Source organism: Lethenteron reissneri, chromosome 2, assembly GCF_015708825.2.
Source record: "Lethenteron reissneri isolate LAM-NWPU_2019-01 chromosome 2, ASM1570882v1, whole genome shotgun sequence".
Taxonomy (NCBI): Eukaryota; Metazoa; Chordata; class Hyperoartia; order Petromyzontiformes; family Petromyzontidae; genus Lethenteron; species Lethenteron reissneri.
Window position 1 is genome coordinate 14,774,815 of NC_083780.1, and position 70,488 is coordinate 14,845,302.

The following is a 70,488-nucleotide window of genomic DNA, read 5'->3' on the forward strand; positions in this document are numbered from 1 at the left end:
TCAGCACTCGCGCGCCGCTCAGCACTCGCGCGCCGCTCAGCACACACGCGCCGCTCAGCACTCACGCGCCGCTCAGCACACACGCGCCGCTCAGCACACACGCGCCGCTCAGCACACACGCGCCGCTCAGCACACACGCGCCGCTCAGCACTCACGCGCCGCTCAGCACACACGCGCCGCTCAGCACTCACGCGCCGCTCAGCACTCACGCGCCGCTCAGCACACACGCGCCGCTCAGCACACACGCGCCGCTCAGCACACACGCGCCGCTCAGCACACACGCGCCGCTCAGCACACACGCGCCGCTCAGCACACACGCGCCGCTCAGCACTCACGCGCCGCTCAGCACACACGCGCCGCTCAGCACTCACGCGCCGCTCAGCACACACGCGCCGCTCAGCACTCACGCGCCGCTCAGCACACACGCGCCGCTCAGCACACACGCGCCGCGCGGGGCCGTCAAACAGCGAGCGGCGCTCCGTCACTGCCCCCCCCCCTCCTGACGCCCTCGCTGCTGACACTGCCGCTGTTGTCGGTCAGCAGCAGCAGCAGTGAGAGCCAGCGGCGGCGGCGACGGCTGCAGGAGACTTCGCAGCAGCAGCAGCAGCGAGGCGCTCCCGTCCAAGGTACCAGCGCCAAATCACGGATCGCGCTCCGAGCGCGGCGCGTTGAACGCGCGCAGTCCGTTCTGTGCGTTGGCTCTGTGTGTTGGCTCTGCGTCGGCGCGTTCGTGCTGCTGCTGTTGTTGTTGTGCACGCGCATGCTGCTGTTGTTGTGCACGCGCGTGTGTTCAGTAATGGATGCTTTCACTACCACCACCACCTTGGTCCTATGGTCTATGCGCCTGTATGGGAGACCGTGTTTATGTGTTGATCTGTTTTCGCATGTACACGTGTCATCACTGCACGTGTGCGCGCGTGTGTGTGTGCGCGTGTGTGTGTACATGTGTGTGTGTACGCGTGTGTGTGTGCGCGTGTACGCGTGTTTGTACGTGTGTGTACGTGTGTGTGTACGTGTGTGTGTGCGTGTACGCGTGTTTGTACGTGTGTGTGTACGTATGTGTGTACGTGTGTGTGTGTGTACGCGTGTGTGTGTGTACGCGTGTGTGTGTGTGTACGCGTGTGCGTGTACGAGTCTTTGTACGTGTGTGTGTACGTGTGTGTGTACGCGTGTGTGTACGTGTGTGTGTACGCGTGTGTGTGCGTGTACGCGTGTGCGTGTACGCGTGTGCGTGTACGTGTGTGTGTACGCGTGTGTGTGTGTGCGTGTACGCGTGTGTGTGTACGAGTGTGTGTAGGCGTGTGTGTGTGTACGTGTGGGTGTACTCGTGTGTGTGTACGAGTGTGTGTGTACGAGTGTGTGTACGCGTGTGTGTGTACGTGTGTGTGTGTACGTGTGTGTGTGTGTGCGTGTACGCTTGTGTGTGTGTACGTGTGCGTGTACGCGTGTGTGTACGTGTACGCGTGTGTGCGTGTACGCGTGTGTGTGTGTACGTGTGTGTGTGTACGAGTGTGTGTACGCGTGTGTGTGTGTACGTGTGTGTGTGTACGTGTGTGTACGTGTGTGTACGCGTGTGTGTGTGTGTGTACGTGTGTGTGTGCGTGTGTGTGTGTACGTGTGTGTATCGGTTAGCGCGCTGCTCTACGACCACTGCCACCCGAGTTCGATTCCCGCTCACGACCAACCAACACCAGTGACGATTATCTGAACCGGTCCTGGGCCTCCTCTAGGTCGACTCGGCCTCAAATGAGTACCCGGTGCGGTGTGTAAACGTCGCCACCGGTGAGACAAAGGCGGCCGGGCGTGGTGTTGGCCACCCCCCCCCCTCGTGTGCGGTGCCGACCTTCATCGGAGCTGCTCGTAAACAGCACTTGCCCCAGCAGTCTGTTACAGGCTACACGGGGGATCTTTGTCTCTGTATACGGCCCAGTAATGGTGACCGCGTGCCGCATGCATCGTGTGCGTGCCACGTGAGACCCGAGTGATACCCCAGCCAGTCCTAGACCTGTCCCTCCCTCTACCCAACGTCTCCTAGGTAGACTCGACCTTAAATGAGTGCCTGGCGCCGCGCGTGTAAACAACGACACTGGGGAGACAAAGGCGGCCGGGCGCGACTGCATCGCCCTGTCGCGACTGCATCTCCCTGTCGTGCCCTCTTTACCGACCTTTATTCAAAATAAATAAATATATGTGGTGCTGCTCACGCCACTTGCCCGAACAATCTGCGCAGGCTACACGGGGGATCTTTGTTGCCGCGGTGCTGTCGGGCAGGCGTGGCGCGCGGAGCGAACATGGCTGGGTGGGTGTGGGGAGCGGTGGCGTCGCGGTTAGCGCTTCGCTGCGTTCACCAACCCCGCCAGCCCCGGGTTCGATTCCCGCTCACGGCCACCAACACCGGTGACGATTATCTGAACCGGTTCCGGGCCTCGCCTAGGTCGACTCAGCCTCGAATGAGTACCTGGTGCGGCGTGTAAACATTGGGGAGACGAATGCGGCGGGGCGTGGTGCTGGCCCCCCTCGTGTGCCGTGTCGGCCTTCCGAGGTGCTGCTCTCGCCAACAGCACTTGCCCCAACAGTCTGTCGAGGCTACACGGGGGACCTGTGTCTTTGTGCGTACTGTAAACGTGCACGCGCGCCTTGCTGGCTCATGGGCGCTGTCCCAACAATGGCTGGTGCTGAACGGCGGCATTGTTGTGATTGTTGTTGTGATTGTTGTTGTGATTGTTGTGATTGTTGTTGTTGACGACCCGGAGTCTCGCGGCTCTTGTTCAGGAGGGTCCTGCCAAGTTTTGACAGTAGGAGCGGGGGCGGGGAAGGCCGATGATTGTTGCCATTGTATATATACCCCATGTATGCTTATACATTGTGTATGCTTATGCATGGTCTATAATACAATTTATAAGTATATACGATGTATGTCATGGGATCATGTATAATATACATTGTATATACAATATCTAATTATGTATAATTATATATTGTATATTATACATGCGTATACAATGTATAATATGTATACATTATGTATACATTGGATGCAATGTATACACAATATATACATATACATTGTGTATACTTATGCACTGTATATTATACATTGTGTATACAATCGCAACTCTTTTATATACGATGTATGTGTATATTGTATACACAGTGTACACACAATGTTTCTAATTACCATTCCTATACTTTGCACTCCGATCGTGTGTTTGTGTTGTTGTGACGTTCTCACCGCCTACTGGACATCTGTAAAAAAATATCTTAAAAGCTCATCGGATTTCTCCTGCAGTATAAAAACAGATTCCGATTCGAGTGATGTTAGCGAGTAGCAGCACCGATGAAGGCCAGCACGGCTCGCTAGCGGGTGGGTGGCCAGCACCACGCCCGGCCGCCTTTGTCTCCCCCGGTGCTGATGTTTTAACACACCGCACCAGCGACTCATGTAAGGCTGAGTCGACCTAGAGGAGGCCCAGGATCGGTTCATAACTACACCTACACTAATGCACAACAAAACAACGATCCCCGTATAGCCTTAACAGACAGTAGAGGCAAGTGCTGTTAGCGAGCACATAATGAAGGCTGGAATGGTACACGAGGGGGTGGGTGGCCAACACCACGCACGGCCGCCTTTGTGGGGGGTGCTTTGGCCCCAACTCGCAGCTTCAGCCACCAGGGAAGAGTGGCCAAGGCACCTCCGGTGACCAAAGCTACGAGACGGGCTCCCCCTCCCCCTTGACAACCGCCATGAGATTTGTTTTGAACAACAGTGCGTCAAGGAACAAGGCCACTTATTTAAAAAGCAGTTAATTTTGTTTATGTAAATGCTCTCATTTACGTTCCACGTTTTATCTAAGTTAATTAGAGCGGTAACGTTTGGCTTCCGCCAAGCTAATATCGTGGCCCCACTTGAGCGATTAGGGCACCCCGTGAGCTGAGAATGTCTTTACTGCGCCGCTCAATCCACTGTGCATGGAACAGCGGGCACACAATGCATCACACACAGCATCACACAGCAGCAACAGCAGCAGCAGCTACAACAGGGCGCGCGTTCAACACAGAGTGTATTTACAACACGTGCGAGTTCAATCTTGACTGAAAGGTTTCGTGACTGCAGGAATTCAGATTATTTGGGTCTTTCGCTAAAGTCACGTAGCTATGTGCGATCGAAACGTCGTATTTTTTGTTTTTTGTTATTGTATTTGAACCTCTCTACGTGACTTTACGGAAAGACCCAAAGAAGACTCGTGAGTTACATGACCATTCATTTTGCTTCGTCTCAAGAGCTGGTGACTTGTGGATGACAAACGACACCGCCGCCACGCACGTGCTGTGTGCGTTTCGCTCTTCAACAGACGCGCACACGCAGCGCTCGCACCGTTCGTGCCGACACTCATCGACAGCGACGGACACATCGCAGTCCACGCACAGATTCCAACTCTCCTGCCTCCACCGTTTAACCCGGGGATGCAAATGCTGCTCGCCCTGAGCGTGCTCCGAGAGGCCAGGGCTGACAACAATCACGCGAACACACGAGACAAAGACACCGATCACCCCGCATCACCAGGCGCCTTCACCAGACTGCCGGGGCCAAGGTCGCTTCTGAAAAGAAGCTGACAGCCCAGACGGCCTTACCTGATGAGAAATAAAAAACATGGTTGAGTTCTAATTGTATTTGGAGCTTTCGTGACTACAGGAATCGCTCTTTCGGTGAAGTCACGTGGAAAGGAAATTAATTAAATAATAGAATACGACGTTTCGATTGCAACACAAACAGCCGTCATCAGGCACACACAGACAGACACACAAGCAGAGAGAGAGACAACACAGAGACACACAGACAGACACACACGCAGAGAGAGAGACAACACAGAGACACACAGACAGACACACAAGCAGAGAGAGAGAGAACACAGAGACACACAGACAGACACACACGCAGAGAGAGAGAGAGACACCACAGAGACACACAGACAGACACACACGCAGAGAGAGAGAGAGAGACAACACAGAGACACACAGACAGACACACACGCAGAGAGAGAGAGACAACACAGAGACACACAGACAGACACAAGCAGAGAGAGAGACAACACAGAGACACACAGACAGACACACACGCAGAGAGAGAGAGACAACACAGAGACACACAGACAGACACACACGCAGAGAGAGACAACACAGAGACACACAGACAGACACAAGCAGAGAGAGAGAGACAACACAGAGACACACAGACAGACACACAAGCAGAGAGAGAGAGACAACACAGAAACACACAGACAGACACACACGCAGAGAGAGACAACACAGAGACACACAGACAGACACAAGCAGAGAGAGAGACAACACAGAGACACACAGACAGACACGCACGCAGAGAGAGAGAGAACACAGAGACACACATACAGACACACACGCAGAGAGAGAGAGACAACACAGAGACACACAGACAGACACACACGCAGAGAGAGAGACAACACAGAGACACACATACAGACATACACGCAGAGAGAGAGAGAGACAACACAGAGACACACAGACAGACATACACGCAGAGAGAGAGAGAGAGAGAGACAACACAGAGACACACAGACAGACACACACGCAGAGAGAGAGACAACACAGAGACACACAGACAGACACACACGCAGAGAGAGAGAGACAACACAGAGACACACAGACAGACACACAAGCAGAGAGAGAGAGAGAGACAACACAGAGACACACAGACAGACACACACGCAGAGAGAGAGACAACACAGAGACACACAGACAGACATACACGCAGAGAGAGAGAGACAACACAGATACACACAGACAGACACACACGCAGAGAGAGAGACAACACAGAGACACACAGACAGACACACACGCAGAGAGAGAGACAACACAGAGACACACAGACAGACACACACGCAGAGAGAGAGAGAGATAACACAGAGACACACAGACAGACACACACGCAGAGAGAGAGAGATAACACAGAGACACACAGACAGACACACACGCAGAGAGAGAGAGAGAGAACACAGAGACACACAGACAGACACACACGCAGAGAGAGATAACACAGAGACACGGTTGATTGTGTTGCAATCGAAACGTCGTATTCGTTCTTACTATTTATTTATTTATTTTCTTTCTACGTGACTTTACCGAAACAACCAAAGAGTTATATTTGTATATTTTACGCGATTTGTTTACCATTCCTATACTTTGCACTCCGATCGTGTGTTTGTGTTGTTGTTGTGACGTTCTCACCCCCTACTCGACATCTGTGAAAAAAATATCTTAAAATCTCATCGGATTTCTCCTGCAGTATAAAGCCAGATTCTGATTCGAGTGATGTTAGCGAGTAGCAGCACCGATGAAGGCCAGCACGGCTCACTAGCGGGTGGGTGGCCAGCACCACGCCCGGCCGCCTTTCTCTCCCCCGGTGCTGATGTTTTAACACACCGCACCAGGTACTCATTTGAGGCTGAGTCGACCTAGGGGAGGCCCAGGACCGGTTCAGATAGTTGTCACTGGTGTTGGCCAGTGACGATCAATGCGCGTGGACACACACCCGCACGACGACACAGATCCTCCTGCGTAGACTTGCCACTCTGAAGAAAAATAATGAATTAATCAACCCATGAGACTCGGTGAGCGTTTGGGTCTCTGCTGGGTTTAAAAAAACAACACGCGCAACATCACCCCCACCCCTCTCTACCCCCTCCACCCCCCACCCCACTCTACCCCCTCCACACCCCACCCCACCCCTCTCTACCCCCTCCACACCCCCACCCACCCTTCTCTACCCCCTCCAAACCCCGCCCCACCTCTCTCTACCCCCTCCACACCCCCACCCACCCCTCTCTACCCCCTCCACACCCCACCCCACCCCTCTCTACCCCCTCCACACCCCACCCCTCTCTACCCCCTCCACACCCCCACCCACCCCTCTCTACCTCTTCCACACCCCCACCCCACCCCTCTCTACCCCCTCCACCCCCCACCCCCCACCCCACCCCTCTCTACCCCTTCCACCCCCCACCCCACCCCTCTCTACCCCTTCCACACCGCCACCCACCCCTCTCTACCCCCTCCACACCCCCCACCCACCCCTCTCTACCCCTTCCACACCCCCACCCCACCCCTCTCTACCCCCTCCACCCCCCACCCCACCCCTCTCTACCCCTTCCACACCCCCACCCCACCCCTCTCTACCCCTTCCACACCGCCACCTACCCCTCTCTACCCCTTCCACACCCCCACCCCACCCCTCTCTACCCCCTCCACACCCCCACCCACCCCTCTCTACCCCTTCCACACCCCCACCCCACCCCTCTCTACCCCCTCCACCCCCCACCCCACCCCTCTCTACCCCTTCCACACCGCCACCCACCCCTCTCTACCCCTTCCACACCCCCACCCCACCCCTCTCTACCCCTTCCACACCCCCACCCCACCCCTCTCTACCCCTTCCACACCCCCACCCACCCCTCTCTACCCCTTCCACACCCCCCACCCACCCCTATCTACCCCTTCCACACCCCCACCCCACCCCTCTCTACCCCTTCCACACCGCCACCCACCCCTCTCTACCCCTTCCACACCCCCCACCCACCCCTCTCTACCCCTTCCACACCCCCACCCACCCCTCTCTACCCCTTCCACACCCCCCACCCACCCCTATCTACCCCTTCCACACCCCCACCCCACCCCTCTCTACCCCTTCCACACCGCCACCCACCCCTCTCTACCCCTTCCACACCCCCACCCCACCCCTCTCTACCCCTTCCACACCCCCACCCACCCCTCTCTACCCCTTCCACACCCCCCACCCACCCCTCTCTACCCCTTCCACACCCCCCACCCACCCCTCTCTACCCCTTCCACACCCCCCACCCACCCCTCTCTACCCCTTCCACACCCCCCACCCACCCCTCTCTACCCCTTCCACACCCCCCACCCACCCCTCTCTACCCCTTCCACACCCCCCACCCACCCCTATCTACCCCTTCCACACCGCCACCCCCGTGGAATTGCAGAGAGCCGCGGATCGCCGCCGCTGCTGCTGCTGGTCGCTCTAAATGAATCGCAAATGCCGCTGGCACACACAATAGACGCGCGCGCGCACACGAACGGGCTCACGCGGCCACGTGGGGGGGAGGGGTGGGGGGAGGTGTGGGGGGGAGGTGTGGGGGGGGAGGTGTGGGGGGGGGAGGTGTGGGGGGAGGTGTGGGGGGGTGTGGAGGGGAGGTGTGGGGGGAGGAGTGGGGGGGGGGGACGTGTGGGGGGGGAGAGAGATTTATCTGTGAGGATGGAGGAGGGTGGGAGGGGGTCTTGCTACGGCCTTGGAACGAGAGTCTCCATGGAGAGAGGCTTTTCCCGTCCGCGCCTGGGGATGGGAGTTTGACAGCGGCGGGTGACTGAGCCTGAATGTGTGTTGTGTGTGCGTTTGTGAACGCGTGTCTGTGTGTGAACATGTGTGTGTGTGTGAACGTGTGTGTGTGGGGAGCGGTGGTGTAGCGGTTAGCGCGCTGCGCTACGAACCCGGCGACCCGAGTTCAATTGCCGCTCATGGCCACAAACACCAGTGAAGATTATCTGAACCGGTCCGGGGCGTCCCCTAGGTCGACTCAGCCTCAAATGATCACTTGGGGCGGTGTGTAAACGCTGGGGAGACAAAGGCGGCCGGGCGTGGTGCTGGCAACCCATGGCGTCGTGTGTCGTGCCGGCCTTCACAGGTGCTCGCTAACGGCACTTGCCCCTACAATCTGTTGAGGCTATATGGGGGATCTTTGTCTTTGCGTAGGGCTAATGATGAATGTTGCTTGAATATGACATGTGGTGATGCGGGCGATGGGAACTGTACACGCGTGAAGCATGTGGATGTGCATCGTCCTAATGATTGCGGCGTGTGTGTGTGTGTGTAATTGGCGTGGGGGCGGATGCGGTGATGGCAAAAGGAGAGCGTGTGTCTTGGCGTGATGATTGTGGCACGGGAATTTGACAGCGGCGCGTGTGTGTATCATGGGTAATGGGGGGAGATGGCTGCGGTGTGATACCTATTTAATAATACATGGCGCATCATAGAGGGTGCCTCACGATGTGGTTTGTATTCAGTGTGTGCGAGGGGCTGGTAGCTGCCCCACCTGGTACGACATTGACCAAATACCACGGTGGAAACACCCCACTGAGACGTGGAGCTGAGTGGACTTGCCGATGACCGGTACCAGCGGTGTCAAAATCGGCCTCTGTGGAGGAGGAGGCTCGTGAAGGACGCTACTGGGTAGTCGGAGGCAGTCGCCCTCCAACAACAACGGAGGGCGGTGGAACGACGCTCACAACAACGAGCGGAGCGCCGGGCGGATACAACGCAGGGAGTTGGCAGTGTAGGGAGCACAGGTGGTGCGTCTGCCAGTCGTCTCAGTCAGTCATCCCATGTCACCTGGGTCTGTCCCGTGACCTCCTGCCAGCGAGCCTTCGACGCTTCACTTCGCTTCAAAGTGCACCTAGCCTGGCGAACGGCGGCTGTTGTTTCCGCTATGCGTAAGCATCGGCGCTGGGGGTGACGAACGAACTTGCTGTTGATAATCGGAGTGATGGAGATGACGATGGTATCGATGTTGGTGATGATGGTTCTGATGATGTGTGACACTGTGCTCGTGCAGAATGCAGGCCCACGTGTGCATCGCTGTGCTGCTGCTGGAGCTGTCCGCTGTGGTGCATTGTGGGAAACTCGGTGAGAGGGCAGCACTCGCCTCGTGGTGACGTCACTCTGCACGTGCAGTGGCGCCGTGTGTCTCCACGCGCCCCGCGTCCTTTCTCAAACACGGAGACGACCGCGGCCTTCCCTCCATGCAGTTAGCTCTGTCCGTGATGTTACTCACGAATTTGATCATCCATCAATGTTAGTCTATGGGCAATGTTAGTCTATGGGCAATGTTAGTCCATGGGCAATGTTAGTCTATGGGCTAGGCTAGTCTATGGGCAATGTTAGTCTATGGGCAATGCTAGTCCATGGGCAATGTTTGTCCATGGGCAATGTTAGTCTATGGGCTAGGCTAGTCTATGGGCAATGTTAGTCTATGGTCAAGGTTAGTCTATGGGCAATGTTAGTCTATGGTCAAGGTTAGTCTATGGGAAATGTTAGTCCATGGGCAATGTTAGTCTATGGGCTAGGCTAGTCTATGGGCAATGTTAGTCTATGGGCAATGCTAGTCCATGGGCAATGTTTGTCCATGGGCAATGTTAGTCTATGGGCTAGGCTAGTCTATGGGCAATGTTAGTCTATGGGCTAGGCTAGTCTATGGGCAATGTTAGTCTATGGTCAAGGTTAGTCTATGGGCAATGTTAGTCCATGGGCAATGTTTGTCCATGGGCAATTTTAGTCTATGGGCAATGTTAGTCTATGGGCAATGTTAGTCTATGGGCAAGGTTAGTCTATGGGCAATGTTAGTCCACGGGCAATGTTTGTCCATGGACAAGGTTAGTCAATGGGCATCTGATCTCGCAAGCTAAGCAGGCTGAAGCTTGCTTCAAGCTTGGTTACCTTGGCTTGACCATGAAATGGCATTCGCTGAGTTGCAACTCCATCGCAGGTGGTGGACGTTTCCGGGTTCTCTACATCCCAAACAAAGCTGAGCTGGGTTACCACCCTGCTTAGCTTTGGAAATCAGAGATGGTATATCAGTGCATTCAGGGTGATTTGGTCGCAGGCTATAAAATTATCTGAGCCATGAATTATTCAATATGAACGAATCAATCCATCAATGCCCCCCCATTCCCCCTCCGCCCGCCCCTCCCTGCCCAGCAGCAGACGGAGAGGTCCCCGCGGAGGCCCCGGGCGGGGTGAGCGGGGGGGTCGTGGCGGCCGGGTGTGGGCCCTGGCAGTGGGGGCCGTGCGTGCCCACGGCGGGTGACTGCGGCCCGGGGAGCCGCGAGAGCACCCGGGGGGGCCCGGGGGGGCCCTGCCCCCTCGAGACGCAGCGCTTCCGCTGCAAGTTCCCCTGCAACTGGAAGAAGGAGTTTGGAGGTGAGCGAGCCGGCGAGCGTGCAGGCGCTGCCACTGCACCGGGTGGGAGCGGGTGGGGACGGCAATTGGACAAGGGGTGGTACCATTCCATATGTTGCACCAGGGCCCATGCCAGACGCGGTGTGTACGTGCATGTGTTGAACTCCTTTCGCGCCGTACTTAGCCAGCCGTCCTAATGGAAGGTGCGGGGGAAGGACAACAAACGAAACATAAGGCAGGGATGGGGAAGCATTTCTGAATCGTGATTTAAATTCGTAAAGTGGCGCATTTCATCCGTAGATCCCACCAATGCACCACCGTGAATGGAAAGCCAGGAAATTAACAGACTCTGCAGGGTGAACGGCCAGAACGAGGGGCTAGAGGCCACTTTAAAGAGGTGAGAGATTCAGGCCAGACTTAAATATCAGACTCGGGTTACGAGACTCTCCACACCTCCGATTAGCACGGTTGGCTACGAACGGTGCGAAAGAAGCTTAGCATACAGGGACTCCTCTACTTACGAACGAGGTAGGTTCCAGAGGTCTGTTAATAAGTCGATTTGTTCGCAAGTCCAACTTTACTGTTGTCGATTCCAAACGTTGTCTGACGTGTACACTAAACACGGGGAATGGCTTTAAAAGTTGTATAATCCCCTGTAGATGTAGATGTCACTGGTTCTTCACGTTATGCAGATGTAGATGCCACTGGTTTTTCACGTTCTGTAGATGTCGATGCCACTGGTTTTTCACGTTCTGCAGATGTAGTTGCCACTAGTTCTTCACGTTCTCAGATGTAGATGTCACCGGTTCTTCACGTTCTCAGATGTAGATTCCACTGGTTCTTCACGTTCTGCAGATGTAGATGCCACTGGTTCTTCACGTTCTGCAGATGTAGTTTCCACTGGTTATTCACGTTCTGTAGATGTACATGCGACTGGTTCTTCACGTTCTGCAGATGTAGATGCCACCACCGCCATCTATTATTGCGCGAGGCGGTTAAACTTACGACTATCGGTCCAAACAGGCAACTGGACATTCGGGACAGATTTGTTCGTATCTCTGAAAGATCGTAAGTCGAGTGTTCGTAAGTAGAGGAGTTCCTGGCCACACAATCTGCTTCACGCACGGAGGGAGTGTCGTTGGGGAGGTCGTGTATCTGTCGGGGTGCACAAACCTCGTCCTCACAGGCCACGATCGCGGCAGTGGCGCTCACAACATCGCCATGAAATTACCAGCCTCGTGCACGATCCGGACCACAGAGTACAACCTGTAATTGCCTCGGCCGCGCTGTGGGTTAACTCGTGGCTGGCCGGCCTCTGGTGGGTGTTGAGGTTGGCCCGTGGCACCGTGGTTCGCAATCGGCGAGTTCAAAGTGCAGTCAGAGGTCAACTCGGCTGTCGATGCCTCCCGGGTCGATAAAATCAGTACCGCTTTGTGAGAAGTCAAGAGTGGATATTTTGTGGATTGCATCAACCTCGCAAATCTGAGTGTTGGATTTGCATCGCTGGCTCAGGGAAACCACATTGACTTTTTTTGGGCACTTAATTACTCGCATCAGCTGTCAGGGACATTTGAACAAATAAGTAATTTTACGGTCAATTGAACGTTTTTAATAACAGAGGGCAGAGTCTCCGATTGGCTGTGGAGAGCAGTGAGAGGATTGTGGGAGTGAGTGGGGAATTGCGTTGGAGTGAGCGATGGGTGTGTGGGGAGAACACAGCGGGAAGGGATGTCATCTCTCCTGCTCAGGGCAGACGAGAAATGATGAGAGCCGGGAGGCACGCGGGGAGACAAGGAGAGATGGATGCAGAAGAGAGACACAGATAGACACATAGAGAGAGACACAGAGAGACATAGAGTGAGACACAGAGAGAGAGAGATAGAGACATAGGGAGAGACACAGAGAGACACAGAGAGAGACACACATAGAGAGAGACGCTGAGATATGGAGATACAGGCACAGAGAGAGGCATGGGGGCTGTGTGTGGGGGGTGGGGGCTGTGTGTGTGTGTGGTGGTGGCTGTGTGTGTGTGGGGTGGTGGCTGTGTGTGTGTGGTGGGGGCTGTGTGTGGGGTGGTGGCTGTGTGTGGGGGGTGGGGGCTGTGTGTGTGTGGGGTGGTGGCTGTGTGTGGGGTGGGGGCTGTGTGTGTGGTGGGGGCTGTGTGTGGGGTGGGGGCTGTGTGTGGGGGGTGGTGGCTGTGTGTGTGTGGGGTGGGGGCTGTGTGTGGGGTGGGGGCTGTGTGTGTGGTGGTGGCTGTGTGTGGGGTGGGGGCTGTGTGTGGGGGGTGGGGGCTGTGTGTGTGTGGGGTGGGGGCTGTGTGTGTGGGGTGGTGGCTGTGTGTGGTGGTGGCTGTGTGTGGGGTGGTGGCTGTGTGTGGGGTGGGGGCTGTGTGTGTGTGGGGTGGGGGCTGTGTGTGGGGTGGGGTGGGGGCTGTGTGTGGGGCTGTGTGTGTGTGGGGTGGGGGCTGTGTGTGGGGTGGGGGCTGTGTGTGTGTGGGGTGGGGGCTGTGTGTGTGTGGGGTGGGGGCTGTGTGTGGGGTGGGGGCTGTGTGTGTGTGGGGTGGGGGCTGTGTGTGGGGTGGGGTGGGGGCTGTGTGTGGGGTGGGGGCTGTGTGTGTGTGGGGTGGGGGCTGTGTGTGTGTGGGGTGGGGGCTGTGTGTGTGTGGGGTGGGGGCTGTGTGTGTGTGGGGTGGGGGCTGTGTGTGGGGTGGGGTGGGGGCTGTGTGTGGGGTGGGGGCTGTGTGTGTGTGGGGTGGGGGCTGTGTGTGTGTGGGGTGGGGGCTGTGTGTGGGGGGTGGGGGCTGCTGTGTGTGGGGGGTGGGGGCTGCTGTGTGTGGGGGGTGGGGGCTGCGTTGTGAACGCGGCCTTCGGCTCACGGCCAACACCGCCAGTGACGATTTTCTGAATCGGTCCTGGGCCTCCCCTAGGTCGACTCAGCCTCAAATGAGTATCTTGTACGATGTGTAGTAAAACATCGCCACCAGAGGGAGACAAAGGCGGACGGGCGTGGTGCTGGCCACACCCCCGCCGCCACCCCCTGGTGTGCCGCTCGCAAACAGCACTTGACCCACCGGTCTGTCGAGGCTATCCGGCGGGGGCGTGGGAGTGTGCGTGATCTTTTGTCTTTGTGTTCGCAGCCGACTGCAAGTACCACTTCGAGTCGTGGGGGGAGTGCGAGCGAGAGGCGCGCGTCAAGTGGCGCACCGGGACCCTGAAGCGCGCCCTGCACGGCGCCGCGTGCGCCACCAGCGTGCGAGCGCGCAAGCCGTGCTCGCCGCAGCGCCCCGCGGGCACGCGAGGTGGGGAGGGAGACGCGGGGAGGGAGACACGGGGAGGGAGACACGGGGAGAGGGACACGGGGAGGGAGACACGGGGAGAAGGACACGGGTAGGGAGACACGGGTAGGGAGACACGGGGAGAGGGACACGGGGAGGGAGACACGGGGAGAGGGACACGGGGAGGGAGTCACGGGGAGAGAGACACGGGGAGGGAGACACGGGGAAAAGTCACGGTCATGGCAGGGGGTGATGGGGGAGGTGATGGGGGGGGGGTGATGGGGGGTAGTGAGGGGGGTGATGGGGGGGTGATGGGTGGGGGGTGATGGGAGGGGTGATGGGGAGGGGTGATGGGGGGGTAATGGGGATGGGGGTGGGTGATGGGGGGGGGGTGATGGGGGGGTGATGATGCCACTCTCTTCTGACTGTCGCCTGCAGGCCCCAAAATCCGCAAGCAAAAGGGGGGCAAGCGGGGCCGGGGGGGTCCCGCTGAGCGTCGCCGCGAGGGCCCAGGCGGTGACGGGGACACGATGACCACCACCACCACCACCACGACCACGCGGGAGACCGGGACCCGCTGAGGCCCGCCGGGTGGCGGGGGAGGGGGCCCAGGTCGGAGCCTCGGCTTGGGGGGGCGGGGGTCAGCGTAGGTCGTGAGATGTAGGGGGGGGGTCGTCTAGGCCAGCAGGGGACTTGGGGGTGGTGGGGGGTGGATGGATGAGTGATCCACCACCACCACCCCCCCATAAACCCTCACGTTTTATTAATAATTGAATGCTTCGCTGACAGAGTAACAACTAATTATAGCAATGGCTAAACACGACAGCGAGGACACTGTGAGATGGGGACGGCACTGCGGCAGAGTCAACTGCACGCCTTCGTGTCTCTTCATCACTCATCGTTCGCTTCCATCGCGATTTGCAAAAAACAACTTTGACGCCTGTTCAATCGTGTTGTGCAACAATTAGCTGCCCTTCAGAGAATTCTGTTTTTTTATTGTAATTCATACCACATTACATTTGGCCCGATCACTGACATTAAAGCTAAAGATTAGGGTTAAGGCCATTTCAATATATATATAAAAACATTGGAATAATTTCCAAGAAAGAAGTAGCGGCTGTCATTCTCTTTAACGAAGAACGGGGGGCCCAAAGCACGAGGAATCAGTTCGTGGCATTTTGGCGGAATGATATTTTGTGTTAGAACGATAGACATGCCAGTTCTCGTTGTTCAATACGGAGTGACTATTTCCACGAGGTGCAGACTGCTGTGTGCAGGGCTGGATCGGTCACAATTCACGACTTGCAATTCCAGACGTCAGCGCTCGTGGCTGTGACCACTCACAACAAGTTTTGATTGGGCTTAACGATGATGCCATCTCCTGGTCCAGGGTTCATTGCTGCAGTGGGCGGTGGTGGTGCCACTGACACACACTTACGCACACACATCACACACACGCACACACGCATGTGTGTGTGTGTGGGTTTTGGATGGTGTAGCGGTTCGTGCGCTGCGCTACGAAACCCGGGGTCCCGAGTTCGATTCCCCTTCATGGCTTCCCCTAGGTCGACTCAGCCTCAAATGAATACCTGGTGCGTATGTAAACGTCGCCACTGGGGAGACGAAGGCGGCCGGGCGTGGTGCTGGCCACCCACCCCCTCGTGTGCCGTTCCAGCCTTCATAGGTGCTCGCTCACAGCACTTGCCCCAACAGTCTGTTGAAGCTATACGGGGGGGGGGGCTCCCTTTGTCTTGGGATGGCTCACAACCTTGAACCTTGGTCAGTCTGCGTGTGAGGCTTGCATCGTGACGTCACTCCACTCGCCCCTCGTCCCGAGCTTGCGATTGGCTGCCGGGTTTAGCTCGCAGAATGGCCCCGTACCAAAAGTGCTGCGGGCGAATTGGCGTGAAGCATTGGTGGTGAATTGCGATGTCGGTTCGGTGCAAGACAAATCAATGTCATCACGATCCAATCCCGCCAAGCGTGCGTCCTGCCCTGCGCCGTCTCAATCAGCAGCGTAGGCAGCGTTCCCTTTGCCACGCATCGAACGAATTCGCGACAACTCAGAGGGTCCGCATTGCTTAAAACATCAAACGCATCGCCGACGCTGCGATCCACACACAGCGGCAGCCACCGCCTCGGATTGGTTGACATTCGACTGTGACGCCATCGAAACAAACCGTTGCTCCCCAACCCCCTTCCGCCCCATGCCACGTGACCTGGGAGACGGGGCCCAGGTCTGTCGCCCTGCAGGGGCCACGCGCTGACCGGCACCGCGCGCGATGGGCTCTGAAGTCTCGTGGCCCCTCGACTGCCTCTTTGTTTGTTTGAGCGCGCGGTGTAAACCTGGCAAGTGTTGCTTGGGTCGCGGAACGTGGTGTCGTGGCCATCTCGTCAAGTCTCGTGTGCGTTCGTGTCGTGCTTTTAGGGTTATTTTAGGGTTGTTTACGCATAATGTAGCATAATAACGTCACGATATACTCGATGTAACACTACGTGTGTGAATATTAACACGGCTTGCCGGGGCCGCGTGCTGCCGTGCTGCGTAGCACAAGTTTGTGACATCGTGTGCCGCCTCCCGGCTCGCGCGCTGACGCGTCCCGTGATTGTGCTTGTGACGCCGCCTGACCCACATCGTGTTGTCTTCCTGTTACCGCCCTCAAAACCCCAACAACCTCTCCTCAATTAACCGCCCATTCTCCTCCAAAGCAGCAGCAGCAGCAGGGTCTCCATTCGACTGTGTGTGTGTGTGCGTTGAACTTTTTCCTCGCACCGTACGTAGCCAACCGCGCTAATCGGAGGTGTCGGGGGAAGGACAACAAACTCAACACAAAAAGCAGTTCTAGAGAAATGAGTTTTCAATCATTGGCAAGAGGGGTGCCACGGAGGCTAAGAGATGTTAACTACTTCGCCTGGTATACGGGAGGTCGTAGGTTCGATCCCGACCCAGGCGATGCCTGCTGTATATTTGGAGCTTGCGTTCTTCTCTCCTCGTGGAATTTTCTCCAGGTCCTCCGGTTTTCCTCTTCACATTTAGAATCAATATCACGCGTTCAGAGTATTTGGCTGCTATAAATTTACACGTGATAAGCTCACTTCGTTGAGCTATAATTTGTGATGGACAGGTCGCTTCTGAAGAAGAGCTTAGTGGGCCTTACCTGGTGAAATTAAAATATATTTTTAGTTTTTTCACGAGAGACGGCGACCTGATTCACTGTCGTCGTCCGCGTGGAAATCCCGCGACGATTCGCAACAGGACAGCTTACCGGGGATGGAATGGAAAGTTTGCCAAGTGCTTTCACATTTACAGCATAATATTACGTGCATTCATATAGAACCGCGTAATAGATACCACCCACCCCAATAAACGTCACAAATGCACAAAACTAACACTGGAACACAAAACTAAAAGACGACGTCAAATATCGCCCCCACCTCCCCAAGTGGTGAACACGGGGTCGCCGCTGACGCCGCAGAGGCCAGGGGTCAGGGGTCGTGTGAGCGCGTGGCGTGCGTGGAGGAAGGGGTCGCTAAGTCTCACCATGAGCTCGCAATCGATGCCCTCAATCAATTGCCATTGGGTCCAATTTCACAAATTCGCAAATCACCACTCGGGTTTCATGTTGAAATGGCAGTGTGGGGGTGGGAAGGGATGGTGGGTGTGGGGTGTCCTGATGTCATGGCAGGATCGTCGTGTCTGACTCATGCTGTTCGCAGCCCATGGCACGCGAATGAATTGTTATCTAACTGGGCATCTGTGCAAAATGGCTTCAGAGCTCAGCGGATTCCTCCAGTCTAAATAAAGATTCGGCTTTGGAATTTGCCATCTCAACTTAACTGTTTTAATTACCAGGTAAAGCCCACTGAGCTATTAATATGACCCTAGCTAATATCTGTGCTGGAGAACATCTGTACAGTCGCAGGGCGGACGCGGCTTATAGCCGAGCAGCTCATTGAAATAAACATTATATTTTAAAATACCGATATGAATAATTAACATATACATACATAACATCTAAATTAAACATGAACATCTAAAATAATTTTCAGAGGCGACCTGGCCACACGTGATGATAGTTCATCGAAGTGGAAGTGGCTGATATCATCGTCGTCATCACACGTGGCAATTTATAGCCGCAGCCAAATAACGTGGAGGACAAAACCGGAGGTCGTGGAGAAAAATCCACGCGACCACCACGGGGAGAGAGAACACGCGGACTGCAAATATACAACCGGCATCGCGAGGGCGAGGAATCGAACCCACGGAACTCCTGCGTCTCAGGCGAGGGGGATCACGTCTCGGCAACCCTTGAGTGTGAGCACAACTGATCAGGAGCGATACGCGTGCGGAAAGAAAATGTGTAAAATGAAGCCTAATCTGTGCATTTCAAGTGGTAACGGCTGCGTTCCGGACTAAGCAGGCAGAAACACAACATTCTCAAGGATAAACAGTTACACTGATGACAATGTTGGAATAATTAACTCATCCCAGCCACAACAGGGACGCGATCACTCCACCCCACTCACCCAGATCTGCACTCCCAGTGCACAGCTGGTGAACAAAATTTGGCGTTCTCTCGCACGTCAATTCACTCAAGACAGCTCGGAGTTCGTTGCCTTGATCCGCGGTGACCTCTGCAGGATGACATAATGCCAAGTCTCATTGGTAAAAGCGGGCGCAGAGTCGCCGTTGATTTGATGGATCCAGAATAAGGATAATCGAGCGTGAGGTCTCAGCCAAGCCCTCTCAAATCGCCGCTGCGCAATGATTCGGGGAATTGTTTTTGGGAAACCTAATTTTGTTTATAGTCTCTCAAAGATGCGTGTTCAGGATGCATTGCGACACGGAAGGAGGAACACAAGAATCGGAGAACACGCACCCGTTAAGGAATCGAAGTGTTTAGAAAAGTGAGCTTTGGCTGGACACGTAGCCAGAAGGAATGTCGCCCGGTGGTCAAGACTCGTGAATGAGTGGCTCCCTGCCGCTTCTCTCCCGCTTGTCTTTAGCTGCTGGGTGACAGGGCGGCAGGCGAGAGGAAGGGCGATCTGAGAGGCCATCAGAACCTTCCGAGGTGGCCTTATCTGGTATTTTGTCCTCCCAAAACCTGTCAGCGGGCCCTGCGGGGACATGGCGATGCGCGTGTTAATCTGTCGGGACGTAAGCAGCATCACAGCCCTCTGTGATGCTGCTTACTGGGGGTCTGCTAATGCAATTTAACCACACCTAGAAAACTAGCTGCGGGGAGCTGGCCATGATGAAGGCTCTCGCACCGTGTGGGCAGCTCTCCCAGTAGATTGAAGCACAGTGGACGGGGCAACTGGCATCGGGCTGCCAACATCTACGTGCGTGGCTCCGAAGGGAGGGCAGCGCCGCTGAGGTTTGTGGACAGAGCCGGAGGCGTCTCTTCCTCGAACCTTGGCGCTGCCCCATGGCTTTAGATTATTTGGAGGCACAAAGACCCTACAGATTTATTATAGTTTTTTTTGGCCGTGAGCACGCCCCCCCCTACCCCCCCCAGCGCTGACTGGGAGTGGTGCTGGGGGGGGGGGGCGCTTTCAGCATCAGTGACGTTTGATGGATAGCGTTTCGCGGCGAATTCTTGGAAAATCGGCCGTTAGCCACTCAGCCCGTGCCAAAAGTGGTTGTTAGAGCACTTACTGGGGGCGATGTGGGTCGCGCCTGGGCGCATTTGAATTCAATGTGCGGAAAAGTTTAAAAAAAATGCATGGCTTAAAAAAAATCAGTATAGCACGCGTTGGCGTTGTAACAAGCCAGGGTGGTGAATGTTTCTTTCGGGGTTTTTTGAGCCGTTCCAAGATTATTCGTTTCTCTACTAGAATACGTTCGCTCCCCATTACTATTTGACGAAATGCAAGCGCGATCCCGGTTCAAGCCTGGCCTAGCACCCGAGACCAGACAAGATCGGGCTGATTGCGGGTTGATTTGAGCGCAGGCGCCGGGAGGTGTGGGGTTTGCAGGCACGTTTAAAAAAAAATCTCCGGCACAAAAAAGCGTGAAAAATGCATCAATCAATTTTTATCCGCAAAAAAACAAACCTATAACTTTGCAAAACGAATAGAAAATGGAACGTGGCACTTCGCCATTTGACATCAATAAACCTTTACTCTAAGTGCCCCTTTACAATCAGTGAGTGTCGATAATTGTGGCTGTTGATGCTAGAACCAGACAGGCATGGTTGAGTCACCATTGTGTGGATCCAAACTCGAAATCCGCTGGTGAAATAATTGTTGCTTGAGTTGCTGACGGAACCAGTCAAAAGCTACATTCTCCCGCACGTGTATAATGCAGCTGAGTGATTTGAGATTTTAAGTCCTGCTCCTTCCACTCATTTGCTTGTGGCTTTCGGAATCTCTCTCTACGTGCGAGATCCTTTCACAAAGACGCCGGCTATCGCGTGGCATTCCTTCCGTTTAACTCTGTCCATGATGCTGCTCAAGAACTTTGTATGACATACTTTCAGTTGCATCCAATGGTTCGAATTGCTTTTGGAACCATCGAATGGAAGAAGAAGAAAACCCAGGGTGCTTAATTGGAATTTAATTCATAGGTGAACTCCCAAATAAATAAGTCAATTAAATATGAACATGAAACTCTGTACCGGGTCCATCACTTTTGGCCTTGTTTACCAATCATAGATTCAGACAAAAATGTGTTAATTGGGTTTTTAAATTTGGACCGCTGGGTTTGAGGTGGGACCCGTTTTGAAAGGTGACACCAGAGTTGTCAGTTGGAGGCTGAGGGGGAAGGTGGCGTTAATGGTGGGGGGAGGTGTGAGTCCATGGTCTGTGCCATTAGCGAGGTTGTTGCTGTGTTGATGTTGACATCCTGTATCCGTAGCTGGTTATTTGTAGTTGAATAAAATAATGGTGAACTTATGGAGTGAGTTTTATCTTTTGTACAACAGTGAGGTTTTTTTTTGTTGCTGCCCGAAATAACCAACAATAAATGTAGCATATAAGGTGTCAAAAGTAGGCATCACAAATTTTTTTAAATATGTAACGTTTTTCAGATTGTTCCCGAGCAAATAATTGCAGAGTTGCCTTTTACTTATATCTGTTATTATTATAATGTGTTGTGTTTGTTATGTGTGTTGCTGAATTTGTTGTGTTTATGAGTTGTTGACTGCCGCAACATCAACAACCAACCCCAGCCTGCTCCGCAACTGGCATTATCTCATGTCACCAGCTGCCAAACGACGCCATCAGCTGTGCCACACGTGGTATAGTGATGCCACTTCGCATCGCCCGTCCTGGGAATGCAACACACTATTCAAGCGAACAGATAAGCAGGTGATGTCTTCTTCATGTATCTGTCTGCCCACAACAAAGACACAGATCCCCCGTATAGCCTTAACAGACTGTAGGGGCAAGTGCTGTTAGCGAGCACCTCTGTCTGCCCACACACACACGCGCACACAAATAGATTTGTATACGACCCATCGGCCCCACGGCTTTCTGGGAGTGAATCATTTCAGGAGTATGGATTGAGCACGAGCAACTTCTGAACCCGATTTGGCAAGCATTGTCTCATGGCAGAGGCACATTGTCTGCTGATCTGTTTTTGTTATTTAAATTCTCCACAACGACGCTAATGACACGTCCCGGTGAGCCTCCATGAGCTTAGCGAGTAGTGTAAACATAGCCTAAGTGTATTTAGTTTAGCCAGGTGGTATACCTCAAGAGACCAGGATAGTCTTATTTGCAAGAGTGACCCGGGTAAGCAAAATGACAAAATTAAAACAAATACAATTTATCGGGTAGGTTTTGCGACCAATAGTTTGCATTCAGAATAGATGTTTTGGCTCAGATCGATTTGTGAGGAAAATTACAATGTTGTGTCGTCCACCTTCCTCCACCCGATACGGCCAAATAAACTAAGTTGTCACTTGAACGGATGCGCCAATTTAAAACTGTAAACTAAAGCATTCTTTTTTTATTTTACCAGGTAAATCCCATTGGGCTGTGTAGCTCTTTTTTCAAAAGCGACTTGGCCACAAATGATAGCTCAACGAAGTGGCTAACCTCATGGAAATGTAAAGCAACCCAATATTCTAAACGCGCGTTGATACTAAATGTAGAGGGAAAAACTAGAGAAAAAATCCACGTGACCGCGGAGAAACCATGCAAACTCCAAACATATAGGTGTCAGGATCGGGATCGAGCTCACGACCTCCTGTATACCAGGCGAGATAGTTAACATCTTGCCACTGGTTGCGCCCTTCAGTGATTATCACTTCAGCACACCGGTATGTTGGAGAGCGATCCACAAACATTTAACCATTTGTTTTTGGCTATTTTCTGAGGGCCATTTGTCTAGATGTTGCATGCCTTTCAACCAAGGCCGTAATTATAATATATATTGGGGGGAACACATGCCCCCCAATATTCAAATATGCTGAAAATGTCCCCCCCAATATATTGCTATTAAATTGTTTTCTGTTTATATGTTCGTGGTTATGGTTGTACTTTATTAATCCCTAATCTCTGCCATTGCATACAATGAAACAAGAAGAAACAACAGAGCAATGTAATACAATATCCATACCCTCTGGAAGATTTGGTCTCGCCCAATGTTGACTCCATGGCTACGGCCTTGCTTTCAACATTCCGATTTTGCTGAAGAAGGGAATCAATTGGCACATTTGCCCATGCGGCAACTTGATTTGCTCGAATGGGTCGGGTAGAGGAAACCTACCGCCTCCAAATGACATTGTGCCCACACGATGCGAATCAAAAGAAACCAACTGTGAACCAGTACCAAAGTAAAAATGTATATTGTGGGCGGGGCCATGGTGAATTAGTGGGCGGGACCATGGTCATTTCGTTGGTGGGGCCGTGATAGGCTCACAGGCGAAACGATGCCAATTCGTGGGTGAGACCATGCAAATTTCGTAGGCGTGACCATGTATTTTTTAAAGGGCGTGGAGCATTTCTTGAGCAATAACCATGCTCATTTAATGGGTAGGACCATGATTATTCAGTGGGCGGGGCCATGGTAATTCAGTGGGTAGGACCATGCTAATTCAGTGGGCGGGGCCATGCTAATTCAGTGGGCAGAATCATGCTAATTCAGTGGGCAAGGACCATGCTAATTCAGTGGGCAAGGACCATGCTAATTCAGTGGCAAGGGTCATGCTAATTCAGTGGGCAAGGACCATGCTAATTCAGTGGGCAAGGACCATGCCAATTCAGTGGGCAAAGGCCATGTTAATTCAGTGGGCAAGGACCATGTTAATTCAATGGGCAAGGGCCATGTTAATTCAGTGGGCAAGGACCATGTTAATTCAGTGGGCAAGGACCATGTTAATTCAGTGGGCAAGGACCATGTTAATTCAGTGGGCAAGGGACCATGTTAATTCAGTGGGCAAGGACCATGTTAATTCAGTGGGCAAGGACCATGTTAATTCAGTGGGCAAGGGCCATGTTAATTCAGTGGGCAAGGGACCATGTTAATTCAGTGGGCAAGGACCATGTTAATTCAGTGGGCAAGGACCATGTTAATTCAGTGGGTAGGACCATGTTAATTCAGTGGGCAAGGACCATGTTAATTCAGTGGGCAAGGACCATGCTAATTCAGTGGGCAAGGGACCATGTTAATTCAGTGGCAAGGACCATGTTAATTCAGTGGGCAAGGACCATGTTAATTCAGTGGGCAAGGACCATGTTAATTCAGTGGGCAAGGGCCATGTTAATTCAGTGGGCAAGGACCATGTTAATTCAGTGGGCAAGGACCATGTTAATTCAGTGGGCAAGGACCATGCTAATTCAGTGGGCAAGGACCATGTTAATTCAGTGGGCAGGACCATGTTAATTCAGTGGGCAAGGACCATGCTAATTCAGTGGGCAAGGACCATGTTAATTCAGTCGGCAAGGACCATGTTAATTCAGTGGACAAGGGCCATGTTAATTCAGTGGGCAAGGGCCATGTTAATTCAGTGGGCAAGGATCATGTTAATTCAGTGGGCAAGGACCATGTTAATTCAGTGGGCAAGGGCCATGCTAATTCAGTGGGCAAGGGCCATGTTAATTCAGTGGGTAAGGATCATGTTAATTCAGTGGGCAAGGGCCATGTTAATTCAGTGGGTAGGACCATGCTAATTCAGTGGGCAAGGATCATGTTAATTCAGTGGGCAAGGGCCATGTTAATTCAGTGGGTAGGACCATGTTAATTCAGTGGGCAAGGACCATGCTAATTCAGTGGGCAAGGGCCATGCTAATTCAGTGGGCAAGGGCCATGCTAATTTAGTGGGTAGGACCATGCTAATTCAGTGGGCAAGGACCATGTTAATTCAGTGGGCAAGGGCCATGTTACTTCAGTGGGCAAGGACCATGCTAATTCAGTGGGCAAGGGCCATGCCAATTCAGTGGGCAAGGACCATGCTAATTCAGTGGGCAAGGGCCATGCTAATTCAGTGGGCAAGGGCCATGCTAATTTAGTGTGTAGGACCATGCTAATTCCGTGGGCAAGGGCCATGCTAATTTAGTGGGTAGGATCATGTTAATTTAGTGGGTAGGACCATGCTAATAGGGTTGGGTAAGGGCCATGTTAATAGGGTTGGGCGTGGCGCAGGCTCTTTGTGGGTGTGGGCGAGGCGGCGTCACCACCCCACCCACCACCACCCACCACCCACCCCACCCACCACCACCACCCACCCCACCCACCACCACTCCATCCACCCCACCCAGCGTCTCTCGCTCCGCCGCTCGCTGCTCCACGTCTGGGCCCAGGCAGCGCCATGGGCGACAAGGACTTCATGTGGGCGCTCAAGAACGGCGACCTGGACGTGGTGCGAGACATGGTGACGCAGGTAATCGGCGGCGCCCTCGCTACTCGCACACAACGACAACCGCTTTCGCACACGGGCCCCTGTTGTGAAGAACCCCCCCCCCCACACACAGAGACCCACACACCATTTCCCGTATCGCCTGCTGTTCGGAGCAAGTGCTGTTCGCGATGGAGCACCTGTGAAGGCCGAAACGACCACGCCCGGCCGCCTTTGTCTCCCCAAGCGCCAATGTTTACACAATCGCACCCGGCACTCGTTTTGAGGCCGAGTCGACATAGAGGAGGCCCAGGACCGGTTCAAGATAATCGCCACCGGTGTTGGCGGCCGTGAGCGGTGAATCGAACTCGGGACCTCTTACACCACCACCATCATCACCATCATCATCACCATCATCATCACCACCATCACCACCATCACCATCATCATCACCACCATCATCATCATCACCACCATCATCACCACCATCATCACCACCACCATCACCACCACCATCATCATCATCATCACCACCACCATCATCATCACCACCACCACAACCATCACCACCATCATCACCACCACAGCCACCACCATCATCACCACCACAGCCATCACCATCATCACCACCATCATCATCACCACCACCACACCATCACCACCACACCATCACCACACTACCATCATCACCACCATCACTGTGATCCGCGCCCATCGTCTCTGCAGTGTCGATGTCAGCGTGTGGCCGCCATGTTGCGTAGGGCAACTCGCAGGCCGCTGTGCAGGGCTGGTCCACATGTCTTGTGACCCACGTTTAATCCTCCAGAACCGAATGTATATATATTTTTAATTAAAGTAAGGTGTTTATTTAAAACAGAAATGAATACGCGAAGGCAAAAAAAATGTTAGGGGTGGGGGGGTCACAAGACATCTGGACCGCCACTACTGTACCTGGCTGCGAGGCGGTGGTGCTGCACTGTGTTTAGAGACACGCGGGGTGAGAGACGTTCACAGAGAAGATGTACACACAGATACGATGTACACAGAAGATGTACACACAGAGATGCTGTACACAGAGAAGATGTACACACAGAGAGATGCAGTACACACCGAGGTGCTGTACATGTAGCGATGGTGTACATGTAGCGATGGTGTGTGTACATGTAGCGATGCTGTACATGTAGCGATGGTGTACATGTAGCGATGGTGTACATGTAGCGATGGTGCACATGTAGCGATGGTGCACATGTAGCGATGGTGCACATGTAGCGATGGTGCACATGTAGCGATGGTGCACATGTAGCGATGGTGCACATGTAGCGATGGTGCACATGTAGCGATGGTGCACATGTAGCGATGCTGTACATGTAGCGATGGTGTACATGTAGCGATGGTGCACATGTAGCGATGCTGTACATGTAGCGATGGTGCACATGTAGCGATGGTGCACATGTAGCGATGCTGCACATGTAGCGATGGTGCACATGTAGCGATGGTGCACATGTAGCGATGGTGTACACGTAGCGATGGTGCACACGTAGCGATGGTGCACACGTAGCGATGGTGTACATGTAGCGATGGTGCACATGTAGCGATGGTGTACATGTAGCGATGGTGCACATGTAGCGATGGTGTACACGTAGCGATGGTGCACATGTAGCGATGGTGCACATGTAGCGATGGTGCACATGTAGCGATGGTGCACATGTAGCGATGGTGCACATGTAGCGATGGTGCACATGTAGCGATGGTGCACATGTAGCGATGGTGCACATGTAGCGATGGTGCACATGTAGCGATGGTGCACATGTAGCGATGGTGCACATGTAGCGATGGTGCACATGTAGCGATGGTGCACATGTAGCGATGGTGCACATGTAGCGATGGTGCACATGTAGCGATGGTGCACATGTAGCGATGGTGTACACGAAGACGCGTCAAAGACACGGGCGATGGGAAGTCTTCCTCTGGTCGTGGCTAAACAGCAGCAGCAGCAGACATCGCTGGCACGGCAGGTCCTTGAACGCATTTGCTGCTCTGCGCAAGAATAATTAGAAGAGGAGGAGGAATGTCCACGCACTGTGACGAGCCAAGCTGCCCACGAGACCATCACCGCAGCTTCCCGCAGGGACGCATCGCTGTGGGGGCCGTCAACTCTCGAATTCGAGGGGCCTCAAGTGGCCGCCAAGTGGCCTCCTCCTCCTGCTGCTGCTGCTCGTCACCCCGTCGTCCACCCCGAGTTGTGGTTCACTCTTCTCTCGCCAAGGCCTCTGTGGGCTCACGGCGAAGGAAAGAAAGACGTAAAGCCAAAGTGTCGCCAATTATGTTTTATTTTAAGGCTGCAGTGTTTGTTGACGAATACACACTGCGGTTTAAAACATTTTTGGTTAACTTCCGAATGACTCATCAGGAAACATTAATGTAATTCTCATCAGGCCCCATGGTGCAAGTGACATCTCTCAATTATTATCTGCTTTCTCTGTGGCCTCTTCTTGTGCGATGAAGAAGGGTCATCACCCGAAACGTCAGCTGTAGTATTTTCTGATGATTATTGTTGACTCACGCGTGGAAGTTTCTACGTTAACTGCCTGTGCACCGCTGCCAGTGCAGGAAGTAGTTAGCGGTGGTGGCGGCAGCAGCAGCATCGCCACACAACTTGTGTCCGTCATGTGGATGGCGAGAGAGGGGGGGGGGCACCGGGGTGGGGGGGGGGCATCTGGTGGAGGGCAACCGATGGGGGGGGCATCTGGTGGGGGGCATTCGAGGGGGGGCACGGGGGGGGGCATCTGGTGGGGAGCACCCTGAACCAAGATGGGGAGGTGCGGGCAAGAATCTTTTCAAGACTTGAGGCGCGATCACCCAAACCCTCCCGTCAGTCAGTCACACCGTGCGTGGCCCTAAAAGGCAACACTGCTCGTCCAGTGCAGTATTTAATGGGTAACCACATTTAGAAACATGCGTTCAAATTATCGAAGTTATTTGCTCCGCTATAAATTTCCACACGGTAAGCCAACTCCGTTGAGATGTTTGTGGCCAGGTCGCTTCTGAAACAGAAGATTATAGCTCAGTGGGCCTTTACCTGGTAACATTAAAATAGTTTAGCTTTAATAACTGGCAACTTGTACGTATGTGTGTTGCACTTCTCTCGCACCGTGCTTGGACGACCGTGCTCATGGGAGGTGCGGCGACGGTGTGGGCCCCCCCGGGCCCTTACCACCACCACACGGGCCACTCACGAAGACGCCTTCCAGGGCGACGGGCACGCGATGGAACTACTCACTCGTTGGCTTTTACTTCACCAGGCTTGTCAAGCGCGGGGTGGAGAATGCGGGGAGCATGGACGTGGGAACGGTTCACGTTGCGGGTTAGAGCGGTGGCTTTTGGTTCCACTGTGCCGTGTGCTGCCCACAAAGTAGCCTGACGGCTTCCACTCCACGCAGTCTGCGTCATTGATTCGAAAACAGAACTACTGTACAGTCTTCCTTCTCGCTCGCTGCCTCTGTGGTCTAAAACACGCCGCTCTGAATGAACCCGGCTGAGTTGGATACCCGGCCACGGCTAGAATCGGTGTGGGTTGGTGAAGGGGACGATGCTGTCCCATCCCCACCCCCTGCCTCGCTTGCCTTCCTTAACCTGAACTGACCAGCTTGATGAAGTATGGTCAAACAACACCCACGGCCGACACCGCGTAGGTGGGGCGGGCGCTTGAACAGTGGATTGAAAAAAGTTGCCAAAATCTATAACGTGATTAAGTTTGTGGGATAAAATTGTTTGAAGGGGTAAAATCGATTTCCAAAACCAGCCCCCCCCCCCCAATAGTAATGAAAGTGTCATTTAAATGTTCACTCGGTGGTACTAAAGATTAGATTCATGGTAACCTCACAACCATACCACGTCGCCTCACAGTCATCACCGCATCTCACGATGGCATCGCGTAGACCCAACGTCACGTCACAATGCCATATCGCATTGCATCCCAGTAAAACGTGCGGCGGTGAGCGCAAAGTTGCTTGGCGTTTGCGTACTTACTGGGATATCCCTCGAGTGGGATGGGGATCGCCCGCCAATCGCTCACCACACCGCCCAGGAGCAGCAATCGTGCCATGATCTCGCCGCCACGGAGCAGACCCGCCCACGCTGCGGGCTACAGTTGAAACCAGAAAGATCTGTAACGTTTACAATTAAATAACAGAGCCGTGGCATTTTGAGAGCGAGCGTAACCGTGTTTTTACCCGCCAGCACTCTCATTCACGACCAACCCCCTCATCGCCGCCGCCTTGAAAAATAATTTTCCTCTTTGCTCGAAGCGTCTGCCGCTTGTTCCCCTGCAAACACGCTGAGCGAGTGCCGTCGTCTTTCGTATTGGCTGATGTTCGATGGCCGAGCTACAACTACAACTTCACATTCAGGTGGCCAGGCCAGAAGATAATCCCCCGTCCGGAGTAGCCGATTAAGTCTATCGCTGTGATGTCGTGCATCCAGCAAGTGCTGCGTGCATCGATCAATAGAGCTAATCACCTGCCAGAAGGAGGCCAGTCGACCAGCATGTCCAGATCTTATTGCTCAATTACAGGGAAACTGCCTGTTTAATGTGTGCACTGCGTGAGGTTCGGTGCTTTTCAGAGACACTTAAAGGCCCCCCCCCCCCCCCGTGCCTCAGTCGCCGAGCTTTTCGTGTGACACTGAGCTTCGTGCCACAGAGTCACGGTCAATTATGTCTGTGAAATATTGTGGCTGCGTTGCAAATTGCATGATTATTATTATTATTATAGCTGCTCGGGTCTACAGGGCACTTGAGCGTCGTTTCCGCATCATCGAGGCGGTATTCGGTCAAAGAAGACCTTACCAGTAAACAAAATCGGTTTGCATCCTTGAAGGCCAGCCAGTCAGAAACGATCTTCAGCATTCCACACATCCAGTGACGCTTGGCCTTCAGACTCTGCTTCATGGGGACGGTGGCTCGGAACAAACTACACGGCAGTGACTTGTTAAGGTTTATTGAAGTGGAAATATTTTATTCATAAATGGGTTTTTTATGATGACGTTTCTCCACGTTAATAAAACGTCTTGGTTGTTAATTATCTCTAAACTTAATAAAGATAACACTTAGGCTTTCACGACCAATATCATCCCTAAAAATACCTATATTATAGCTGAATAAAGATGTTCGTATTTTTTCAATAAGTGAACTCGTGATAGGGAAAAGGCTCAACACATTCGTAGTTTCTGGCAATTGCCCATTTTTGCCGGTTATATCTATTTTTTTTTTCCTTTTTAAGGCAGTTTTATGGACCAATGCGGTGCATTGTTTGTTCATTGTGCTTGTACACCACTGCCAGCAACACGAAATAATTAGTTTAATGATCATAATCAGAATATTATTTTAGACTGGAAGATCCGATGAGCTATGATGAAGGTCTTTTTTACAGATGTCAGGTCATGTTTAGTTTGTTGTCTTTCCCCCGCACCTCCAAATAGCACGGTTGGCTACGAAAGAAGTCCAACATAAGTGGATATTTATTTATTAATTATATGTAGTTTTCCAGTTATCACCCATTATAGGAATGATCTTTCCCCCGAAGGATCTTACACCTACGAGGGGTCTACTGTTAATGAATACTCTCATGTCTCACCACCACTCTCCTCTTTCACTACATTGGGGCAGATGGCAGCAGCGTGGGGAAACAGGTCAACTCGTTTTCTGGCAGCGACCCGCGTGTGTGAAATGGAGCAGTGATTAAATTCCTCGCAGCGTAAACACATTTCTTATTTTGAGATGATCATAATCCACATGTTCTGGACTACTGCCAATAGTTCCAGAAGTGAAAAAAATCTATTTACTAAAAGCGAGATGGTGAATTATGTTGGCCCCCAGCGAGTGATGCTACTCCCACACATTCGCGTTCAATATTTTGCGATTTTTCGTTGGTAGTGGGGCACAAACAACAAAAACCTCGACGCGCTTGTCAATGAACACTGCCACGAAACGAGAAGCGATGTCGTCCGTGACATTTTGGGCAATCCCCGTGCTTCGGAGCACAGTTATTGATGAATGTGATCTATGTTTTTACATCCACATGAATGTATCATCAATGCAGAGACATCGCGTAATTTCAGTCACCCTGCTCGATAATGAAGCTGCAACCTTGCGTTGGAGAACAACCCCGTTTAGCCTGCGCCCTGGTGTGTTTGGCCGTTGTTACATTTGTTACGGGATGATAAGCCACATCGTTGAGCTATCATTTCAGCTCACATAGTCGGCAAGCATTGTCAAGCGCCTTTGGTGAAAGGCGCTTTACAAATGCAAAATAGAATCGAATTTGAGGCCAGGTCGCTTCTGAAAAAGTGCTCTATGAATCTTGACTTAAAGCTTTCGTGACTGCAGGAATTCATATTCTTTGGGTCTTTCAGTAAAGTCACGTAGATGGGTTAACAAAAAATAACAAAAACTACGACGTTTTGATCGCAACACAAGCGATCAGGAAGAGCTCTTCCTGATGACGAACACTTTTTTTGGTTATTTTTTTGTAATTTTCTTTGACTTTACCGAAAGACCCAAAGAATAAGTTCCCTATAGTTCAGTGGGGCCTTACCTGGTTAAATCTATATTTTAAAAGAGTTTATAGTGTACCTGTTCTTAGCATGGCTGATTTTTATGTCTTTTTCATGGGTGTTATCTTTAATTAATTGTTTTCATTCATTTTTTTAGTGTACCAAAAACCTCACAATTCTGGTTATCAACAACAGTTGCTGTACTTTATTTATTTTGCTTTTTGTCAACCTTTGACGCAGGGCAATCTCATCCCGGCATTGACTTCTCGCCTTGTTCACCACAATCAACTTGAACATAATTGACAATAAATGAAACTGTCTATCATTCTGTAAATGATTCGTAAACTTAGGAGGGCTTTTAGCACTTGCTTCCTGCTTCTTGGTACAATTATCCTCAGAGGTGGGATTTTCCAGCGTTGCGTAATACCACTCTTTGCCCTTACTAGACATTTGATGCACGAAAGTACGACACCTTACACTTTTACCATGCTCCCTCTCTCGTATGTATGTACCTTGCATATATCCCATAAGGGGGGGCTGGCAGGAGGTGGTGGGCCTAATCCATTCCCCGTTTATTTATAAGGGTGTTCGTGTAATGGCCGTGTTAGCTGATAGAGAGCCATGGCAAACGCAGGTAAGAGGGTAGGGGGGGGCATAGTGGGACATTTTGCTGAGCAAGATCCGTGCTAATGTTTACTCTGGGAAGCCTCGCCCAAGGGAGTCCCGCAAGACCTTGTTTTTCAGTTGTATCCTCATGCCTGGAATGTTTGGCAACTTCCTTTTTGTCCTAAGTAGTTATTTTTTTGCATATGGAAGGCGAAGGGAGTGCCGGTAAAGAATACCGACAGCACGCGAGGTGGAGAACGCCCAAACGGCCAAGCTTTTGCCGCGGCGAAATGAACGCTGGTAACCGCTTCGTTCAGGTCACCCAGGAAAGTCCGCAGGACCGCGTCGATCACTCCGGTGTGGATTGCGCACGGTGAAAGCTCGTCCTAGGCAAATGATAGCTGCACACTTCCAAAGGGAACTACTCTGGGCTAAGATATGGTGATGTGGGGAAGAGGCGTCTGTATTTGTGCGCTGTTCACAAGTGTAATAAGAAAAACGAGTGGGAAAAAGCCGCGGTGATGGGCAAAATCCCCGCTCTTGAGAACCCAGTTCAATCACTGGGGGCTGCTCGGATTGAAATGCAGGAGGATCTCGGCCACGCTGCCTCAGCTTTCAGAGCCACGTTTCACCGTTGTCTACAAATGTTCGGTTGTTTTAAGAGCAAAAGTTGATTATTACCCAAGGGTCAGAGGCGGTCGCTAAGATAGCGAGTGGAACATTTACGATGCTGCAACCCGAGGGCTGTGGGAATTGATGCACAGAGTCGGTTTTACAAGACGAAGACATGTAAATCATTTTAATCGCACTTTGTCTTCTAACGTGTGTCGTTCTGCCCTTCACGAGTGCTGCTTGCTATAACACCACTTACCCCAATAGTCTGTGAAAGCTATACGGGGGATCTTTGTGTTTGTTTGCAGTAGTAGGTAGTGGTGGGTGGGGACAACTGTGGGCAGGGCTGGGGGTGACTGGATCATGACGAACAACATTCCTCTTCGAGAAATTTAATCAAATGTATCGTGGGACTCTTTTTTTGCCTGTGTCACGGTATGAAAAATAAGAATAGGTTTTGCCCTTTCTGGCAATAAAACAGGGGGTTTTCAGATGTTCAAACACCAAATAGGAACCTTTTTGCAAGGAATCAAGTCCGCACTAACCACACGTACTTGTTGTGAACATGCTCACAAACATACTCTGGTAATATATGCGTACACCAGAGACAGCTCTCGAGCACCTACCTCGTTCGTAAGTAAAGGAGTCCCTATAAACACAAAACCCGTCCTTCCCCACAGTGAAGATTCGTTTTATTTATTCACGTAAACCAACCTATACAGGAATCCGCCATGATCTTTAGCGAACGGAATATTAGGAAATCCCTTGTGAGCCCGCACACGCAGAGCAGGCATTGAGCAGACAAAGCAAGCAAGTTCTTCTTGTGTACACATTTTGTCATGGTTTGCGAGTCTTAGAAGTAACATCGCAATGTATCAATGTGACAGGTGGCATTGGTAGCACACGGACTGCCGGCGATTCCCCCCGTGTCGAGCTAATTTCCCCATGCCGGGTGTGGCAGACGTAAGTAACACAATCCGCACGCATTGTCCACGGGTCAGAACAATGAGTGGCGTCTTAAATTACGTGTACCTGCCAACTACACAGGTTTATCTCACCCCAACTTGTCCCACCTGCTGCCGGAGGCTGCAAATACCAGGTTGTTTTACGAGTTGCACTTTGGGGCGTTCCATTCTTGCGGGGTCAGGGGGGGTGTTGATTGTCGATGGAGAGAGATCCAAACCCTTTGTGGCAGGGTTTTTCCAAACATGCGTATAAATTCTGGCGGTCCACGAAATCAATTATCGCGTGCCCAGCAAGCAACGTGACACCTGTCCATGTGCGGATGTCGCGTGTGAGAATCCCTCGTCCATCGACTTGCGTTGGCCGGCACGAGGCGTTGTCGTCAAGCTATCTTGATGACCCAACAGACCGGTGGCAATTTTGGGCGCTTGCCGTCAATACAGTGGCTAGGAGATGTTAACTAGCTCGCCTGGTATGCAGGAGGTCGTGGGTTTGATCCCAACCCTGACGCCTGCTGCTGCTGTCTATTTGGAGTGTGCATGTTCTCCCCGTGGTCGTGTAAACATTTTCCGGGTCCTCCAGTTTTTCCCTCCACATTTAGAAGCAACGTGCATTTAGAGTATTTGTCTGTTCATTTCCACGTGATTAGCCACTTCGTGTGAGCTATCATGTTGTAATAGCCAGGTCGCTTCTGAAAAAGAGCTATATAGCTCAGTGGGCCTTACCTGGTAAAATAAAAAAAGTTTAATATTCTAGTTTAATACCGGTGGCCTTCCCAGACTTGGTGTCTGTGAGCGCAGTGTCCAGCTCATCGGTTGAGAGGGCCTCTGAAGAGGTGTTGTGTGTGCGTGGGGCCAGCTGTTGGCAGAGAGAGCTTTAGCAGCTTTGATTTTACTGCGTGACAAACGGCTGTAAAAAAAAAAAAATCTGTCGCTATTTATAGGTTTATGCCATTGATGGCGCTCACTCTAACCTGGTTTTTGGTTCTGAACGCATCGTTTGAGACGACCTGCGGTTGCACTTTCTCTCCATCTGTGCCCGACCCGTTGTCTCTTCGTCTGTGACCGAGCCGGTGTCCATGCACGATGTGTCAGGCAGGGAGACGGGGGGGGGGCTGGTTGTATTGAAAGCGCAACGGCGAGCCAATTGATGGCGGGGCCCCTTGATTGCGAAGGGGAAATGACACTGCAGCGTGGGATAGAGAAAATGAGATGATGTAATATAGGAATCTGAATAATTGTGTGTTTGTGTGTTGCACTTCTTCCGCACCGTACGTAGCCAACCGTGCTAATCAGAGGTGCGAGGATAATTGGGCATAAATAACCTGCAGTTGTTGAGGTTAACGGCGATGCTAATAGCAGCATGATTACAACTATACACGAATGACTTGAGGCTGACTGTAACGTATTATAATATCACTGTTAATTGCAGCGTAGGGTGCAGCAGGCACTTGCGTGCATCGACTGTGCCACGTTGCACTCGGTGCCCGCCCGTGTGCTGCACCGGTTGTAAAATGAACTGACGTAAGCATGGCCTGTTTGACACCCTGGTCTTAACAGATTGGTGGACAAAAGCGGTTGTTTGTCTACGTGGGCGTGTGTGTGTGTGCATCGTCAACACCAGTGATGATTATCTGAAACGTTTCTGAGCCTCTCCTAGATCGACTCGGCCTCAAATGAGTACCTGGTGTGGTGTGTAAACATCGCCACTGGGGAGACCAAGGCGGCCGGGCGTGGTGCCGACCACCCACCACCTCGCGTGCCGTGGCGGCCCTCATCTGTGAAACTCGCCGACAGCACTTTGCCCCGACCAGCCTGTTAAGGCCACGCGGGCGCTGTTTGTCTGCGCTGCAGGGTGCGGATGTGAACCGGCTGCTGGAGGCCGGGAGGCGGCCCCTTCACTACGCGGCAGACAGCGGGCAGCTTGACATTCTCAAGTTCCTGCTGTCCAACGGCGCGGACGTCAACGTAAGGCGGCGTCCGTCCCACGCTCCGTTTGTCGCGCCGTCGGCCTTCCGGCGAGTCGGCCCCACCGGCGACGCGTCGGCCCCGGCCGGCGACACTCTTCCAGTGACGCTCCCTCAAATATAAGATATCATAGGTGACGTTATGGGCAATGGCCTCTTGTTTAAATGCATGCCTATGCAGGCCACCATACTTCAATAGGGATTACCTTTGGTACGGCTATTTAATACACAATGGACAGGAAGGACAAGCTCAATGGGCTCGCATAATGCGCATGCATCATGTTCGTTGACTTGAGCGCAGAAGCGTGGTCACCACATCTACGCCTCTAGATAAGGAACGAAACAGGTGGACTTCTCCACAAATCTGGCTGTCGCCTGATGAGGCTAGGTGTAATCACTGGCGAAACGTCACGGTACTTAGATTGTAAATGATGTGACGAATTGGCACGTTCTGTTTACATGACAACCCTTACTAGTTGGTGTGTCGGGTGGTGGCGGGTTTAACGACACATTTCTATAGGTACGCGATCTAACCCAAAAACTTTATGGCCTCTTCTTCATAGCACACGAGAAGGACATATTGTGTCCTATTAAATATATTTTTATTGCCATTTATGGATGCAGCATCATTGACGAACGTGAATATTTGGTCTATTGTGTTTGTGCCACCACTGCCAATGCAGCAGCAGCAACTGTCAGAAAATGTGTTTCATTACCCAGTATTAAAGTCTTCATTCGGTCACACAATTACTCGGTGTTAATCATACGATTGTCCGATGCGCATACCTCTAAAGATTAAGTTCATCTATCACCTAGCTTGTGAGCCAGTCTTTCAGTTACATTGTGAGCCCGTATATTAATAATATTTGATCCATTTAGTCAAATCAATCTGTCATCCAGTTTCTCTCGTCAGGGGTTCGCAAGTTCATTACCAGTCGATCACATTCTCACGCAATCATTCGGTAATTTGTTCATCAATAATTCCGTCACACCGTGAGATTTTGAGTCGACCAATCATTGTCCAGTCGGTAAACAGATGCAGCAGTGATTTAGTCAATTTAAAGAAATTTCTGTCCCAGTAAATAAATAAGTCCAGTGGTTCTGGTTAGTCATACATACACACACAATCAATCATTTTGTTCTAAAGATGCAAAGTTAATTTACCGGTCATCTAGCCGGAGAGGCAATTAAATTAAACAGTGAACTCATTATAAAGTAAATCAATGGCTCATTCAACCAGTCAACCGGAAATTAAGTTGGATAATCCATTAAATCAGTTCGTCATTGCAAAAGGTAAATGTCGTTCGGGTGCACAGGGGCAGAAAGGAGAGAGTTAAATTGCCAAGATGGGAATCGCGGTTTTGTACGCGCGTGCTCCGTGTCAGGCTAGCGCGGGCGTACGTACGCCGAACTACCTTCTCGACGTACGTAGCCACCGCGCTAATCGCGGGTGCGGTGGTGTTGCGATGCGCATTGAGCACACGCATTGAACACGCACGTACTAATCGAACACGCGCACATGCACGCAGTGAACACACGCACATGCACACAGTGAACGCACGCACATGCACACAGTGAACACATGCACGCAGTGAACACACGCACATACACACAGTGAACACATGCACGCAGTGAACACGCGCGCATCGATTGCGTGTACGTGGAACGTCTTTCGCACCGTACGTAGCCAACCGCGCTAATCGGGCGAGGGGGTGCGGTGATGTTGTGACGCACGCACGTCGGAGGTGTGTGCAGGCGGTGGATAAGCACGGACTCACGCCTCTCCTCGCCTCCATTTACGAGGGGCACACCAGCTGCGTGAGCTTCCTCCTCTCGAAGGTACCGCCATGCGTGCGATGTGTGTATGTACGTGTGATGTGTGTATGTACGTGGAACTTTCGCACCTGTACGTAGCCAACCGTGCTCGGGTAATGCCGTCTCCTGGCTTGCCGGCACCCCCCCCCCCCCCCCCCCCCGTAACCTGGGGGACGACGACCCAGCGCTCAGAAAGTGCTTGGACAAATTTGTTAAGAAGTTTGGCAGATTACAACTGTCATGAGAGGTTACGGGGCTCAATCGTGCGCTCGAGAAGGACCATTGCCTTAAACGTCGTTCCCCATTATATATTTTTTTCTACTTATAGGGCTGCAGGGGTATTAATAATGATTGTGTTGAGTTTTTTGCCATGGGTTTTGCCTTGTGCGCCGCTGACAACAGAGCTGAGTGAATGCACGACGCTTTTAGATTGTGCTCAAAGTTGCACCGTGCCAGCTGCCCGACAAATCAATTTCGGCAGCTGGGATTTTTGTTTTGTCCCGACATTAACGATTGAATCCGGTGGCCTCTTTGGTGCCCAATTAAAATGTACCACCTCTTAATTTTAATTGCCTTCTCACTCGCTGCGGCCATCTGAATGCCTTTGTTTTTTGTAATGACCGCCTCCGGCCCCTCTCTCAATCTCCCACCATTGTTGTCGTCGTCGTCCCAATCCCCTGCGGCCCAATCGACCCCTGTGGGAGGGAGTGTAAAACTGTAGACGGCTAAGTACAGGCATCCAGTTCACCACTGAGAAAGCCGTCTCTGGTGTAGGCCAATCAGTTTCGAAGACAATGCCATGTATTATTAGAGCATGTTTTTTGCCACAAGTACAATGGGTATCTGGTTTGGTGTTTGAACATCTTGTCACCTGTTTTAATGCCAATTTCCTTCACTCTCACCTCGTATCTCCCCCCAATCCCTAGGGTGCAGACAAATCATTCCGAGGGCCAGATGGACTCAGTCCGCTTGAAGCAGCCGAGCGACAGGACATCAAAGCCTTGCTGCAGTAGCTTCCACATGCACGCGTAACCGCACACACGCACACACGCACACACACACACGCATAGTCCGGTACGTGCGGGGTACTCGTACGGTCGTAGCACAACTCCGACAAGCTATCGCATGGGGGCGGGGGGAGGTGGGCGCCGGTATGTCGTGTGACCTTACTGGGCACCCTGCGCACACACTCGCACGCTCATGCACACCCCGGAATAAAGCGTTCGCACATTCACGCAACGACCAACACCCACCGCTCGCCACGGAGTGACGGCGACGTCACCGCGAGTCGCCTGCGCCAGGCCCGGGTGCGCTTCGAGGCCACGCACACGCATCGACGCGCGTTGCGTCACTCGCGCACAAAGTGACACCTCGACTATCGGAGCGGTCGATGTTGGCGAAACGCCCCGTTTTGACGGCCTCGGGTACGGTTGCCGGAACTGTGGCTGGCGAGGCGAGCGAGCGCTGTGTGATCGCCCGTGACCCTTGTGTGTGCGAAAGGCCGCGTGATTTCACTTTTGGCCGCAGGGTTTTCGCAGAGCGAGGGCTCCGTGAGCACAGTGTTTCCCCCCACCCACCCGTCGTGGCCCACCCGCGTGTCGTGCTCCCCTTAATAGGTATTACCGAGCAGCAGCGCTTGGCCCCAAAGAGTAAATCAAATCTTGGGCAGCAGCAGCAGCAGGAAAGGGGGCAGGCTTTGTCCATGTTTATACACCGACACACGCGCGCGTGTGTGTCCCCTGTATAGCCGTAAAAGATTGTTGGGGCAAGTGCTGTTAGCGAGCACCTATGAAGGCCGCCACGGCACACGAGGGAGTGGTTGGCCAGCACCACTCCCTGTCCACACACCGCACCGGATACGCAATTGAGGACAAGTCGACCCCGAAGAGGCCCAGGACCGATGTAAGATATCCGTCACTGGTGTTTACCGTGAGCGTAACTGTGGTCGCTGAGTTTGTAGCACAGTACGCTAACCACTTCGCTACCGCTCCCCGTGCACGCACATGCGCACGCACGCACACGCCCGCACCCCGCACTCCCCATACTTCCATGCTCTGCGTTCCAAACAAAGTACAGTGCGTGAAGAAAATGGGGAGGAAAAAATGCGGGCGCACATTCTCGCTCGCTTGCACAAACACGTCTTCTTCCTCCTCCTCGGTTTTAACGCTTTGCGTTAAGACAGCTAACGTCCCCCCCCGCACTCCCCCTCTTTATTCCTGAGGTTCTGCCCCCCCCCCTCCCCTCGACATAAAGTCGCCGTTTCTCGAGCTTGGGTAGTGATCGATGCCTGGGGCCTACCCCCCCAACTTGTCTTTTTTGTTATAGCCAATTACGGATTTCCATCGTCATCTGCCTCGCACACACACGCGCGCCCACGTGATGTTATGTTCGTGGCCCCATGTGGTTGATGATGGAAAAGCAAAAGTCGGATTGCATTAAAATTTGAACTCTGTTTTTTTGCGGTGCGTCTGCTGTTGTGTGTCCGCGAAGGGTTGCCGTCGCGCTCCCGTTTGCTTTGTTATTGGCTGGAGGAGTTGAATTGAGGTGAACTTTGCTGGTGGAATTTGTCTTTTAAAGTGTCGCCCTTCGATAAAACGAAAACAGACGGTGAACATAACCCAACTAAAAGCAGTCGTGGGCCTCCTCCATAGGTCGACGCAGCCTTAAGTACCTGGTGCGGTGTGCAGACATCAGCGTTGGGGAGACAAAGGTGGCCGGGCGTGGTGCTGGCCACCCGCCTCTTGTGCCGTGCCGTCCTTCATAGGTGCTCACTAACAGCACTTGCCCCAACAGTCTGTTGAGGCTATACGGGGGATCTTTTGCATGCGACCTTTTTGCCAGTGTCAAAGTATGAAAAAGAGAATAGCTTTTTACCCTTTCTGGCAAAACAACAGGCGGTGTTAAGATGTGCCAACGCCAAATAGGAACCTTTTGCGATGAACCGAAGTCCGTACTAACCACACGTACTTGTGGTGAACATGCAAACATGCTCTGATAATTAATAAAACATTCCTGTGGAGGGAGCTGGTAGGAACGTTGGGTTGCTCAGTCAATGGCCAGGGTCAACGGCGGCGTGGTGTATTCCGCAAATATGCCCGACTGTGAGGGCGGGCACAAGCCGGCGTGAGTAGGTTAAACGTTGAGTTTTATAAGGGCACCACGGGGTGACCAGTCCCTCCCCACCCAGCCCCACCCTCCCCACCCAGCCCCTCCCCACCCAGCCTCTCCCCACCCAGCCCCACCCTCCTCACTCAGCCTCTCCCCACCCTCCCCACCCAGCCCCTCCCTCCCCACCCAACCCCTCCTTGCACGACGGACGGACACAATAATCCCTTGTGGACTGGTCTAACCATGAGGTTCCTACCAGTATATGCGTCGTCTTTGTCCTGTTCTCTGGTCTGACACTGGTGAGACGAGCCCGTGAAGAAGGCTGTATCTGGCGTAAGCCAGTCGGTTTCGAAGACCATGGCATATTTATCGGAGCATTTCTTGTTTGCATGTTCATCACAAGTACCGGGCGTGGTTAATGTCGACTGGATTCCTTGCAAAATGTTCCTATTTGGCGTTGGCACATCTTTACACCCCCTGTTGTATTGCCAGAGAGGGTACAACTTCATTTCTCGGGGGATCTTTGTCCATTAGTGGTTGTGGTGGCGGTGGTGGGGTGATACCAGCGGTGGTGGTGCTGGCGGTGGTCACTCTTTTGGAGTTGTTCCCCGTGATGGAGGTGAAATGTCGCGGCACAGGAGGGGTTTTATTCATGTAAACAGCTGGCCAATGACACCTTCATACATAGAGGACTGCAGAGCTTGGGAAATTGTTGGCTCACCACGTGGTTTTAGCCCCCCCCCCCTCCCCACTCGTCTGTGGTTCCTGCGAGCGCCTCCTGAGTCTCCTCACTGTTCACGAGCGAGCAAATACCAGAGGCCGACGGCTCGTTTCAAGTTGACATCATTATTATTCACTCAATACAAATAAATGAAAAACAAAATATCACAAACTACAGTGGTGCATGAACAATATTGCAAGATGAATTTAATTTTTTCTTAAGGGAGATTTTTTAACGTTAATCATTTAAATAAAACAATTGCATAGAACCCCCGACCATCGCGAAGTGAAAATATAGAAACGACACGGAAGCCAATTTGGCCGAGAGAGAGAGACTCGGATAATCTTTGTTTATTATTATTATTACTGAACGCCAGATGTTAATTCTTGGTCTATGTGGCTCATTTCCACTTCTACGCGTCCACGTTGTTACCGCTACTGCGCGTTCTGCGTTCTGCACGCGCCCGCAGTGCTCAGAGAGTTCGCACGAAAAGTGCTCCAAGTTCCTCGTAAGCGCCGTCGATTACATTGCTCTGCTCAGGTTCGGGAGCGAAACGTCGCCGCCGATGACGACGTCGATGTTTGCTGCAGCTGCTCGCGGCGAGGGCCTCGGGGTTCCGAGCGAGTCGGTGGCGTTTTGCTGTCCCGACGCCTTCACCACCGTTGGAGGAGCGGGGACCGCAGTGGGGTCACGTGGTACTGTCCGTCGCTTGGGATGCGTTGCCACAATCACACCACTGTGGCTTTGTCTTCATTCACGAAGAGTATGTGTGTCTCTGTGTACTATATGGTCCCGTAGTTTTGGGTTGCGTTGCCACAATCACGACTGGCTTGTCTTTAATACATCTGTGTGGGTCTGTTTGAGTATTTATCGCGATGTGTGTCTGTAGTTGTATGTATCTGGATTTGAGTTTACAATGCAGTCCCACAGTTTGAGTTGCATGGCCACATTTGCACTCTGTAGCGTGTCTTTAACCTCTATGAGTCTATATCTGTGATGCGTGTGTGTCTATGGGTCTGTGTGTGTGTCTATGGGTTTGGGATATGGCTCCATAGTTCGGGTTGCATGGGCACAGTCGCACTGTGACTTGTCTTCAGGAATAGCAGTGGTCGTTATAACCCGGAGTTGTCGTTCAGCTCGTTAGGATCATCCACTCGTATGCATGTGCCTGTGTATGTATATGGGCAAAGTCCCATCGGTGAGCTCTTCCGGGAGTCAAGGCTGCGTTGGCTGGGTCATGTCGCCCGCATGTCCAGCCACCGCATGCCTAAACAGCTTTTGTTCGGCTGGATCGAGGGGGCTAAACGGGCGCGGCACGGGCTAGAGAAGAGATGGAGTGATGTGGTACAGGAGGACGTGGAGCTGAGTGGACTTGCCGATGACTGGTACCAGCGGTGTCAAGATCGGCGTCTGTGGAGGAGGCTCATGAAGGACGCTACTGGTAAGTTGGAGGCAGTCGCCCTCCAACAACAACGGAGGGCGGAGGAGCGACGCTCAACAACGAGCGGAGCGCCGGGTGGCTAAAGCACAGCAAGTTGGCACAGTAGGGGGCACATGTGGTGCATCAACCAGTCATCTCGGTCATCTCAGTTGACCCGTGGCACCTGGGTCTGCCCGTGACCTGCCAGCGGGCGTTCGACATTTCACGTGGCCTCAAGGTGCACTTAGCCTGGCACAAGCGTCGTGGTGACGTCACCGCCACCTAGTGGCGAATGGCGGTTGTAGGATATGCATGTCTATGTGTATGCATGCGTGTGTGTGTTATATACGCGCAATGTAAGGGGGATCGGTAGTGCAACAGGGTTTAGCGCGAACCGGGCCACCCGAGTTCGATTTCCGCTCACGGTCAACACCAGTGACTATGATCTCAATCTGTCCTGGCTCTCCCCTAGGTCAAGTCGGCCTCGAACGATAATGTCAGGAAGGACATGAGCCGCTCAGGGGATGAGGCAGTGGGCCAGGTGGAGCCCCAGTATTGAAGTTCTCTCTTCACAGTCGCACCCTGGAGGCGGCGAGAGATCGCGGCTCATCTGGCCGCGATCCACGTCCTCGCTACTCCCACGGTCTCTGTCGGGCGCTCCGCATTCGTCATTCACAGCCACTACAGCTCCGTAGTTCGTTACCTCTTTGCAATATATTACGTCTTAAATAGAACCTGGAACGGTTTCAAGCCCCATTTTAAAGAAGTCTTTGTTCTTTGATACACTTGTTTAAAATAAATCTTAGGGTGTTTGTCAAGGGAGGGGGGGGGGATGGCAAAGCCGCCCATGCCTCTGCTCGTTACCCTCCTGGGTTAACCAGAACATTGTTCCTACACCACCTTCAATGATATCACCGTTTGATATCATTACTGACGTGGACAACAAAAAAATAATCAAACAACAACCAATACAGCAGTACACACATCACAACGTATCACAAACACGAGGAGGGGTTGGACAGGGAGGTGGGGGAGTGGGGGGGCAGTTTGACGGCCAGAAAACAACAAACAACAAACGACGACGACTACGAGGACCGCCACCAAGTGTGAACGCGCTTCCAGCCGCCAGGGGCGAGCGGGCGCTGTCGAGGCCGCGTCACGAGTCACGTGTCACGCGTCACAAGTCACGCGTCACGTGTCACGAGTCACGCGTCACAAGTCACGTGTCACGAGTCACGTGTCACGAGTCTGGTCTCCAGCCGCTCGATTTGCTGCCAAAGCGATAGACGAGGCGACGGCCGTCCACGCGCTCCAGGATGCCGCGCTTGTAGTAGTAGCTGTGGGGGGCACGGGAGGTAGGGGGGGGCACACACGGAGGAGGATCAGAATCTTTATTTAGACTGGAGCAGGGGGAATCCGATGAGCTATGAAGCTCTTCTTATTCTTCACAGATGTCCCAGCAGGTTACTGCAACAGCAAACAATGCAAACGCCGATAGGACGAGTGGCGGGGGGGGGTGTCCATTTGGAGGACGTCACCTGGTCATGATTATTAATGAGGGAGGCTGGTCGACGTGGAATGACGTCACGCGTGGGACACAGACATTATTCTGTAATGACAGTAGTAAATCTGCGAGTTCATTCTTATCTGCCGGTTTAGAAAGGAAACAACAACAACACGCCATGGCAGAATGGGGTGTGAGAGGTGCTGCCCTCTTGTTGCGTGATCAGAAGTCGCCTGAATGCATCTCAGAAGTAGCTCTGTGGTATCCGCTTCCACGGGCCGTTTGCTAAACACGATGGAATAAGCCGCGTCCGTTTCATTCCCGACACCGCTGAGTTCTCCATGGACAACGCAGTCTGACCGTCGCATATTTCGTCGTCACCAAGACATCCCACAGTGACCCCATTCGATGCCATATTTCATCAATAAATCTTGACGTCAAACTATCTTTAAGATTCACGTATTTTGTTGTTGTTGTTTAAAACGGATGCCCGCACAGAAGCTGCCCGCAAAGAGCCGCAGGTTAACGACTCCCTCCCACACCCACCCTCCCCACCACCCCCCACCCACCTCCACCCCCCACCCTCCCCCCACCCACCCACCCTCCCCACCACCCTCCCCACCACCCCCCCACCCTCCCCACCACCCCCCCACCCACCTCTACCCCACCCACCCTCCCCACCACCCATTCCACCACCCACCCCCCCAACCACCACCCCCCCCACCCACCCTTCCCACCACCCCCCACCCCCAGTGTAGGGACGCAACCCGGCGGCTCTCTCACCGCATGGCGCGGCTCAGCTTCTCGTAGGTCATGCCCGGGTTGCGCTTCCGTTCCCCCCAGAGGCGGGCGACGTCCCCGGCGCGCACGAAGCGGAACGAGCCGGCCTGGCGGTCCTCCCAGCGCAGCAGCCCCGCACCGCCGCCGCCCTCCGCCTGGCCCAGCAGCAGGTCCCGCAGGAACTCCCAGAGCAGCGCACCCCGGGATCCGCCTGTCCCCCGGCCAGAGGAACGTGGAGTTGGTGGTGGTGGTGCGGAGGGGGGTGGGGGGGTAGGTCGACGCGGGTTCGATGACAAGAGGATGAGTATAAAGGTAAAGATTTCACCCCCCCCCTCCCCTCGTGTAGCCTTTAACAGACTGATGGGGCAAGTGCTGTCAGCGAGCACCTATTATGAAGGGTCCTGTACACGGCACACGAGGGGTTGGTGGCCAGCAACCCCGCCCGGCCGCCTTTGTCTCCCCAGTGCTGTTGGGTTGTTGTTGTTACACACCGCACCGGGCACTCATTGAAGGCTGAGTCGACCCAGGGGGTGGCCAGGCCTCACCATGCTTGTGCTTGCGCTGTGCGCAGTGCACGTCCGCGGCTTCTGCCTTGACGCCTTCTGCCTGCGCGGGGGCTGCCCGTGGGGGCTCAGCCTCTGGGGGTGTCGCTGGGTGGCGCTCTGCTCAAGATTCGCACACACGCATCGAACACACCCACACGCATCGAACACACACACGCATTAAACACACACACACGCATTGAACACACACACGCATTGAACACACATACACGCATTGAACACACGCATTGAACACACACTCACGCATCGAACACACACACACGCATTGAACACACGCATAGAACACACACACACACACGCATTGAACACACACGCACACGCATTGTTGTTGTTGTGGGTAGGGGTTGTAGGGGGTGGCCACACACACCGCTCGGGTCGCGGTCCTCTTGGCACGCGTACGCGCGCGCCATCTCGGCGAGGTGCGCGTGCATGCGCGCGCCCAGCTGCTCCGAGCCGGCGGCCTCCTCCATCCGCCGTCGGCTCATGGCGAGCAGCGCGGGGCCGTCCACGTCGAGCGCCTCTGCGGGGATGCGCGACGCGTCGGCGCGCGCGCCCTCCACGTGCCACGCCGCCCACTCGAACACGTGGCCGCGGTCCCAGCGCGCGGGCGGCAGCGCGCGCCACGTGGGGCACGCGCCCGCGGGGGCGAGGAGCAGCAGCGGGGACGACGCAGCGTGGACCGGCAGCTGATGTTGTTGTTGCTGATGATGTTGTTGTTGTTGCTGCTGCGTTGGTAGTGGTGGTGGTGGTGATAGCGGTGGTGGTGGTGATAGCAGCGGCGGCGCGGTCATGTCGAAGTCTTGCACGCTCCATGGCGCGTCCACATGCCCTGTGCGGAACGCGCGATCCGCGTGCGTCAGTCGACGCGACCCCGTGTGGGTGTGTGTGTGTGGGTGTGTGTGGGTGTGTGTGTGGGTGTGTGTGGGTGTGTGTGGGTGTGTGTGGGTGTGTGTGGGTGTGTGTGTGGGTGTGTGGGTGTGTGTGTGGGTGTGTGTGTGTGGGTGTGTGTGTGTGTTAGATGTTAAATAATGTGGGAGCCAGAGGACATCCCTGTCGCACCCCAAGGTGTACAGGGAAAGGCTTACTAGTTGGCTGTGTTGGGTGGTGGCGGGTTTAACGACACGTTGACATTTTTACGCGATCTAACCCAAACAAACCTGCATTATGGATGTTGTTCAATATTAACACGATACTATGAACACACACCTCTACGTCTTTAATGCTGTATAACGACAAAATAATAACGCTTTTATTTACGTGGGCCCTCTCTGAAGCTATCAAGGCCCTGAACAAATGTCCCGTTTCCTGAAGAATTAAGTTTTCCTGAAAAATTTAGTTTTCCTGAAAAATTCAGTTTTCCTGAATAATTACGTTCCTGGAGAATTACGCTTCCCTGAAGAATTAAGCTTTCCTGAAGAACTATGTTTTCTGAAGAATTAGGTTTTCCTGAAGAATTAGGTTTTCCTGAAGAATGAAGTTTTCCTGAAAAATTCAGTTTTCCTGACCAATTAGCTTTTCCTGAAGAATTAGGTTATCCTGAAGAATTAGGTTATCCTGAAGAACTAGGTTATCCTGAAGAATTAGGTTTTCCTGAAGAATTAGGTTATCCTGAAGAATTAGGTTATCCTGAAGAACTAGGTTATCCTGAAGAATTAGGTTATCCTGAAGAATTAGGTTATCCTGAAGAATTAGGTTATCATGAAGAACTAGGTTATCCTGAAGAATTAGGTTTTCCTGAAGAACTACGTTTTCCTGAGTTCGAATCTCACTCACGGCCAACCACCGGTGACGATGATCTGAATCCGTCCCGGGGCTCCCCTTTGTCGACTCAGCCTCAAATGAGTACCTGGTGCGGCGTCTCAGCATCGCCACTGGGGAGACAAAGGCGGCCGGGCGCGGTGCTGGCCACCCACCCCGTCGTGTGCCGTGCCTGCCTGCACGGGTGCGGCTCGCTAGCAGCAGCACTTGCCCCAGGAGGCTGTCAAGGCTACACGATGGGGACGTCTCATCTTCGATGCACCACGTACCTGGGTACATCGCTGCGGGGTGCTCGTGCACCGCGAAGCGCAGGGAATGCGTGGGGTCGCACATCCTTCGCGTGCCTCCCTCCTCGATCGTCGGACACCTGCGCGAGGTGACACCGCCACGCTTTTATCAACCGCGTGCCCCCGCCACGGCATTCCCGCCTCTTGATTCGAATCTAAACAACTACATCTGGCTGTCCGCCTGATGGCGCTCCCACAAAGCAGTCCGGCAAGTCCTCGCTGAACGCGGGACTGGATGCGTTCCTGAAAAGCGCCGCCGCGTTCAGCGAAAACTATTTTCCCGTGAATACTTTAACGATGAGGTGTGGCGAGATACGACGTACGAACTACTACGCACACACACAGTGACATCGTCGCGGGACAGGTCACTGCGGGTACGCCGTTCCGCGTGCTCTATCACTGTACCGCCGAGCCGCGCAGCTCAAGAAAGTAGTTCGTCATCGACCGTGCAGAAACCGCGTTGTAACGGGATGCGCGTTATAACAGGATGTGCACATACGTGGAAATACAACGTCCATATGGTCATGCCATGAGTAAAATATATATGGAACTTGTTTGTAAAAGCAGACAATGCAAGGCACAATACTCGCTTCACGTGCGCGAGGAAGACCACAAGGCTCCCGGTGGATGGACAACATCAAAGCCTGGACGAGACTCACTCACGCTGGAACAGACAAATGAGGATAGCAGAAGACAGAAGTCAGTGGCGGAGGGTCGCCCGTGGTGCGGCCAATCCTCGGATCGAGGATGGCTGAAGACAATACACGATCCTGATTTGAAGCTTTCGTGACTGCAGGAATCCATACTCTTTGGTTCTTTCGGTAAAGTCACGTGGGTAGAAATAAATAAAATAAAACAAATCACGACGTTTCGATCGCAACACAAGCGATCCTCATCAGGTGGGACAACCACGGCAAGAAAATGCTGAAATAGGCGAGAGAGCTGCCGTGGCAAGAGGTTATATAGGTAAGAAAGGGGGGAGAGAGAGTGGCAGGTGGTGTGGGGTAGGGGGGGGGCTGCGTGAGCGCTAGGGGGAGAGGAAGTGAGGCTGGGGGGAGGGGGAAGTGGGCGGGGCTAGAAGTGGGAGAGGGGGGGGGCAGGGGAAAGGGGGGCTGCGTGAGCGCTAGGGGGAGAGGAAGTGAGGCTGGGGGGGGGGGGGCTGGGCTAGAAGTTGGAAGCTGAGTGGGACACTCAGCTTTCCTAGTTAAAGTAACTAGGAAAAGGGTGCTAGTAGACGGCAGGTAGGATGGGAACAACCACAAGCAGGTAAGGCGTTACCTGGTTGATAACATCCTTCGAATGTTTCGATTTAAAGCTTTCATGACTGCAGGGATTCATCTTCTTGGTTCTTTCGGTAAAGTCACGTAGAAGGGCAGCAGCAGCAACTGCTGCAGCAGCAGTAACTGCAGCTCCCTTTGATGCTGTTAATCCTGCATAATGCACATGCATATGCAGTACTAATTACATTCCTGCATTTCCCATAAATATGCTAAATTCCTGTTGATATGCAAATTCCTTTGTCAATGCGCCCAGCTTATATATATGCTCTAAGCCCGTGTGCTGTTTCATTCAGACTCTGTCGCCTCGACGGACCTGGTTTTCACCTGAGGACGGCTGCTTGCGTTGTGGCCGAAACGTCGTGAGAATTGTTTTATTATGTTTTATTTTTATTATTTTATTACTTCCCTTCTACGTGACTTTACCGAAAGAACCAAGAAGATATTCTCACGACGTTTCGGCCACAACCAAAGCAGCCGTCTTCAGGTGAAAACCAGGCCCGTCGAGGCGACAGAGTCTGAATGAAACAGCACACGAGCTTGGAGCATATATATAAGCTGGGCGCCTAGACAAAGGAATTTGCATATCAAGAGGAATTTAGCATATTTATGGGAAATGCAGGAATGTGATTAGTACTACATATGCATGTGCATTATGCAGGATTAACAGCATCAAAGGGAGCGGCAGTTGCTGCTGCTGCAGTTGCTGCTGCTGCTGCAGTTGCTGCTGCTGCAGTTGCTGCTGCTGCAGTTGTTGCTGCTGCTGCAGTTGCTGCTGCTGCAGTTGCTGCTGCTGCAGTTGCTGCTGCTGCTGCTGCTGCAGTTTCGTGAGAATAATTTTATTATGTTTTATTTTTATTATTTTATTACTTCCCTTCTACGTGACTTTACCGAAAGAACCAAGAAGATCCTTCCAATGATTGCTCAATTTGTATCCATCTTTTCGGTTGAAGTTATGTCTATGTTTATATATCTGGGTGGCTTCATGAACAAAACTTTGATAGTTGCCGGAAGGTTTGCGTTATAGCAGTGGTCAGCTACGGCAGAGGTATTGGTTCTGTCGTGTTTCAGATCTGCCTTGTGTTCGCGAACACGGTCCGAGACATGTCGTTTCGTTTCCCCAATGTAACAGCCAACGCAGGTACAACTCCGTTTGTAGACTCCAGGGTATTGCATGTCAGGAATGACCTCCGTCACAGATGGGATTAGATCACGGATTTTGTGTACTGTATTGAATCGGACCTGGATCTTGTGGTTGTTTAAGATTTTGGAAAAATTTTTGGTTTCACCTGCTATGTATGGTAACGTGATGGTCTTGAATGGCTTCTCAGGGCTGTCACAGTGGAACTCGCTGCACTGTATGCGTGCATGCACGTTGGACTTCTTTCGGGGGTGCGTTAAGCGTCCACGTGAAGCTGTCGATGTGGACGGCCGTGCACCCTGGGGGCCATGCAAACACCTCGGCAATCTGGGTCGGCGTGGTTGTGTGTGTGTGACGTGGTTGTGTGTGACGTGGTTGTGTGACGTGGTTGGGTGTGTGTGAGGTACTTCTGTGTGTGTGTGTGACGTGGCCTCAAATGACCTCCTCCAGCCACTCACCCGCCCTCTCGGTGTTTCACTTTTATGGAGACTTTACGAGCTGTACTTTCAAAGCGAACGAGTTCAGGTGGTAGCTTGACTTGTGTTTGCTTGTTGAATGGGTTGTCTGTCACTCAGTAGCTACTTACTACTGTGAGCGCCACTGTGCACGTGACAAATTCAGCACGTAGGCCAACTTTGAAAAGTCGTCGATTGCAGGTCCAACGCAGCTGTGTGGTGGTGAAGCAGCAACCACGTGGCCTCGTGTGTTCGTCACGCGGCAACTTTGTTACGTGGCTGCGTCGGGTGGCGGAGGGTAGTACGAGACAACATTTTACTTGCTCGGCGAACTCACCCAAAAATATATTATCTATTCATACGCCAATTTAAAATCCTGCCCGTCAGAAAATATTACGAAAGTAACGTCTGTCTCATCAACCCCCACGGTGTGCACAGATGCAGTCTCCAGCTCATATCGTCCACTCTCCTCTAGCCACTCTATACATGTGCTATGGGGAAGGTTCATTGCCCGAAACGTCGCCTATCATGAACACAAATGAAGCAAAATGCCTTGCTGATCTCGTCACCGCTTCGCGCACTTTCAGATGGGCGTCTGTGGCCGTCTGGAACGCTCTTCCTTCCCATATGAGGAAGCCACTGGAGCTATGATGCACTTTTAAACCATCATCGAGATTGACAAACTCATTGCACCTCCGATTAGCGCGGTTGGCTACGCACGGTGCCTTTGTAGGCCACGCAAAGTGTCATTGGTGACTATGCGGAGTTTGTCTTACGACGATCGCGCTTGTGCGCCACCGCGGCCCTCTCGGTGTCGCGCCGACGGACAAGGCGATGACGCCGCCACGAGGCCATCGTCCAAACGGGTCCTCGTCATCGACGTGGAAGGCGACGATGGCGATGCACGTCATCGGCCGGAAAATGTCTTCTGCTGGGACGATTCGCAACGAGGACGAACTCGGCCGCGTTATCTACGCGCCCCGCCGCTGCTACCGCCCGCGAGCTACAATCAACAACCCCGAGTCGCCGCCGCTCCTCTCTGCCTACAGCTACCGACTTGGCACAGATAATCGCCACGCAACACACCCGTGGCTATAGAATCGCGTGGTCAATGTAGCAACATTTCAAATTGCAACTCGACGAACGACGCATTGAGGCCGCGACGCAGCTTCGCCACGAGTGCGATGCAAGACTCTGAACTCGGTTCAGAAGTTTGCTATTGTTTGGGGGTGGGGGGCAGGGGGGGCAGGGGGCAGGGGTCATCGTGTCTCCCGTGCGGGAGACAACCCCACGAAGCAGTGGGGGAAGCGAGACCGGAGGCTCGAACCAACCCCCGGTGCTCGCCGTCGTAGCAGGGGCAACCTACTTGCTGCACTGCCGCCCATGCAGGCCACGTGGGTGCGGCGTGCGGGACTTGTGGAGGTTTGACAGGAGGCTGCCCGTGCAGCGTCGTTTCTGAGTGTGCCCAGACATGTTGATAAATGCGTTCACTAAGCCCGGACACAACTCAACGTTCCGTTTCCAAGTTTGACAGGCGACGCAGAGATTCAGTCAGATGCCGGTCTGTCAAGAGTATAGCACTTTGTTTAAGAGTATAAGACTTTGTTAAGAGTATAACACTTTGTAAAGAGTATAACACTTTGTTAAGAGTATAACACTTTGTTAAGAGTATAACACCTTGTTAAGAGTATAACACTTCGTCTGTTATTAAGAGTATAACACTTTGTTAAGAGTATAACACTTTGTTAAGAGTATAACACTTTGTTAAGAGTATAACACTTGGTCAAGAGTAGAACACTTCGTCTGTTATTAAGAGTATAACACTTTGTTAAGAGTATAACACTTTTAACAGACCGGTAGAACGAATACACTGAACACGTACGCGCTTGGAACGTTCCGAACTCGACAAATTATGCTGTACGCCGATGTCGACATAGACAGTGTTGCCATCTCATAGGCAATGTTCTGCTACAACATCATCATCATCATGGTGGCGTCAGTCTTAGAGGAGAGTTGACAGGAGGTCTCTCTCTGCGTCTCGTGACGCGTGGCTGTGTGAGCAACCTTCACAGAGCCCACGGCAGTCGCAAGGCGGCATCACGGAGCGCGTGTTAGGACGGTCCCGCATGTCCCCGCACATGCACACACACCATACACATGCACACACGCACACACACATGCACACACCACACACACGCACACACACATGTGCACACACCACACACATGCACACACACACCACACACATGCACACACATGCACACACATGCACACACACGCACAAAGATAAAGACAAAGATCCCCCGTATAGCCTGAACAGACTGTAGGGGCAAGTGCTGTTAGCGAGCACCTATGAAGGCCGGAACGATACACGAGGGGGTGGGTGGCCAGCACCACGCCCGACCGCCTTTGTCTCCCTAGTGGCGATGTTTACACACCGCACCAGGTACTCATTTAAGGCTGAGTCGACCTAGGGGAGGCCCAGGACCGGTTCAGATAATCGTCACTGGTGTTAGCCGTGAGCGGGAATCGAACCCGGGTCGCCAGGTTCATAGCGCAGCGCGCTAACCGCTACACTACCGCACACACACACGCACACACACATGCACACTCGCACACACACACGCACGAACACACACGCACGCACACACATGCACACACACACATGCACACACACACGCGCACACACATGCGCACACACACACACGCACACACACACGCACACACACGCACACACACACGCACACACGCACGCACGCACACACACGCACACACGCACACACACACAGGTGGTGGTGGTGCTACGGAATCGCGACCTACCTCTCGTGACGACGCCGCCGCCGCTGCGGGACGAGTTCGCTCGCCGCTGTAGGTGGCGATGGTCAGGGTCGATGGCTTGATGGTGGTGGTGACGGTATAACCGAGCCTGCGGCGGCGTGGGTGAAGCCGGTCCACCTGCTGCCTCGCTCACCACCCCCACTCACCCGCTACCCCCTCCCCACAGCCAAGTGGTGAGCAGCTCAGCACGTGCCACTCACCTGGGTAGCCCCCCACCCCCCACCCCCTGGCTTCTCTCGCCAGAGCAGCCCTCGCACAGCGCGGCAGGTGCGTGCAGGTGAGGGCACGCCCCCTCCAAGTTCAAGTTCCCCAGCGGCGATTTGCATCCTGATTTGCATGCGGGGCGGTGCGGGTGGGTGGGTGGGGGGAGAGGAGGAGGAGGGGGAAGAGGGGGACTCCTGGGGGGGGGGGGTGAGACGTGCACCTGTCGACTATTGTGTGTGGGGGGGGGGGGGTGAGACGTGCACCTGGGGGGGGGGGGGGGGGGTGTGGCCCCAGCGACCTTCAATGATTGCTGCTGCTGCGGTGGCGAGGGGACGGTGACTCCCCCCTTCGAGCCCGACCCTGACGATGCCCGCTGTGTGATTGAACTTTGCTCCGCTTGGCGGCGAGTTTATTCTAGATTTGAATCGAGGCGAGGTTTATCTCCCAGTCACTGGGGGGGGGGGGGGGGTTCCCCTCCACGTCGCCATTCGCCACTAAGTGGCGGCGACGTCACGGCGCTTTGTGCCAGGCTAGGTGCACCTTGAGGCTATCTCGTGAATTGTCGAACGCTCGCTGGCAGGAGGTCACGGGACAGACCCAGGCGCCGTGGGCTGACTGGCTGAGATCACACGCAGATCGGGTCGTGGTAGTAACAAAGTGACGATGTGTTTGCGAAACGAGGTTGATGTACGATTAGAAGTTGGCATCTTTGACAAACACACACACACAACCTACACACATCGTCAATGGTGCTGTGGCTATAAATGAAAGTCGATAAAAGGTGACGTTTTGAGTAATTGCCCTTCTTCATAGCACATCAACTATTTAAAAGTTCACTTGGTGGGAGGTCATCTGTGTGGGCTTTCTCGTGGCACGTGACACATCTTCTATATATAGACAGCATCAACTCAAGCCTCCCGCAGGTCACGTGACTTAGGTGTGGCCCCTCCCACTCGGAATCCCCCCTCCCCTTTCCCCACCCGCTGCGAAAACAGACGCCACTCCGTGCAGCTCGCAATGTCCTCCTCTCTCTTCTTCCTCTTGTCTCTCCCCTCTCACCACCACCACCACCACCCTCTCATCACCACCACCACCCTCTCACCACCACCACCACCATCACCCTCTCACCCCCACCACCACCACCATCTCACCACCACCACCCTCTCACCCCCACCACCACCTTCTCACCACAACCACCACCACCCTCTCACCACCACCACCCTCTCACCACCACCACCACCCTCTCACCACCACCACCACCACCATCACCCTCTCACCCCCACCACCACCACCACCACCATCTCACCACCACCACCCTCTCACCCCCACCACCACCTTCTCACCACAACCACCACCACCCTCTCACCACCACCACCCTCTCACCACCACCACCACCCTCTCACCACCACCACCACCACCATCACCCTCTCACCCCCACCACCACCACCACCACCATCTCACCACCACCACCCTCTCACCACCACCACCACCATCACCCTCTCACCCCCACCACCACCACCACCACCATCTCACCACCACCACCCTCTCACCACCACCACCACCACCCTCTCACCACCACCACCCTCTCACCACCACCACCCTCTCACCACCACCACCACCCTCTCACCACCACCACCCTCTCACCACCACCACCACCCTCTCACCACCACCACCACCCTCTCACCACCACCACCCTCTCAATCCCGACGTCATGGCCCGGTCACTCTTTCCCGATCATTTCAGCCAGTTGTTTCCATTCCTCTCCCACCTTCTATTATTGGCGATTATTAATATTCTCTCTCCCCCTTTCCTTCCACTTTTTTGCCATGCGTTACATTCTTCACTCTACTCTACTTCAGAAACAGAATCTGTATTTATCCTGGAGGAATTCGATGAGCTTTAAAGGTCTTTTTCACAGATGTCCAGCAGGGGCAGGTCAGAAACTTCCAACAACAAACAGCACAAAAAACCGATAAGAGTGCAAAGTATTTGGAGCAAATTACTCCAAAATAAATACGTAAAATAGATAACCCTGGGGTGTGCCACGGGTGAAAGGTTTTATACAAAACAACGTACAGTACTTCACAATGCTGGCCAAACTTCCCAAGCAGAACTCGACTGAACGAATCCTTCGTAAGTGGAGTTTATATTCTTGGTGATGCGCGCTGTTACGGAAACGATGCACGATGCCATTCCGTGACGAAGAAAAGGGAACACAGTCTGAGGCGTGAAGCGAGAAGCTTGGGGAAGCTGCGTGCTCGGAATTGCAGCGACAAAAAAGAGGAACACGTGGACTAGAGAATGTTCACTAGTTGGAGGCACCGTATTGTGTGTGTGTACCTTGAACTTATTTTTCATCGCACGCAGCCAACTGTGCTAATGTGAGATGCGGGGGGGGGGGGGGAATAAACGAACACACACAAAATCGTTTCTAAAGAAATTCGTCTTCAGTCTAGATTGTTTAAGTGCATATCTCAAGTAGCGTCTCGAATATCGCAAAGTGTTGAGTTTCAATCAAAGGGCGGGCTAGGTCAGGGCACGTGGCCAAAAGGGATGGTGGATTGGTTTTGTTCGGGTTGAGGCTAACGACGGCGTGGAATGTGTTCCCATGGGACGTCTACCGTGCAGAATAGGGCGATGAAATCGATATTGAGAGAGAGAGAGAGAAAGCCTCACTCGAGGCTCTTGGTGACGCAGCCGGCAGGGGGCGAGGAGGAGCGGGGCCGTTGCAGGGGCTGCGCCTTCACCTCGGGCGGAGGAACCCCCGGCGCCACGTCACCGCCACGCGCTCCTGACAACGCGGCGGACGAGACCAACTGTGGGGTCGGGGTGGGGTGGGTTAACATTTTATTTTACAAACGAAAGTTTTGCACGAATAATAACAACGCATTTATCATCACATTTACACCGCAGTTAAAGTGTACGTATGAAATAGACCCCACGGAATATTCCTTTGTATGGCTTAAACAAAAGGGTATCGACGACAGCTACACTGTGACGTGATTCGATCATCCAAACTCCAGCCGACCCCCTTCAGCACTGCTTAACAGTAACATGGTACAGCCCCCAAAGTTGCAAAAGTCGTTCCTCGGATCGCTTGAGTGAAATTTGTGTCGGAACAAAAACATCGCTTCCACTTTATTGTTGCTGCTACCGCTTCCGATTATAATCGAGGCCGCATCTGGGCAGCCACCAGGCGCGCTGATGTAGCAGCCGGGGCGACAAGACAGGATCCAGTAGCAGTACAAGCTCCGTGAAGACGCCCACCCACCACCCACCCACCACCACGCACGCGGAGCGGGCGATGGCTGCGTCTGACGATTTGCGGCAGCGGAGGAAGGGAACAACAGCGGCAGACTGCCCCGGCCGGGGGGGCACCGCGGGGGGCTCCGTGGGGGGTTCCGTGGGGGGCTCCGTGGGGGGCTCCGTGGGGGGCACACTGGGGGTCCAGGCGTCCCATCGGAGGGTGGCCCTGGCCGTCACGAGCCTCGCCGCGAGTCTGATCTTGGCTGGGTGCGTGGGCCACCCCCTCTCCCTCCCCCTCTCTCTCTCTGCGCATTGTGACCGTGTGTTCACGCGTGGACACACGTGTGTTCTCTGTAGGTGCCACACGTGCGTTCTCTGTAGGTGCCACACGGTGTGTTCTCTAGGTGCCACACGGTGTGGCACGCGTGGCATTGCGTGGCCCCGCGCGGCCAGCGTCTTAGCCGCCGCACTGCTTGGGCACCGCATTCGTGGGACGCGAGTGCGCTCCACACATCACCTCCCCCAACGCCACAATGCTCACGCGTGGCTGTGCTTCTCTCCAGCACGCTTCACTGCCCTGGATATTGCCAGAGGGGGAGGCACCAGGACCCCTTTTGATGTCAACTCGCCCGTCGTGCTCTGTCCGCGATGTCCGCGGCTCTCTCTACGTGCTGCTGTGGTGAAGGGTCATTGTCTGAAACGTCGCCTATTTTATATATATAGAAGCGCTTCCGTGACCGTCTGGAACGCTCTTTTTTAAGATACTAAGAAACCACTGGAGCTATACATTTTTGAATCATTTAAATTGAAAACCAATTTATTTAGTTTGTTGTCCTTCCCCCGCACGTCCGATTATCTGGGTTGTCTATGTACGGTGTGAAAGAAGTTCAACATACATGTTTCCCCCCCTTGTTAATGCATTGTTGTACTGTACCTCTATGTCCCCACGACAATGCCTGCCCCCCGCCCCAACTCATCGCTCCCAGCAACTCAGACTGACCTCCAACGGTGCTTGCTTTGTAAACATGGTCACACAATTGCCACAACCCGTGCACGCTGCGGCTTGCCTGAGGATGGCTCTAATCTAGCAGTGGATTGACAAAGGCGCCGTGCGTTTGTGTGCACGGGGTGCTGAGCGGTGACGATACGCGAGATCTCAATGGGCCATGACATCGCAAATGTTCGGTGTACGGTTTGATTTTCAACAATGCGTGCTCAGCAACGGCTCTTCTTCATGGCACGAACACTTTGTTGTTTAACGTGGCATGAAGAAAGGGGCATTGCCCGAATCGTCGCCGATCAACGATTCTCTTCACGGAGCGAGCATCTCGGTGACCGCCCCTTCACTGCCATCTGCGAGTCGCAAAGTGACAGCGAATATCAGAGCGGCTCTGGGGGAGCATCGCTGCTCTTGAGATATCGAGCTTCCCGGCGAATTCGAAACAAATCTCTCTCCTTGTGATTCTGGTTGCCGACCCCTGACCTGGACAGAGGCCATGAAAGTGCTCCGCGGGACAGCCGCACGCCGCGGTCCTGTGGCCAGCACCTCTTGTTCTACAGCCGCCTTCATGCGCGTTCACAAAGAGCTTGCAGGGCCTGAGAGCGGGGCGAGTCCTCGCTACAACGTGCGGTGTTCACACGACGCGTTTTCGCTACAACGCGGAACGCACGCCGTCGTTATGACGCGGGGTCTGAGCGGTCGACGACGAACGACTTGCTTGAGCTGCGCGCTGAGCGGTGCGATGGAGTCGGTGCCGTGACCTCATCTCGGTTCTTCGCCCCTCCACGGGATGACCTTTGGCCGAGTTCATGGTGCGCACGTGGTTCAGTGCTGCAGCACCAGAACCGGGATTATCGGAGGCGCGAACCATCGCTACGAACCATCGCTACGAACCCGGCGGCCCAGGTCGATTCCCGCTCACGGTCAACACCAGCGACGATTATCTGAACCGGTCCTGGGTCTCCCCTAGGGCGACTCGGCGGTGTGTAAACATCGCCACTGGGGAGACAAAGGCGGCCGGGCGTGGTGCTCGCCACCCACCCCCTCGTGTGCTTTGCCAACCTTCATAAATGCTCGCGAACAGCACTTGCCCCTACAGTCTGTCCAGGCTACACGGGGGTTCTTTGTTTTGCGTGTGTGTGCAAGAGGCAATCATTGCCGATTTGGCGTGAACGCACCATCTCGTGTCTACGTTCACCGATTTGGGAATGGAATCTTCTCCCGTATAACGATGCAGCGCCCCGATTCACAAATACGAAGGAGACGTAACAGCGACGACGATGATGATGATACACTTCTATTCCGCTATTCCTGACGCGATTGTCTGGGCCTGACCACCTGGATGTGAAATCGTAGTCGTTGCTCTGCATCTACATCAGCGGCCATACGACAAGAAGAAGACGGGAGATGGGAGGGCATGAGTTGGACAGGCGTGCTAAAAACCAATCAACTAAACTGTGAAACTTAATTGACCAGGTAAGGCCCACTGAACTCGCTATAGAGCTCTTGTTCAGAAGCGACCTGGCCACAAATGATAGCTTGGCGAAGTGGCTTATCACGTGGACATTTATGCCAGTCAAATACTCTAAACGCGTGATGTTGATTCTAAATGTGGAGGGAAAAACTCGGTGGACCCGGAGAAAAATCCACGCGACCACGGAGAAACCCACGCAACTCCAAACATACAGCAGCAGGCGTCAAGGTCGGGATTGAACCCACGACCTCCTGTATACCAGGCGAGGCAGATAACATCTCATAGCCACCGGGTTTGCTCGATGTTATTGTCGAAGCGCTCCCTTGGAACGACCGAGATCTCGGCTCGCCGCAGTCCCAAGCGCTCTGAGGCCTGCATCAGCCGTGACCTCGGTGCTCACGGGGACGGGATGAGTTTGCAGACTCCTTTCCGTTCCAGCTGTTTCTAGGCGATACTTTGCATATCCACTCTCTTCCTGGTGCATTGTCATATTTGTAGCATAGACCTCAGGTGGTTTTAGGCAGAAAATGACTGCGGAACTGGTTCAACTGGAGGGGGGATGGGGGATGGGGGGGGGTCACCATTTGAGAGACACGGAACTCTGTAGCCGCGTGCGCGCCGCTCGATGACCGGGTTGCAGGCGACGCCAGACGGCTCACGGCCGTCTGGCCACGCTGCGATTCGTCGACCGGCGAATTGCGCACGGAGCGTTCCCGGCAACGGAGGGCGAGCGGGGGAGCACAACGCCCCGGTTAGAATGGCCATCAAGTTTCTCACGTTGTGGTTTTTATTCATTAGCCAACTCAAGAGTCCAGGGTAGTGTGCCATTGGCAAGAGTGAACTGGGTCAACGTCATTACAAAAGCAAGGCAAATGAATCCATAATAGATGTTTTTGGGTTAGATATGTGTCGTTAAACCTGCCACCACCCGACACAGCAAGCTTTGCCGCATAAACAAAACGTGGCGATTCGTCGCTAGTACAGCACAAATTCGGTGCGTTGGAGAGTAAACTTACTACCGCATTTACAATTCGGATACCGTGACGTTCGGCTTGTAATTACAACCGGCATCATCAGGAGGAGAGGCAGAGTCGTGGACACATCCTCCTGTTTCTATGATGGATAATATTGGTCGCGAAAGCCTACGTGTTAAAATCGTCGAGTATAGCAGTGCGGCGAATATAAATCGGAAGGAAAAGCGAAGTGCGTCACGCGAGACACACTGAAGATGGTGCACCGACACAATCCGGTGTTAAGGAATGAATGTCACGTGGTGCAGAGATGCCGGATGACTGGTGATCAAACGTGAATGGACGAGGATAGATGACCGCGTAGCTTGGGGAGAATCATGATAATAGAGTCGATACAATAGTGACTTTTAACTTCAAGAACTATCTATTTTTTCATGCCATCGTTAAAATTATTCAATAACTTTGTGTGTCCTGATAAGTGGGTCCACCATGTATATTTTTCCCCTATCAAGGTCGGGCGTTTTTTGACGGGATGCGTTACGTGTGTTGTTGCCGCTGAATCAAATGGAATTCCCTCATTGAGTTTTCTAGTGTTTATGTTCAGCCACTGTTTTGGTGAGATTAATCTTGGGCCACGTGTCCCGGGCCCCCCAATATGAACGTCAGAGGGACGTCATCAAAAGCGCCTCTCCAGCTAACGCCAACTCGAGCGATGACGATGCACAACAAAGACAAAGGTCCCCCGTGTAGCCTTAACAGAGTGCAGGAGCAATTGCCGTGGACGAGCACTCGTGAGAGCCTGGCGCGGTGTGTAAACATCACCAGTGGAGAGACAAAGGCGGCCGGGCGCGGTGTGTAAACATCACCAGTGGAGAGACAAAGGCGGCCGGGCGCGGTGTGTAAACATCACCAGTGGAGAGACAAAGGCGGCCGGGCGCGGTATGTAAACATCACCAGTGGAGAGACGTCGCGCTACGAACCCGGCGACCCCCGCTCACGGCCAATCACCGGCGACGACGATCTGAATCGGTCCCGGGGCTCCCCTTTGTCGACTCAGCCTCAAATGAGTACCTGGTGCGGCGTCTAAGCATCGCCACTGGAGAGATAAAGGCGGCCGGGCGTGGTGCTGGCCACCAACCCCGGCCTTCATAGGTGCTCGCTAGCAGCACTTGCCCCAACAGTCTTTGAATGCTATAGGGGGGACCTTTGTCTTTGCATTGCGGGGTGCTTTCAGTGACAGGCAATGATAACGACGTCTGTCTCTGTCTCCCGGCTGTACGTGCGGCTCGTTTCATTCCTTTCCTGCGTCGCCACCCGTGCGAATCGGAGGCTCGTGTACGAGAGAGAGAGAGAGGGGGGGTCACGCACGCGACCAGTGGAACGCGGAGCCCGACGTGGGGAATTCCCCGCACTCACAGAAGACAGATTCCTCGCAGATACAAATAAAATCACGCACTTCCTCCTCCTCCTCCGACACCTTTCTACCCCCCCCTGACCCCCACCACCTAGAACCCTGAGCTTGCATTCACTCGCCGCTGCGTCAGCGAGCACCGCACGCATGCGGGAGAGGTGCGGGGGGTTTTATAGAAGTTGTCAGCATGTGGGAGCCCCTTCGTGCCTTTCCCGTCGCTCGGTGCGCTGTGCACCGTGAGGTTCAGTAGCACGGTCGGCTACGTACGGCGCGAAAGAAGTTCAACGTACATGTGTGTGCTGTGTACAGGGTGCTTAGAAACAAGTGAACGCTTCTGAGAATTTGCAACGAGACCACGAGAAATGTGCCTCTGGGCACCTGGGGACCACCAGGCACGCGTTGACAGTGATGGCGAGCGAGTGGAGACCCTTTGGCTTGTTGAAGCTATTCACATACATTTGTTATCATGGCATCATCTTCCATTCAAAACCATAGTCCTATGAAGTGTTCACATTTCTTTGAAGCACCCTGTGTATATATGGGATGGCAGTGCACAGGGCCGTTCATGGGGGGGGGGGGGGGGGGGCGGGTTGCGAGTTCTGGACAACCCGTGCTGCCTGGGTCCCCAGAAGCCTTCAAACCAACCCGGCAGTTAACACTATGAGACCTCCTTGACCAGTGGCAAAGGCTGCACTGAAGGTTTAAGAACCGCTGCTGTAGAGGTAACCCTCGCGGCAAGTGCGGACCGAAGGTCCGTGCCGCATTCCTCACCTTAAACCACCACTGCCTGGGGCAGCTGCGCTGGCATGGCACTCATTTCTGGTGTGCCTATCATATAAATACTGTTCAAGGATAATAGGCGACGTTTCAGGCGATGATCCTTCTGCAGCACAAGAAGAAGGGCCTTTGCCCAAAACGTCTGTTGTGTATCGTTTTTACTTCAAGGCCAGGCAGTGTTATTAATGACCGGCGTTTTGTTGTGTTTTTTAGTATTAACCAGGCCCAACTCTGACCGACACCCAAACCATTTGGTTCTTTCGGTAAAGTCACGGAGATAGAAAATAAAAATAAAATTAAATTAAAAATAAAAGCAAAAATCCACGACGTTTTGATCGCAACACAAGTGGAGACCGCCTGATGAAGACCGCTTATTTAAAAATTCTATTTATATTTTCTGTCTACGTGACTTTACCGAAATAACCAAAGACTATGAATTCCTGCAGTCACGAAAGTTGTAAGTCAAAATTTGACACCCAGACCCACTGACCGACATTTTTTAACCGGTCCTGGGCCTCCCCCAGGTCAACTCAGCCTTTTATGAGCACCTGGTATAGAATGTAGACATCAGCACTGGGGAAACAAAGACGGCCTGGCATGCTGTTGCTGACACCAGCCCCATCGTGTGCCGTGCCGGCCTTCATAGGGTGCTCGCTCACCACACTTCCCCCACCAGCGCGTGAAGGAGGAGGGTCGTCGTCGTCTTTGTGTGCCTGTGTTCCTCCCAGGTGGCTGGGCGTTCAGATCGGGCAACTCTCGGAGCTGGAGACACGGGGGCCTGGCGTGCGGGACTTGGAGGAGCTGAGGGCCCGGATCGAAAGCCTTCAGGCTGTGATTAGAGACCAACAAAAGCAGGTCCATCCCAACGTCTATCTCCCTTTTCACCTCATCGTCGGATTCAACAGAATCAACATCATCATCATCGGAAACAGCACAGTTTGGGCAAACGTCGGTCCGTCGGTTCTGACCACACGGCCTAAACGTCGCGCGGTTACCGGGATGTGGCCGTGCGGCGAGTGAGATTCCCGTGGCTGAGCTAGAAGACTAAACGAAGTTTGTATTTTACCAGGCAAGGCCCCACTGAGGCTAAGCAGCTCTTTGTCAGCAGAGACCGGACGGTCACAGATGACAACGCTCAACGAGGCGGCTCATCGTCGTCGTGGGGACATTTATAGCAGCAGCAGCAGCACTCTGAGCGCGTGTCGATTCGTCGACATGTGGAGGGAAAGACCGGAGGGCCCGGAGAACAATCCCCATAAGCTTTGAGTATAAATGTTCGCGGATTTAAAATTTGCGACATTGTTCAAGAACGTATACCCCCCCTCCCCCCCGCAAATATGAAGGGTTTGCTCTACTCCCAGCACCATGTATGTATGTGGGGAAGCTGCATGCTTGGAATTACACCAACAAATAGAGGAATATGTGGATTAGGGAATGGTTGCCAGTTAGAAACATCGATTTGTTTGTATCCTAAGCTTCTTTCGCACCGTACATAGTCAACGGTGCTCATCGAAGGTGGGAGCGCCACAATTTATAATAAAGGTTGTTTTGGGTTAAGTCGTGTAAATGTATACAGCACACCGATGTGATGCATAGTAAACCCACGGCATTTACAGTTTTAATTTGACGTTTGGCTGTTGTTACAACCAGGATCGTCGGTCTTAGACAGAGTAAAGGTGACGTCATCGCCGTGCACGAAGCGCAGAGGGGAGGTGAATGTCGTCATGTAAATTACAATGGATGATCACGTGACTAGTGCAGCACACTCAGTAACTAGTGCAGCAAATTTGCATGTTCTTTTTGCGTGACAAACCTGACTAATTGGCTGTGTTGGGTGGTGGTGGGTTTAACGACACATTTCTATTTACGCGATCTAACCAGTAAAACCTCTTATGGATGATATTGGTCGCGAAGGCCCTGCTACTGGTCACCGCGTGTTAACATAATCATCATTTACTCCCCTTTCTCTCTCTCTGCGCAGGTGACAGCTTTAGAAGGCGTCGGAGATTCCATTGATGCCGGCGATGCGGGTACTGGGAGACGAGGTGGCCCAGGAATTGAGGAGGAGGGGGATGATCGAGAAAGAAAGGGGGTGAAGGGAGAGGAGGAGGAGGGGGAGCACCCAGCGAGGAGCGGGCAGCGACCGGGAGCGGCGAGCGACCTGGGACAGGAGGCGTTGCGAGTGGCGCGAGAACTCTCCAAGCAGCTCACGGCGATCAAGACCGACATGCGACGCATCACAGGTAGAGAGATAGAGAGGAGAGATGTTCACTTCCTCATTTGGTCTACAGGAAGTCGTGGGTTCCATTCAGACCATGATGCCTGTATATTTGGAGTTTGCGTGTCTCTCTCTCTGCCCGTGGTTCTGTGGATGTTTTCCCTGGGTCCTCCGGTTCTTCCCTCAACATTTAGAATCATCGTCACCACGCGGTGAGAGTATTTGGCTGCTCTACATTTCCACGTGGTGATGATGATGATGATAACCCACTTCGTCGAGCTCTCATTTGTGGCCAGGTCGCTTCTGAAAAAAAAATCTATCCGGCACACTTGCCTGCTAACCCCGCCACACATCGCTCGTCAACCTCGTCACCCGCTTGCCCTCTAACCCACACATCGCTTGTCAACCTCGCTAACCCCGCCACACATTGCTCGTCAACCTCGTCACGCGCTTGCCTGCTTGCCCCGCCCGCCGCAGGCCTGCAGGAGGAGGTGAGCGGCCTGCGCCAGGGCCTCTCCTCGCTGGGGGAGCGCGCCGACGCGCTCGACGCCGAGACGGCGCGCCGCCTCGGCGCCGCCATCGCCGCCAACGTCGAGTCCCTGGGGGAGCTCCGCCTGGCGGGCGAGCGGGCCGAGCGGCGCTCCGACTCGCTGGCCGCCGACGTGCTGGCGCTGCGGGCCTCGCAGGGCGCCGCCGCCGAGCGGCTGGGCGCACTGGCGGCCGGGCGCGCCGCGCTGCTGCGCGCCGCCGCGGGGGCCTCAGGCGCGGCCCACCGCCTGGAGGCGCTGCGGGGGGACGCGGCCGCCGCCGAGAGGTTCGTCGACGAGCTGACGGTGCGCGTGGGCGTGCTGGCGGGGCACGTGGGAGACCTGGCGGGCCGCGTGGGCGACTTGGAGGGGCACGTCACGCAGCCCGACGAGCTGGCGGGGGATGTGGGTGACCTGGAGGGGCACGTGGGCGACTTGGAGGGGCACGTGGGCGTGCTGGCGGGCCGCGTGGGCGACTTGGAGGGGCACGTCACACAGCCCGACGAGCTGGCGGGGGATGTGGGTGACCTGGAGGGGCACGTGGGCGACTTGGAGGGGCACGTGGGCGACTTGGAGGGGCACGTGGGCGACTTGGAGGGGCACGTGGGTGACCTGGAGGGCCGCGCCACGCAGGCCGACGAGCTGGTGGGGCAGGTCGCGCGCAGGGTCGCGGGTGGGGGAGGGGGTCAGAGAGGGGATGCGGTTGGGAATGAGTTTGGGGATGACGGAGGGGATGAGGAGGGGAATGAGGTTGGGAATGAGGTTGGGAATGAGTTTGGGGATGACGGAGGGGATGAGGAGGGGAATGAGGTTGGGAATGAGAGAGGGAATGAGGGAGGGAATGAGGGAGGGGATGAGGTTGGGAATGAGGTTGGGAATGAGGGAGGGAATGAGGGAGGGAATGAGGGAGGGGATGAGGAGGGGAATGAGGTTGGGAATGAGGGAGGGAATGAGGGAGGGAATGAGGGAGGGGATGAGGTTGGGAATGAGGTTGGGAATGAGTTTGGGGATGACGGAGGGGATGAGGAGGGGAATGAGGTTGGGAATGAGGGAGTGAATGAGGGAGGGAATGAGGGAGGGGATGAGGGAGGGGATGAGGTTGGGAATGAGGTTGGGAATGAGTTTGGGGATGAGGGAGGGGATGAGGGGGGGAATGAGGGAGGGAATGAGGTTGAGGGCGTATATGAGAAGGAAACCGCCATTGGCGATGTGGATAGTGATGGTGATGTGGATGATGGTGACGAGGATGGTGATGGTGATGTGGATGATGATGATGGCGATGGTGATGTGGATGATGATGATGGTGATGTGGATGATGATGATGGTGATGTGGTCAAACGCGAGGAAGGGAGCTGGGATGGTTGATGGTAACGGCGGCGGCGACGATGATGAAGACGGCGGAGTGGACGCGGCCACCGACGATGGGAAGTCGCTCGACTCGAGCGTGTCGTGTCCACTCCTGACACCTCCTGCCTGTTACGGGGCAATCGTGACCTCTCCGTGACCTCTCCGTGACCTCTCCGTGTGTGTGTGTGACGAGCGTTGCTGAACAGGCTTGCTACTGCCTCCGACTCTGTGTCTACGGGGGGCGTGGGTCGTGCAATGTGAAGTATTGGTGTCGGGACTGTGAGTTTCTCGTTTAAAGTTTTTATTACGACATATATAGTGTTTTCAATATACAGACACGATTCCCGTTGTTCTGTACCTTTCAAAAGTAGCGTTTGAAAAAACAAGCATTTGAATGTAATGCGTAGTGCATGCAATGCATGGTTCTGTGCACTGTGCAGCAGCAGCAGGGGGGGGGTCCTTGACCCCAAATCGTAGCTTTGGCCACCACGGGGGCCGAGGGGGGCCGAGGGGGCCAAGGGGGGGGGGGCAAAGCTACGATTTGGGGCCTCCCTTGACAACCGCCATGAGATATGTGTTCAACAAGAGTGGAAAAGAACAACAAAGACTTATTTAAAATGCGGTTTACATTTATTTTCAATGAAAACCCTTGAATTTTCGTTGCACGTTTTTATTTTATTTTCATTAGAGCGGTATCGTAATATATTGCAAAGAGGTAACGAACTACGGAGCTGTAGTGGCTGTGAATGACGAATGCGGAGCGCCCGACAGAGACCGTGGGAGTAGCGAGGACGTGGATCGCGGCCAGATGAGCCGCGATCTCTCGCAGCCTCCAGAGTTCGACTGTGAAGAGAGAACTTCAATACTGGGGCTCCACCTGGCCCACTGCCTCATCCCCTGGGCTGGTAATGTAGTTACTACACCACTGGTAATGTAGTCACTACATCACTGATAATGGAGTTACAACACCACTGATAATGTAGTAACTAAACCACTGGTAAAGTAGTTACTACACCACTGATAATGTAGTTACTAAACCAATGGTAATGTAGTTACTACTCCACTGGTAATGTAGTTACTACCCCACTGGTAATGTAGTTACTACACCACTGGTAATGTAGTCACTACGCCATTGATAATGTAGTTACTACACCACTGGTAATGTAGTCACTACGCCACTGATAATGTAGTTACTACACCACTGGTAATGTAGTTACTACACCACTGGTAATGTAGTTACTACACCACTGGTAATGTAGTTACTACACCACTGATAATGTAGTTACTACACCACTGGTAATGTAGTTACTACACCACTGATAATGTAGTTACTACTCCACTGGTAATGTAGTTACTACACCACTGGTAATGTAGTTACTACACCACTGGTAATGTAGTTACTACACCACTGGTAATGTAGTTACTACACCACTGGTAAAGTAGTGACTACACCACTGTTGCTGTGCGTACAGGCCGTCATTAATCCGCTGTTAGATGAAGGCCTCTACACACTGTCGCACAACAGCGGTTGTTTGACCATGCTTCATATCGCTTTCAAAATCAGTTCAAGCCTCCCCTAAATCACGTGACTTGTGCGTGGCCAACACCCCCCCCCCCCCCTCTGAATCCCTCCCCCTTTCCCCGCCCACTGTGGAAACGGACGCCACTCCATGCAGCTCGCTCCTTCCTTGCATCTCTTCCCTCTCTCCCACCACCACCACCAGCCCGACATCTTGGCCCGGTCGCTCTGTTGATCGAATTGGTCCACTTTTTCCATTGATTTCCCATCCTCTTATATTGGCCCGACCATTCCTTCTCCCCCGCCTCCTCCTCCCCTTCCTGTAACTTGCTGGACCCGCCTGTCACCCCCCCCCCCCGCCCGTGCCCCTACCGGACAACTGTGAAAGAGCTTCATAGCTCATCGGATTCCTCCTGCAGCCTACAGAAAGATTCTGATTCTTCCCCGCTGCTCATCTTGAGCCGTGGCCTCGTTCGTCCGTCTTGGGGACGTCCGTCCCGGCACCCCCTTCCCTTCCTTGTACCTTTTTTTGCCAAATTCGTTGTGCACTGGACTCTACATGGCAACTGCAACGTTTGATGGCAGTCATCCCGCGTCCATTATCAATCGGCCATCGAGGGGAAGCGAGCCGCGAGGGCCCGGCACGCACAGTGGGCGACTGGGCCACGGATCGCGCACTCCAGGCCCGGTTTAGAAGTTAACCCCGGCCCCTAAGCACTCATTTCAGGTTGTGAAGTGTCTCTTTGTTGTCTTGTGAGCGATGCTCCCTTCCTTCACCGGTGCCGCACCGATCGACTCCACCCACTCCACCACTCACTGCACCACCACTCACTCCACCACTCACTGCACCACCCACTCCTCTACCACTCACTCCTCCACCACCCACTCCTGCACCACTCACTCCTCCACCACCCACTCCACCACTCACTCCACCACTCACTCCACCACTCGCTCCTCCACCACCCACTCCTCCACCACCCACTCCTCCACCACTCACTCCACCACTCACTCCAACACTCACTCCTCCACCACTCACTCCACCACTCACTCCACCACTCACTGCACCACTCACTCCTCTACCACTTACTCACTCCACCACTCACTCACTCACTCAGTCCACCACTCACTCCACCACTCCTCCTCCACCACTCACTCTTCTATTACCACCCACTCCACCACTCACTCCTGTGCCTGATAAAGCGACACTCCCAAATGGTGCTCCACTTTCACAGCAGTCGTCTCGCGCGCGTTTTAACCGAATAAAAGAGACTCGATGGACGCTGCTTGAAAACCACGTGTGTCTGTGTGTGTGTGTATTTCTCGTCAATAGACAGCTTTGGAAAAGCATAAATAGAGGAGGGCTCGAGAGGGTGAACTGGAGCGTGCCGTCGTGAGCCCCCCCCCCCCACCGGAGGCAAATGGAACATTCCGTGGGGTCTGGAGTGGCGTTGGGAGGGGTCATCATGGTTGGGGGGGGGGGGGTACCAGAGGGCGGCTTCCCCGTGCTATGGCATCCGAGGTCGCAGTTGGACATTCGCCACTCAGGAACTTGACGACGATCGGCTCCACTTTTTGACGAAACTCGCACCACGCCACACGATATACGCTCTCACTCTTACCACGCTCACCACTCACACTCACCACCCTCACACTCTCACCCTCACCACACTCACTCTGACCACACTCACTCTCACCACGCTCACCACTCTCTCACTCTCACCACGCTCTCACTCTCACCACACTCACTCTCACCACGCTCATACGCTCACCACACTCTCACCACCCTCACACTCTCACTCTCTCTCACCCTCACCACTCTCACTCTCACCACGCTCACCACTCTCTCACTCTCACCACGCTCTCACTCTCACCACACTCACTCTCACCACGCTCTCACACTCTCACCACGCTCTCTCACCACACTCACTCTCACCACGCTCACACTCTCACCACACTCTCACTCACGACGCTCACCACGCTCTCTCACCACACTCACTCTCACCACGCTCTCACACTCACCACACTCTCACCACACTCACTCTCACCACGCTCTCACACTCTCACCACGCTCTTTCACCACACGCTCTTTCACCACACTCACTCTCACCACACTCTCACTCACGACGCTCACCACGCTCACCCTCTAGGACAAGTCGGAGTTGTGTATGCGAGGGGTGGAAGGAAGCCACGAGCGATGTCCATGTCGCAGAACAATTACCATCACGGAAGACCTCGAACGGATTGTAACGCAATCGTCATCAATTTTCTTTGTCAACACCCCCCATGAAGGGGCCGCAGAGGCAAATTTAACCTCCCCCCCCCCCCCCCGAAAGTCGAAATGTAACTCTTGCGCGTGATGGCGACATGT

The 70,488-nt window shown here is 53.5% G+C and overlaps 4 protein-coding genes across 6 annotated transcripts; 3 read left to right on the forward strand and 1 right to left on the reverse strand.

Annotated features, from left to right (window-relative positions):
• Positions 1 to 274: 274 nt before the first annotated feature.
• Positions 275 to 21,167, forward strand: LOC133341268 (midkine-B-like). 3 transcript variants are annotated; one of them, XM_061549767.1, is made up of 5 exons: positions 275 to 626; positions 9,660 to 9,730; positions 10,802 to 11,023; positions 14,139 to 14,300; positions 14,715 to 21,167. In XM_061549767.1, exons 2-5 carry the CDS (start codon positions 9,661 to 9,663, stop codon positions 14,855 to 14,857), a joined length of 597 nt encoding a protein of 198 aa, XP_061405751.1. In that variant the 5' UTR covers positions 275 to 626; position 9,660; the 3' UTR covers positions 14,858 to 21,167. The 3 variants fall into 3 exon arrangements, with proteins under 3 accessions (XP_061405751.1, XP_061405760.1, XP_061405769.1); XM_061549776.1 differs by having other exon boundaries at positions 277 to 626; positions 10,805 to 11,023; XM_061549785.1 differs by lacking the exon at positions 275 to 626 and adding an exon at positions 1,691 to 1,782 and having other exon boundaries at positions 10,805 to 11,023.
• Positions 21,168 to 24,975: 3,808 nt separating this feature from the next.
• MTPN (myotrophin) lies at positions 24,976 to 40,026 on the forward strand. Its single transcript, XM_061549833.1, has 4 exons — positions 24,976 to 25,105; positions 35,647 to 35,760; positions 37,515 to 37,598; positions 38,501 to 40,026. Exons 1-4 carry the CDS (start codon positions 25,034 to 25,036, stop codon positions 38,585 to 38,587), a joined length of 357 nt encoding a protein of 118 aa, XP_061405817.1. The 5' UTR covers positions 24,976 to 25,033; the 3' UTR covers positions 38,588 to 40,026.
• Positions 40,027 to 43,575: 3,549 nt separating this feature from the next.
• On the reverse strand, positions 43,576 to 53,644 carry LOC133341097 (ETS-related transcription factor Elf-5-like). Its single transcript, XM_061549598.1, has 6 exons — positions 53,409 to 53,644; positions 47,698 to 47,795; positions 46,038 to 46,499; positions 45,653 to 45,769; positions 45,111 to 45,318; positions 43,576 to 44,160 (listed from the first exon to the last, which is right to left on the reverse strand). Exons 2-6 carry the CDS (start codon positions 47,759 to 47,761, stop codon positions 44,064 to 44,066), a joined length of 948 nt encoding a protein of 315 aa, XP_061405582.1. The 5' UTR covers positions 47,762 to 47,795; positions 53,409 to 53,644; the 3' UTR covers positions 43,576 to 44,063.
• Positions 53,645 to 56,692: 3,048 nt separating this feature from the next.
• Positions 56,693 to 69,375, forward strand: LOC133341927 (uncharacterized). Its single transcript, XM_061550770.1, has 5 exons — positions 56,693 to 57,143; positions 63,238 to 63,364; positions 64,491 to 64,752; positions 65,205 to 65,927; positions 69,353 to 69,375. Exons 1-5 carry the CDS (start codon positions 56,935 to 56,937, stop codon positions 69,373 to 69,375), a joined length of 1,344 nt encoding a protein of 447 aa, XP_061406754.1. The 5' UTR covers positions 56,693 to 56,934.
• Positions 69,376 to 70,488: the final 1,113 nt, after the last annotated feature.

Excerpts from the sequence above, each read along its gene's own strand:
- LOC133341268 (XM_061549767.1), top strand. The coding sequence starts at position 9,661 with ATGCAGGCCCACGTGTGCATCGCTGTGCTGCTGCTGGAGCTGTCCGCT. Across the intron at positions 9,731-10,801 it reads GGTGCATTGTGGGAAACTCG|CAGCAGACGGAGAGGTCCCC; the intron begins GTGAGAGGGCAG and ends CTCCCTGCCCAG. Across the intron at positions 14,301-14,714 it reads GCGCCCCGCGGGCACGCGAG|GCCCCAAAATCCGCAAGCAA; the intron begins GTGGGGAGGGAG and ends TGTCGCCTGCAG.
- MTPN (XM_061549833.1), top strand. The coding sequence starts at position 25,034 with ATGGGCGACAAGGACTTCATGTGGGCGCTCAAGAACGGCGACCTGGAC. Across the intron at positions 25,106-35,646 it reads TGCGAGACATGGTGACGCAG|GGTGCGGATGTGAACCGGCT; the intron begins GTAATCGGCGGC and ends TCTGCGCTGCAG. Across the intron at positions 37,599-38,500 it reads TGAGCTTCCTCCTCTCGAAG|GGTGCAGACAAATCATTCCG; the intron begins GTACCGCCATGC and ends CCCAATCCCTAG.
- LOC133341097 (XM_061549598.1), bottom strand. The coding sequence starts at position 47,761 with ATGTGCGACCCCACGCATTCCCTGCGCTTCGCGGTGCACGAGCACCCC. Across the intron at positions 46,500-47,697 it reads CCCCGCAGCGATGTACCCAG|GGCATGTGGACGCGCCATGG; the intron begins GTACGTGGTGCA and ends CGTTCCGCACAG. Across the intron at positions 45,319-45,652 it reads ACAGCGCAAGCACAAGCATG|GCGGATCCCGGGGTGCGCTG; the intron begins GTGAGGCCTGGC and ends GCCGGGGGACAG.
- LOC133341927 (XM_061550770.1), top strand. The coding sequence starts at position 56,935 with ATGGCTGCGTCTGACGATTTGCGGCAGCGGAGGAAGGGAACAACAGCG. Across the intron at positions 57,144-63,237 it reads GCGAGTCTGATCTTGGCTGG|GTGGCTGGGCGTTCAGATCG; the intron begins GTGCGTGGGCCA and ends TGTTCCTCCCAG. Across the intron at positions 65,928-69,352 it reads GGTCGCGCGCAGGGTCGCGG|CAGTCGTCTCGCGCGCGTTT; the intron begins GTGGGGGAGGGG and ends CCACTTTCACAG.